We start from the raw sequence: 72,089 nt of genomic DNA, 5'->3' as shown, positions 1-72,089 counted from the left end.
ACTGTCATTTTCTTCTTTCTAAGAAGCAGTTATTCTTTAATATTACAATATAATTCTTACCCAAACAGCAACTTTCTTCTTTCTCATAAATATGTTCACTAATTTAACACATTGCAGTAAAAAACAAAGGCATCCTTAGTTATTGTTCTTTTTAGAGGCATCAGGAAATGTCTTATCACCTTTAGGGTACATAATGAAATATAGCTAATTACAAACTGAACTGTACCCCAGACAGTCTTCAAATGGTTTGTTATATTAGTAAATAAAATTCAAGTTTGTACTCAAAGATAATTCCTGATTAATGGTTCTTTTCTTACGTATAACTGTTTTTATGGAAATAGTGATTTCTTAAGTAAACCAGCAAATCCTGAGCTGGTTAACTGCTTTATTTATGTGCGAGTAAAGAAAGGAAGGAAACTAAATCTTGTACCCAACCTTCACTTTGAAAAATAATGTATTATAGTAGTATTATGTATTGTAAAACTCTGCTAGCTTTCAATTAAATATTATATTTGTACTAGAAAGAACAAAGGAACTCAGCCATCAATAAGTGGAAATTTTCCTTATGGTGCTTGTGATCTATATATCGCTTGGTAGAGAACTAAATTTAATGGGATTTTGTATTTTTTTGGCTATGGGGAAAAATAACCTAGGGGAGCATTTATTTTATAACAATCCATACAGTAAGCTAAAATTTGATGTGTATAGCTTTTTTGTTCAGTGTAATGTGACTCTGAAGCCAATAAAGTTCATGCACACTGCATTATAGTCATGTTTAACCAAGATAAATAAATAAATACAACCTCACTCTTACACAATGCTTTTCATCAGCAGATATCAAAGTGTTTACAAAGTAAGGTCAGTATCATTAACCAACTCATTTTACAGATAGGGAATTCCCTGTAATTATAATTGTATATTATAATTGTTATAGATTATGGTATGATTTACTTATCACAGGTTTTTTACAGTTTAGTTTTGCCTATCTAACATTTTATGTAAAAGAAAATCAATCACAAATGTGCACAGTATGTGGGAACATATAAAAAACATAGAGAGATGGCAAATGTGTGGTCCCCTAGTATATATATGGTCATCATTTTCAGAAGTGACTACTATATTTGGATATAAAACTTGACACTAACACTGGGTGGGAAACAGGAAACAGTTTTCCCATTTGAAGAAATTTGAGATTTTTGAAAAAAAAAAAATCCCTTCTGATTTTGACAATTACAATTCTCTCTCCCCCTCAATTTTTTTCCCCAAGACTGACCCTTTCCTTCAAACGGATTCAGTTTAGAAAAATCAGTATTTTTTTAAATGGAAAAACATTTTGTCAAAAAGATCCCAACCAGCTGTACCCAAGACACACTTCCTCTGGGGGAAAGAGGATGAGGGAACAAACACCACATGACAGGTGTATAGTCAAATCCAGTGCCTTCCAGGAGTGCACTAAGCAGATAGTGTGGTGATGAGCATGGCATAAGAACCTGAACAGAATAGACTAGACACCCCCAGTGACCTTATTTGCAGAGATGCTGAGTACCCACAGCTCTCATTGATTTCACTGGGAACAGCCCATGCTCAGCACCTCCTAAACTTAGGTGTTGGGTGTCTAAAGTTGGAAACCCAAAAAACTGAGGCACTTAGAATTTATGGCCAATTCTGAAAAGGTGTCTATATTCCCCCCCACCCCTCATGTACAATACATTTGCCATCCTAAAATGTCAAAGAAGATGATAATTTCATACTCTACACTTTCTTTCATTAAGCAAAACCAAAAGTGAGCAATAGGTACTGCTTGTTTGTGAAACTAGCTCACATCTGAAATCTGTGTCAAGGGAATTCTTTGTACACACAATCATCTCTTAAAAGCTTCCTGGCAATATTTGAGCAGGTTCCCACGGAAAGATTTAGGTCACTTCAGGAAACAAAACAGAATTAAATGTTTCCACATTAAGATTTGGACGAGTGTAGAAAGTCAAAACAGATGGCTTTAGGGGATATTTCCAAAGTGTGTAATACACATCTTATCTACATATCAGCCAGAATAAATGGCAAAATAATAGAATAAATTCCCTTCCCGCTCTCTGCAAATGTGTATAGCTCCATAGGTGAAACACTAGAATATTTCCTGAGGCTGGTTACCAGCATGCTGCAAATCTGTGCTCCACAGAGTTCTCCTGCAGCTGTACATTAGGGTGTACTGGAGGTGAATGCACAGCCAGTGGATTTTTCACATAGACTGAGCAGGAGAAGAAACCATGCATCAGCTTACCTGCTATATACCACAACCTGAAGAGGAAATATGAAGATGAACCAGTTTCACAAACTGGGTTCTGACCCTCATTGTGCCTCTCAAATGGTACAAAGGGGCCATACAAATGCCTGGTAGAGAATGCTCCTGTTAGAGGAGCAATTCCCTGCTGGTGAATCTGCATTTCCACTTGGTCCTGAATCTCCTCCTCTTCCTTGGTATGTTTGGGGTGGGAGGGGAAAGCAGCATGGTGGAGCTCTGTTTTGTCGCAGCAATCCCAAGGACCCTAAGCCAGTGGTATAACAAAATTACTTGGCAGCAACTTTAAGTTGGGGTAGTCAACAAATAACCATACCCCTCAACCTTAAGGCCTACACACTTTTATAGATATTTTGATATACATCCAGAAAAGTGGCCCTTGCATGGGTGCACACCATCTGTTACATTCCATTGAAGTTGTGCAGGAAAAATTCTGTGGCACTTCTGTGAAATTAGTCAGTTCAGTTTCAAAATTAGATAATGTCTATAATACTAAGTTATAATTTATATCAGTTATTAGTGTACATAAATAGGCAATTCTCATTTCCCAATGGTGATCCCAAAGTACTGTAATCTAGAAAAGATTCAGCCATTTTAAGGGTTAACTGTTGCTAACATTAACTCCAAGCCCACTAGAAATTTTTTAATGCCTAGGAATACCTCATTTGTGGAGGTCTGTAAAGAGGGTACGGACTACTGGTCCGCAGGAGGGGGCATTTTACTAATACACTCACATTTTCCCCATCCTGAATTCCACCACTCCCTAATTTTGTCTGACTGAAATGTTTTTAGCACTCAGCTAATAAATATTAATCAGATAAATGGCTTACATTGAGTAAATCTAAAGCTTATTAGCTGAATTCACTTGATGAATTAAACTGATAAATGAAAGGGAACAACAGAGCACTACAGATTGAGGAAAGAAAGGTAAGAATGCTAAAAGCATAATACTGAGCTCCAAACCTTAGTGATCTTAAGGTCTCCTGCCCCAATGGTCCAAATTTTGTTACATTGTTTTTAAAAACTGACCCAAAACAAACTGTGGAAGCATGTTGGTAATCCAGACATCTGAGACAAAAGACTGAGAATCAAAATGCAGCGTAAGATCCATTTATGTCACTGATTCAGTGTGCTCACCCTTAGAGCACCTGGAGAATAACACAGTTCCTGGCCCTTGGAGCTTTTTTTATTTTACAGTGCTCCGATAGCATGGTGACAGATTACACAGGTAGCACTCCCTTTGGTGGATTACCATGGATCATTTTTGCAGAAGTGTGATCTGAATGAAGACCGATTGTGTTGTGCCCAAGGGGCAGAGGAGTTCCAGGCATAAAAGGGGAAGCATGGAAGAAGCCATGAAAAGAAGTGGGAAAAGGACAGGATGAGAAGTTTTGGCAGAATAAGATGACTGAGGTGGAGGAGTAGGAAAAACTGAAATCAGAATCCTTTGGTAAGAGAATAAACTGAAACAAAAGTAGAAGCACAGCAGCACCTTCCTCCAAGAAGTGAAACAAAAAGATGCTGAAATGCTTTCCCCACAACTTCATTCCTTGTGTTCAAAGCCCGTTGCTGATTCACAACATCCAATGGCCAATAATTTTAAACATAAATTTATGATTATGAGGGACCATTTAAGTTATCATCCACTGCCATATGGAAAAGGTTAACAGGATCACCACTCTCTTTTGCAAGTAGTTTCCCACCTATGAATTAATCATTGCTTTACTTATGGTTGCCACCAATTTCTTGACGCTCCATATTACATTGAACCTTAAAGACATTTCATACAGCAGCTTTTTTCCTAAAGCTTGCTTTCATCCTCAAGGACAGCATGCACGATGGCTGCAATAAGGCAATACATTGATACCATGTGCACTGTATGATGGCTTAATATTTGAAATGAACATTTCTGATATTTTTAGATAACTGTCAAACAATGGTTTCATGTTCTTTGGGAGATGACAGCACTTTTAAAATGAATAATCTAAGGTACATATTATGCCCTTACCCTGCAAGTGCTGCACAAATATTTGAGTGTCCATACTCAAAGGGCTCCAATTCAGGGATTAAAAGAACCAAATCAAATAGTAGGCATCATTTTCATAAACAATGGAATTTTTGCAGTCCTTGTAAATTGACTACCTTTATGCATGCTGTTAAACAATTTCAAAGAAAACTGCCATATTTAGGATAATGATCACCAGCTATAAGACTTTTAAGTAAAATATCTAAGATGGGACTACCAGTTAGTTAATGAAAACAAGAACACGGCTACCGAACAAGTTCTTTCACAAGTCTGGAGCATAAAATTTTTCATTGCAACAAAGGAAAACAATGTTCAGTTCTACTAAAAGTACACATGAAGTTCGACAGATTGCAAAGGCAAGAACTTGGGGCTGGAAGAGTGGGAAATAAATGTACAGTGACAAAATGAATAGTATCCTGTCTTAACTGTTTTTATAAAAAGAGGATGCAGCCTAATGCCAAATTCATAATACTTGAAAGACTCCTATAAAAATATTTGACAATTATAAAAATTCCAAGAAACAAATTAACTGCCTGACATCAGACACCTGTTTAATTTCAGTTTGTGACAAATACATACAACTGTTAACTGGAATACTTTTACTACTGTAGGCTGTAATATACACACACTATATGTACAGTGTGGTAAACAATAGAGATGCTTTAACGTGAGACAGATTTATTTTAATCCTGTATATTATACATTACTAATATAATTAAGGATTGCTGCTAAGAAAGACTAATGTTCCATATATGGCTAATTTATAGCTATGCAATCAGGATGGACTTCACCTAGTGAAGGCGGCCAGCATGGAGGTCTACATACCACTCAAGTCTCCCTTAAACATTTAAAATTATTTTGAAGTAAATAAGGCATGGATATTCACACACACACACACACACACACACACCCCCTCCTAGAAAATTCCACTTATGTTTCCAAGGCTGTATAAAAAGTGTGAAATATTGTAATATTTGACAAATAGTACATTTTCATGTAATTAAGGAGTGCATTTAATACATATACAAAAGATATCTGAATGGGATACAGTTTATAAAGCGTTTTCTTAATTAAAAGAATTATAGATATGTTATGTAAATTAATATGTTATCAGATCAACATAGCTTACATCTCATGATGAAGAAGCAGCTGGTAGGGGCACAAATCCACCTTGCTATACTTGTAGAAAACTCTCAATAATTTCATTTGGAAATTTGTATTAGAAGAATGGATTTGAAAGGGGTCACAAGGTTATTTTAGGAGGGTCGCAGTCTTGCCACCCTTACTTTTCTACTGCCTTCAGAGTTGGGAAACTGGGGAGCAGTGGCTGTTGGCTAGGCGCCCATCTCTGAACACAGCAGCTAAGTAAGGGTGGCAACCAGACAGCAAGTGTGAAAATTCAGGACAGAAGGTGGGGGGTAATAAGAGCCTATATAAGAAAAAGATCCCCAAATCAGGACTGTCCCTATAAAAATCAAGACATCTGGTAACCCTAATACTATGCCAACCTTACTTCTGTGCTGCTGCCTTCAGAGTTGGGCAGCAGGAGGGTGGAAGCTGCTGACTGAGGGCCTAACTCTGCAGGAAGGAGCACAGAAGAAAGGGTGGCAACACCATACACCAAGCCATCTTTCCTTCTGCGCTGCTGCTGATGGTGGCTCTGCTTTCAGATCGGGCTCCCAGCCAGCAGCTGCCACTCTCCAGATGTCCAGCTGAGAAGCAGTGCCAATACCAGCAGCAGTGCAGAAGTTCGGGGTATTGCAGTACTGCTACCGTTACAATAACCTTGTGACGGCACACACCCCTAACTCCTTTTCTGGTCAGGACCCCTACAGTTACAACACCATGAAATTTCACATTTAAATAGCTGAAATCATGAAATTTTTAAAATCCTGTGACCATGAAATTGACCAAAATGGACCTTAAACATCTCAAAATACTTTGTTTCATCTTGAGTGGTCTAGATTTAAATATAATAGAATTACAAGTTTATCATCAAGATATAATTTGGATAAAGAAAACCAAGAAAAGGACCAAAGTAGTATATTAACAAGTCTATTCAAATATCTTTTTAAAGTCATACAGTCAAATTCAGTCCTCACATACAGAAATTTGACTACTGTCAACTTCTGTGGAAGAGCTGAACTACACCCATAATGATTATCTATGAATGATAACAGACAAGATCCCAGCTGTAGCTTTGCCTCATCCTCGATTTTCCTGGGTTTTGTATGCACCATGAAGTTTTTGCATTGTGAAAGGAGTTACACAGGGATAAAGCTAAATAAAAAGAATGGTTCAGAATACGTATCAATAAATCAAACCACATCCCCAGGTCCTACAATACATTCCATATAGAGACAGTGGTCCGTCCAGAGGGAACTCATTGCAGGATAAGGACCTAAAATCATAAAAAAACTAACTGCTAGGTAAGCTCCATAAATAATTTTCTAGTGCAAGGATTCCAAAAAATTTTAAAGCCACAATACACCTAGAAGAACTTAGATTGTATATCAAATACACAAACTTCCCTTCTTCCTTCTCCCTCCCATTGCCACCTCTGCCCAGCCAACTTTTTTTTCCTTTTTCTGCATACTGACAAAGAACATCATGTTCAGACCAAATGGCATATTTGAAGCTGTACAGTTCAAGAAGATAGCCAATTTCAACTATTCTTTTGTAACATTATCTTTTATACCAAGTTACAGCTTGATCTAATTTAAAATGGCTGAGATATTAAAACAGGGGAAAAATCGATTTTATAATGCAAAGTCCGAGTCAACCTTAACTATAAGCAGCACTATCAGATATACTAAAGTATGGTGATTTGAATGATATAATGTTTCTTATAGATGGCAAAGAAAGCGATTAGCTCAGAGGTGGAAAGATTAAAGTTTTATTCAAGACAAAATGACTGTCCCATTAGTGATCAATAAGTTTCATGGATACCTGCAAAGCCCAAAAATGCCGTTCCCCGATACGGCAAACTCGATCTTCAGCTACTTGTTTTTCACTTTCTTGTAAATATTTATGTTTCTCCTATTATTTTACTACCAACTACATTGTAACCAATACCCCAAAATTTATTGTATATGCAAAAATCTTAGCTGTGATTTGTCAAGCATGTATTGTGTGAATTGGGCACCTCAAGAATAACTTGCTAACAGAACATGTAAGATGCTGTTTTTCAGGGTTTTTCCTTGTATGATCTGCATGTTTTTGTGCCAACAGAAAAAAAAGTAGAATATGTAAGAATATAGCAAATACTTTAGAGGTGACAAGTCACATGGGAGATTAAAAAGATCCAAAGTGACAGAACTGATCCTGAGGCACAGTTCTGCTTTCCCAGTTTTTTAAGGAGAAGTAATACTAAGACTTTAAAATCCATACACACACCAGAGATGGAGAGAGGAGGAGGGAAAACCACTCAGCTCTTGGGTCACATTGCCTAGACCAACTGAGTTAAAGATTACAGAAGAACAACAGAACATTTGTTTTAAGTGTATGCATGAAGAACTGAAGCGGTCTCTGTAGGAAGGATTTAAGAAGCTAACTGACAGCTAACTTGAGCCTAAAAATAACCACAAGACTACTAAATAATTTCATAAACAGCTTTGAACAGAACAATCTAATAATTAGGGTCTTTTTGTACAAACATTCTTAGCAGAGTTCAGCAGCTTTCTAACGGACACCACCACTCCTCCAATCATAATTTCCAAGCAACCAAATCAGAGTACATCATCAATTGCTTGAGATAAAGATGATAAAGTAAATTGTTTCCCACTTTGACACTACAGTCTGTCAGTTGTGCACATATATATTAAAAGTCATAATTGAGCTCTTGTATTTTGACCTTATTTGCCAGGATGATGATGATACCTCAGAAGTTAGAAGACTTTTCAAAGTTTACTAGCACGGAAAAAAATCTCTTTCATTCAAGAGAAATTCTCTGGCATTGCTGAGTTGTTCAGAAGGGGACAAAGGGGACACCGGGGAGAATTTACCAAAATGTACATACAGCCTCATATTATTTAATATTTTGCCTGAAGTCCTATGACATTTGGGTCACCCAATGAGTTCTGAACAACATACATATGAAGGTGATCAGCTGCAATGTCAGTAAAAGTAACTAAACTAAATACCACCATACAGATGTGATTTGGCCATAAGAGAGATTAAACAGTGTGGCACCTATAAAGGCATCAACAGAAATAGCACATCTATGAATGCCAACTGCAAAACCTGGATTTGCAAATCCAAATGATATGACAGACCTGAGAATACCCATTTTGCACACACAGATGGACTTCTGGAGGAGGGAATACTGAGGCCCCATATCTGGCAGGATCAGGAAGTGGGCAGGCCCTGTCTATACGCAGACAGACACGTCAAGTGATGCTGTGACAGCCTCTTCTGAATCTGTGGGCAGTAAAAGCCAATGGGCCAGAGTGGGAAGCTGGATACAGCCTCTCAAGACAGAAGCTGTTGCTTCTATCCCTTTGGTGAGAAAGTTACAGCCATTTACTCTGATTTGCAATACCACTATACAACTTACATTTCCAGCTACATCCTCTCTGAATTTAGTCTTAGCTACAGATATATATTTCTTATCTTTTTCTAATCCTTTCCACCCAGAGAGACTGTACTTTTAAGTTGCCTCCACTATATTTGCTTAGTCACTCCTTCAATATCTCTGTGAAGCTCCTTATTCTCCCCGTTCCTGCTTTTTAAATGTTACTCCTTCGGGCTTCATTTGTGCCTGTTCACCCTTGGCCTCAGTCACTGGGTCCTTCTTTTCCCTTCCCTCCATGCAGTACTATATCTGCAATTAGATCCAGACTTCACTTTTCTGTGAACATTCGTGCCTGCAAAGTACATTTTTGCATCTCTAAATGTTGAAAGCTACCGGTTTTAATTGTCAATTCAAGTGTAAATGCCACATGCCCATTGTGACCACAGCTGTATGTACAAGGGTGGCCTTCGGATCTGGAGAAGGGTCACTGAGAGGATTCCCTCCAGCACTCTCAAACATAACTGACTTATATACAACAGGAAGGGAAAAGGGGGAGAGAGTTTTCAAGCCACCGCCAGAATCCAGCTGCTGAAGAAATGGAGCCAGGTGTCTGAGCAGGAGTCCCTGTGGCTGATCCACTAAGCCCCAGCAAAGGTGAGAGAGAGTGTCTCAGGTCCAGGCTGCAACAGAGCTAATCTCCTGGCAACCCAAAGAGCACAGTTGGCCCTAACAGAAACTGTGTGATTGGCTGCTGGACTCTACAGTCAGATACTTAAGATCAGTAGCATGAGTAGTCACTGGACTGCTCAATGCATTCTAGCCTGTAGCTGCACTTGGTTCTGTCCCTGCCTCTAGCCTTGCTCCCAGCTCCTTCCTCATCTCTGACTCCCAGCTCAGGCCCCAGCTCTGCCTGCTGACTATAACTCTGGCTAACCCTTCAACTTAGGCTTTGGTTTTTGACTCTCAGCTACAACCCTTGGCTTCACACATGGATCTGCACATCTGGATTCAGCTCCAACTGATGGGCCGGATTCTTGCTCCAACCAGTAGGCCACAGTGCGCACAGCTTGAGCAGCCCAAAAGAATGAACAAGGGCAGCGAGTAGCTAAACAGCCCTTCAGACAGATTCCACAGAGGCAGTGGTGCCGGACACTGGGGGAAATCTTCCAGATCCTACAGGTCCAGCTTACATCCTTGCAAGTGCAAACTGCAGCCCTACAAGCTCAAGCTATCCCCTGACCATAGCTGTCTCCCCTGCTTCTAGGGAGCTGGGGATTCCAGTGCTGGTTAAGTTTGATGGGGACCATAACAAGTTCATGAAACCACAGAACAAGTGCTGGCACGTGTTCATGCTTTGGCCCCAATCATCCTCCACTGACCAGAGCCAAACAGGACTTACTTGTCTGCTAACTAGAGAGGCTAAGGGAACCAGGTCCTCAGCAGTACCTACACTGCTTTCTCAATTATAATCCAGATGATTGGGCCATCGTCCTGTCATATTCAGAGTTTGTGAACACACAGACATCCCCACACACAGCCCATTCTATGCAAACTAAATTTTCCACCCTCTACTTCCAGACTCCCAAGTCCCTGACACAGCAGACCTAGGTGCCCACCTTCATTGGGTCTATCAAGAGCCTACCAAACACTTTGAAGCCTCTCAGGTGGCATATAAACATCATACTGACTGAAAGTGCCAAGCCACACTGACCCATAGGAGATAAGACCCAACTGTCCTCCACATACTTCAAAATCCACACACCAAATTGGACTCTCAGTATCTGGGCAGAACAAATTATTCCTGTAGCAAATTAGGCTCTAGTTCCTGGAATCCTTGAAGGCCCACCCAGTTTTCCACATGCCCCTCTGAAACCTCACATGGAGAACTGCTGCTCCATTCCACCACCACCTCCCACAGATGTCCAGGGCCAAGAGAAGTGCGAAGTCCAGGAAATTCTAGACTTCAAGTGAGTTTGAGGCAAACTATAATCTGGGGGACTGGGAGGGCTATGGACTGGAAGAGCAATCATGAGAGCCAGTCGACCGTCTATGATCCATAACTCGTATGTGCCTCCCATCAGAAATACCTTCTGAAACCAGGTCCTATGGCTCTTACAAGGTGGCCTTAAAGGGAGAGTACTATCAGGAATCAGCCTGCAGCATAGCCAGTCTCCTGGCCACCCAGCAAACACAAGGGGCCCTTACAGAAGCTATCTCACTGTACCACCTGATTGGCGACAGGAGTCTGCAAGCTGATACTTAAGCTCAATAGCAGCAGCAGCAGGCCAGTGGCTGTTCAACATATGCTAGCTTTCAGCAGCACTTGTTCCTGTCCCTGCCTTCACTGCCTTGCTCCTGCTCCAGCCCCAGCTCCTTCATGATCGGATTACGATTCCAGCTAACTCTTTGGCTTTGGTTTCTGACTCCCAGCTACAATCCTTGGCTTCACTTCTGGATCTGCCATATCTGGATTCAGCTGTTACTGGTAGACCAATCTCTTGCTCCAACCTAGGGTGACCAGGTGTCCACATTTCAACGAGAACACCTGGTCGAAAAAGGGACCCTGGCCGCTCAAGTCAGCACCGCCAACCGGGTCCTTTAAAAAAGTAAGCTAATGAACTGTAACATCTCCAAATGAGGCAAGTAATTATTACCCCTACTTTACACATGAGGGAATGGAGAGAGGTTAAATGACTTGTTTAAAGTTACTGAACAAGTTAGTAGCAGACCAGGATTAGAATATAGAGTCCTTTGATCTCAGTCCCAGGCTTATGTAGACAAATTAATAGTATTTTTCCCCTCTAGCAGCTGGGCCATGTAAAAAAAAATATGAGTTTGGTACTGCTTCCAGCAAAGGGACTGAGTATTAAAAGCCTTTAGATTGAGAGAGCATCAATTCCTCATAATCCATCCAGATGTTTATCATACTCAATCCATTAGAGTAAGGGTATGAGGGCACAGTGGAATTTTATAAGTTTTTTAGATAAGAGTGGCTGAGCAGTATCATATATGCTACTATATCATATACAGAGGAGGTGGAATTGCAAGAAGCAGTTGCATTAGAAAGTGATGATTTGGCAAGACATGGGCAAGATTTAATGACACCCATGCTTGATGCCACCAGAACCATTTTGAACAAATCCTGTGTGGATTCCAGTCCCACATGAACCTGTGATCTCTGCCTGAGTGCCACATTTTTTTTAAGAAATGACTTGATGAGAGCAGGAACTAGATTTTTCATTTCACAAATTCAAAATTTCCTGTCCTAAAATGGATAAAATAAAAATAAATCCAAAGTTTCACACAAAATTAAATTAAAAGAAAAAAAGAGTTTTAGGCTGAAACATTTTGATGATAATTCCAATATATTGAATAAAAGTAAAACAAGTCATTTTGAAATAGAAAACCAAAGTGTTTCAAAAAGATTTTGGTGTTATATTATCAAAATGTTTTTCCTCTTCCCGCCTCCCAAGTTTTCCCCTTTCAAAGCAAACTTTTGTTAAATTAGACACCTTTGCAAAACATTTGGCTTTCAACAAACCTGCATTTTCTGGCAGAAAAATATTCCATCAGAAAATTTCCCACCACCTCTAATAAATCACACTGTAGACAGCAAGTGTTTACACACATGCACGCTTAGTTTAATTAGTTTCAAGGTGAAAACTATCACAACTCATTAATATGAAATGAACCCTTTTGAAAACCTGAACTCATAATTAATATCAGCCAAGATTCCTGAACTAAACAAAGTTTCCAAGAATCCAAATGCAGTCTGTGAGAAAGCAAGCATTACTTTACTGGGCTAAAGGGTCATTATAGTGACACTACCCTTAGGAATTATTGGATGAACTTTGCATGGTTGCATTAATCCACTGTATCCAGTTGCAGTTATTTAATAAACAAGGGACCTGCATCTATATGTGGGGATGAGGAAGAGTAAAGGAACATGTTTAATAGCAAGAAGATCGCAGAAGAAGAAGAATGTAAAACCAAAAAACAAATTCAACATGAATAGAAAAATGGATGTAAATATGCAATATACCCATCTTTGTAAATACTGTAACATTTTCAGTGAACAAATAAATGAGACAATAACGGCAGCTGTTTTGTATTATGTAGCTGTTACAGGGGGTCCCTGGTATATGTTGGGGTTGGATTCCTGAAAAAGGTGACGGATACTGAGGAATTTTTTCCCATAAGAAATACTTACTTGCCCCACCTTTTCCTGCCCCCCCTCCACCTCCGCACCACCTTTGTGCCCTCTTCCGCCCCCTTGTCTGAATGTGCCCCATCCCCGCTCCCTCCCCTCCCTTGCAGTGCCTCCTGGAACGCCCAGAGAAGCACCCAAAAGGTGAAGCGACGATATGCGGATCGGGACTGCCGTGAATTGGAACATGTTCCCCTATTGATGAGCAATGGTTACACGAAACAATGGATAAGGGGGAAAATGAGAATTGGCTTGTGACTTTTTACAGGTATGATTTTCAGAAAGTAACAGCATTCATATCTAGTTATGTGTCTTCATGGATTGAGTCTGATTTACCAAAGAAGTCAATCTAAAGTATGGTTAAGATAACTTGAAAAAAGATTCTCAGTGGACTTGTATTACAGTATTAGTTTGCACGGTTAAAAAATAAATGCTTAGTAGTGGTGTCAAAAATTACTCTCTGCTGTAAAAAGCCAAAGACTAACTATACTTGTAGTTTGAACTTACTTTACTAGACTACATCTTAAGGGCTTTGCTAGACATAGTTAAAAGAGCTCTGATAAATTAGTGTATGGGGCTCTGTATGTTTCCTATTAGTGGATTAACAGACAAGTTCGGCCTAGTAGTGCTCACAGTGCACCATAAACACTAAATCACTCCTGAAATTACATCTCTACCCTGATATAACGCAACCCGAGATAACACGAATTCAGATACAACATGATAAAGCAGCACTCCGGGGGGGCTGGGCTGTGTGCTCCGGCGGATCAAAGCAAGTTTGATATAAGGCGGTAAGATTTTTTGGCTCCCGAGGACAGCATTATATCGGGGTAAAGGTGTATAGGGTTTGTTTTTTTTTAATTTTAGTTTCAACTGCTAGATAAACAAATGTTCCTTTAACATTGTCAATTACAAAAGGGAAGGGTAACAACCCTCCACTATACAACACTATAAAATCCCTCCAGGCCAGAGGCACCAAAATCCTTTTACCTGTAAAGGGTTAAGAAGCTCAGGTAACTTGGCTGACACCTGACCCAAAGGACCAATAAGGGGACAAGATACTTTCAAATCTTAGTGGGGGAGGAGGCTTTTGTTTGTGCTCTTTGTTTTTTGTGGTGTTCGCTCTTGGGACTAAGAGGGACAGGACATCAATCCACGTTCTCCAAATCTTTCTGAACAAGTCTCTCATATTTCAAACAAGTAAGTAACAGCCAGGCAAGGCGTGTTAGTTTTATCTTTGTTTTTCAACTTGTGAATTTTACCTTTGCTAGAGGGAGATCTCTCTGTTTCGTTGTAACTTTGAAATTAAGGCTAGAGGGGGTTCCTCTGGGCTCTTTGAATTGGATTACCCTGTAAAGTTATTTTCCATCCTGATTTTACAAAGCTGATTTTTACATTTTCTTTTTTAAAAAAATCCTTCTTTTAAGAACTTGACTGATTTTTCCATCATCCAAAGACCCAGGGGTTTGGGTCTTTGATCACTTTGTAACCAATTGGTTAGGATATTATTCTCAAGCCTTCCCAAGAAAGGGAGTGTAAGGGCTTGGGGGGATATTTTGGGCAAAGAGGAACTCCAAGTGGTCCTTTCCCTGTTTCTTGTTAAATCACTTGGTGGTGGCAACGTAACAGGTTTTAACTTAAGCTGGTAGAAATAAGCTATGGGGGCTTTCATGCGGATCCTCACATCTGTACCCTAGAGTTCAGAGTAGGTAAGGAACCTTGACACATGATAGCTACCAGTTTTATTAGAAAATCAAAAAGCTTCTATGCATTCATCTAACAAGAGACATATGCAGAAAGAAGGACCAGCAGCAGCTGATTGGGGTTTTTTCCACCTACTAAGATCATACGTTTTCATTTTCCAGTACAAAGAATTGATGTTCACTTCAGCATATTTCTCACCAATGATGGAATGAATACTTAGCTAGATTAGTTCCAGAGTGTAAGTACAAAAAGCAGCACTAGAAAATAGTGTGCGCAGCTGGTTATGCACCCTGCTTAGGAAAATTAATTTGCCAGGACAGACTAGAGTTATATTGTTCCAAAACATCACTCTTATTACAAATGTGCAAAGTGAAGAAAAATTTAAACACAATATTAATTAGTTTAGTGTAGAGTTTATCACTTTATGGAGCACACTGTTCTTTTAGCCATTAGGTTCCAGTTGGCTATCACACTTTATGTTCAGAGTTGGAGATTATACTGCGTAGTATCATCGTGTTGGAGAGTTTAATCTTTTGAAGGCCTGAGCCTTAGAGGTACTGAGCACCTTTTGCAAAACACCACTGAAGTCTCAACTCCTGTTGCAGTCAATGGGAGGGAGATGAGGACACGTAGTGCTAAGCAGAAGGTGCTTGACACTTTGTAGAATCAGGCTCTGGAAAAAATAATGACTTATGAGTCTTTGAAGCAAATGGGAGTACAAAACTTAAGACAAACCAATGTTTCTACATTAAGTGACATGGACAACCTTTGTTCTGGGTACTATAGTATTTCTTTAAAAATTTGGCTCTCAAAACATTCTTTTGGGTTTTCCTTGAGAAGGAAAGTCTGCTAAGGTAGGAAATCTATAAAATGCAGGCTCTAGTTATGACTCATTACTATTGTTTCCTCTAATTTTTCTCACCATCTCATCCTGCGCTATTTCCCTTGTTCTCATGAATGAAATACACCAATGGAAATGTCAATGTTTTTAAAATATCTATTGGTAACATTCTGAGAAATGTAATGAAAAATTTCAAACTCCACTGTCCAGCTAGAATAAAAATGCAATTTTGTTGTTTTCTTTCACCCCAATAATGTGGGAGGAGGGGAAGTTTGCTTTCTTGTATAACATAAGTTCAGTTAACCTGTGTGAGCATTTGATTTCAGTGGTGGTACATAAACAAATATACAGCATTCTGTAAAGTTAATTTGTCTCACAATACCATTACATTAAAAAGGAAATTACACTTAAATACTCTTATTGTGCAATTTGTGGTACAAATCAGTGAATGTACTGAAATTCCAAGGCATCATTCCAGCCCTAATTTCTCCTGTTCTAAGTTCAGTGGGGGAAAGTATGTGATCTTAAATACCATGGATTCTCATTTTCAGGGTTAGTGAGAGTTACAGGCTACATCTTCACTACGAGCCGTATCGTAGCAATCGATTTCTCAGGGATCGATATACGCGTCTCATCTAGACGCGATATATCGATCCCCGAACGCGCTCCTGTCGACTCCGGAACTCCACCAAAGCGAACAGCGGTAGCAGAGTCGACACGGGGAGCCGCAGACATCGATCCCACGCCGTGAGGACAGTAGGTAACTCGATCTAAGATACGCAACTTCAGCTACGTGAATAGCGTAGCTGAAGTCGAAGTATCTTACATCGATTTCTCCCCCTAGTGTAGACCAGCCCACAGTCTATGTCAGGGAACTCAAATCACCATGAGGGCCACATGAGGACTAGTACATTTGCCTGAGGGTCACATCACAGACACCTTTTCATATAAAGGTACAAAAAGCCCCCTCCCTGACCCCGCCTCTACCTCCACTCCACCCCTTCCATGAGGCCACACCCCTGCCCCGCCCTGATTCTAACCCCTTCCCCAAAGTCCCAACCCCAACTTCGCTCCTTCCCACCCCCTATTCCAACCCCTTACCCAAATCCCCACCCCTGCCCTGCCTTTTCCTCTGAGCACACGGCTCCCTGCTCCTCCTCCCCCACCCCGGAAAGCATAAGTGCTGCCAAATAGCTGTTTGGCAGTGGGAAGCCCCTGGAGGCAGGCAGAGGAGCGGGGATGCAGCACACTGGGAGTGAGGGGAGCTTGGCAGCCGCAGGAAATCACTCCGGGGAGGGTGCAGGGAGCTTGGCAGGCCACAGCAAATAACTCTGTGGTCCACGTGTTTGAGACCCCTGGTCTATGTGTACATCTAGGGGACATTTGACCCAGGTTTGTGGAATAGCCAGACACACTGGATAAATCAAACGTCAAAGCTTATTTTTCCTCTACAATCCACACTATGTTGCGTTCTCCATTTGTTATGTCTATGGAACTCCTTTTGATGTCAGTTAAAGTTGTGTGTGAAAACAAGTGCAGAAAAATGTGCTACAGGACCAGATTATTCAAGGTGCCGAGCATCTCCTACAATTTGTTCCTTTTAGGACTTTAACGAGAATTGGCAATCAGCATATCATAGCATAGCCTCAGGCCCATAGATTCCTTCCTTTACTAAGTTTACAGCATAATTTTAAACACACTCAGCACTATCTTTCAACATAGCATCACTCCTCTGCTGAGAGGTAACAAGATGTTATGGCCACGCTGGTTGGCTTTTCATTGGGAAAGAAATAATGACAAAAGAGTCTGGGTATATTCTTAATGCAACTTCTTGTACACACCCAGTCTTTGAACAGAAGTGGTCACAAATAGCACACAGGCAAACCCCTCTTTCAGAAATTTCAGCCCAAAACACCAGTTCCCAGGGAGTCACCTTGACTCAAGAATTGACTCAAGTCAGAAAGATTAAGGCAGAAAGCAAACTCCTCTGCTGTTCATTACCTGTGCGCCAAAGAAAAATACATCAGAAAAAACACCAACCACCACAGCATTTTCCTAATGAAATAAACTTGCTCACACACTAAGAGAACTTGTAAGACTATGTGTGTAACAGCACCATCTGGTGCCCTGACATGAGAAAAGGTTGTTGTTTTTACCAAAGCAAATTACATGGTATGCTCAAAGTTTTAGGACATTTTTTTCTGAAGGCAGATCACCTTAAATTATTCATGTAACTTAGTGGCAGTGGAGTGTTCCATTTTTACTCTTGGATTAGATTAGTTTCAGAATTTGCAATTGGTATTTTAAAAGTTACCAAGTGACTAGCATTTGGAACAGCATGGAACAGCTCCAGTTTCTGTGCAGCTGCAGAAAGAACTCCCACGTCAGATGAGCTGTGGGCAAGTATTTGGCAAGGGGCAAATCTAAGGCAGACTGAAAATGCATGCATTTTGTCCCTCTTTTGTTTAACATGCCAGTTGAGTTCAGCATTCTGTGTTGATAGTACCACTTAAACATTCAGAAGGCAAGGAAGGGAGTTCAGGTGAGGGACGCTTCAGGATCAGGTCCTTAATACATAAAACATTGTGTGTCATGCATTTATTTCATCTACTTTTCTGCTGTATGTGTGACAGCTGCCAGCTTCTCCAGCTACGCATCATAACAGACCCACATCCTCTGTGCATTCAGGACACAACATTAGCCACTGGGTTAAATGCTTTCCTTGGACAGTAGCAACTTATCCAAAACATCTAAGGCCCACATGCTCTGTGGATTGAGCACAGAGAGGGGTCATCTAATGCACAATGGCCAGAGGGTTACTCAGTCATGACTTCAGTGAGATTTAGGGTTTGGCTACACTTGCAGCTGTACAGCGCTGGGAGTTAAAGCTGTCTTCATACAGCGGTGTAGGGAAAGCGCTGCAGCGTGGCCACATTGACAGCTACCAGTGCTGCAGTGTGGCCACATTTGCAGCAGTGTTGGGAGTGGTGCATTATGGGCAGCTATCCCAGCGTTCAAGTGGCTCCAACGTGCTTTTCAAAACAGGGAGGTGGGGTGGAGTGTGACAGGGAGCATAGGGGAGACAGAGAGAGTGGATGTTTGAAGCTGACACTGTGTCACCTCCCTGCCTTGCAAGTTCTAAGGACTTGAAGATACACAGCACCAACCTTCAATCATTTTAAATGTTTTGATCCCTTCCCCCACCCCTCTCTCATTCACTAAATGCAAATAGCCTTCAGACCAGATAAGCAGCTGCTCCAAAATGGACCCCTACTCTGGGCTGCTTCTCTTCTCAAGCAAACACTAGCTGTGGACATTCCAAAGGAATCCCCCTGCCTGCCTCTGCTGGAGCAAACAGTAGCTGTGTTTGTTTTTTAGATAAGCAGCTCCGGGAGCCACGAGTTTGCAACAAAACAAAGAGAGGCATCACAACAAAACAAAGAGTGTTATCTTTACTTAAAAAGCATTATGGGAATGTTCCGGAGGTCAATTACAGCGTAGTAAGATTAATCATTGTTTACACTGGCACCCCAGAGCATCAAGAGCAGCGCTATAGTCGTTATTCCCCAGACCGAGGTGGGAGTACAGCCAGCGCTGTAGCCAGGGAGATACAGCGCTGTATGTGCCTTGCCAGTGTGGACGGGGAGAAAGTTACAGTGCTGTAAAGCCACCACCAGCTCTGTAACTCTCCAGTGTAGCCAAGCCCTTAGACTTCAGTGAGGCTATGGGATCCAAACGAGAGGAGAGAGAAATGTTAATTTCTCAATGTTAAATGTTTACTATCAAGCCTTTCAAGACTTTATTAAAAAGGTCTTTCCAGAATAATTTGAGAATATAACCAGAAATCTGAAGTTTACTAGGATCTGAACAACACTACTGCAACACAAACAGGATTGCTTAAAGCTATTTGTCTGAAACAAAGTGAAAGATACTGTGATCCATCAGCACTGTATTAAACTGAAATGAATGTCAAGAGCAATTTCAGGCCTATTTTACTGTGTGCGCCTATAACAAACGTTACCATAAATTAAAGTAGGGTCTTTCTGTACAGTCTATCACAATTTACTTGAACTAATTGGTTTGCATGGCTTCCATCATCTGGCTTGCCAACTGTTCTTGACTGCAGGCAATCATGAAATATTGTTCTGTTCCACGTGTACTTTTCTTTCTGGAGACCTTGTGTCCACTGCAAGCAGAGAACAGTTTTAAATATCAGTATTATTCTAGGGTTGCTTGCCTTGTCTTCAACATTTGGCTCAAACCACAGAGGGTAACATTTTGGTTGAACTCCTTGCAATCTTCACTGCTGTGTGCGATCTGGTTAAAGGGATGCATTCTATTTTTCAGAACATTCAGGACTCCCTTAAAACAATGCAGAGACATGTACAGACTAAGTTACTCTGTAGACTTGTCAAGAAAGTACCACTGACAGTTTTGCAATAGTCATAATCTACTACATGCGATTTTCAACAGACAGTCTTTAGTCATGTCATTTTATATACTGTAAAAAGCTTCTCTATTTAAAAAATAGTTACAGTCGCTTTATTTATTATAAGGAGGAAATGGTGCTTTATCAGTATGTTCTACTCTACTTGTCCTCCCCACCACATACAGAACTCCGCACCTGTAAGCGTAAACTACTGAGCCAAGTTGTCATGTGTGTAAAGTCTCCTCCCAATTTGTCACATTTCCAGCATGTCATGCTCTTACTTAAAACTCAGATAGCACATTTTTCCAAACATGAACTAATTAAGTTATTGGTTTTATGAGGCATCCAGTGTTTAAGTGTTTTCTGACGCATGGAATTAGTCTTAGTCCATCCCCTCAATTTTGACTGAAATTCAAGAACACTTTCAAGTGGTTGATTGGGTCTGGAATAGGTTGGTGTAGCACTGATGTTAGCACCCTCCCCCTACTCCCAAACACACACACACACACACACACACACACACACAAAATGTTCTCATGCTAGTTGTTTTGTGTTCACTTACTTTTGTCCTTGATTATTTGTATTGCGCTATTTGAAGATTAAGTAGCAGCCCCTTATAGTTTATTTCACACATGCACTTAACCAGCAAGCTGTGAATGGTTTTAAGTCAACCTTCAATATCTATTGGCCTATCCAAAGAGCAAAAGAAAGGTTGATGTTGGACTAATAAAAATAAATAAGCCATCCTTATTAGGAAACCTGCTCTCTCTAGAGACTGCCCCAAAGTTAGCACTGGGTGACATTTTTCAGATGAATACTTTATTAGCTGAAAAATGGAGTTTCAGTCAACCTCAAGCTATTGTCAATTTGACAAAATTTGATTAAAAAAAATCAGGGAGAATGGTAGGGGAAGTTAGGCACTATTTACAAAACATTCAGAGGTGATGACAGCAGATCCCTTATAACTTTTAGCCCATTGGTTAGGGCACTCAATTACACAGGAGACACCTGGTTCAATTCCCCCTCTGCCTGATGTGAGGAAGGGTGTAAAAAATTTCAATAGTCATTTACATACATTTAAGAGCCAGCAAAAGAGAGAAAGAGAGAGAATATGAATATATATGACTTTCTAGGCCAGTGGCAAGGGTACTCACCTGTGAGGTGGGAAATCCAAGTTCCCGTCTCTGCTTGGATGACTACACAGAGGAACAGCTTCAACAGGAGACACTGAGAGACCCAGAGCAGAATATTCCAGAACTTAGTGGCTAGGGCACTCTGCAGCAACTCAGGAGACCCTCACTCAGATCCTGTCTCCACATCAGGCAGAGGAGGAATTGAGCCCAGAGTGCTCTCAACCCAGGTGTGTGGCCTGTCCACTGGGATAAAGATTATACCTTCTACTCTGGCTGTTTTGTACACCTAGCCCTACATTTCCTTTGCTTTTTAAATATAGCAGTGCCTAGGAAGTAAATGATTCATTTTGGGTCAAACAAAATATTTTGTTGGATTCAAAACTCCTTTCTGGTTGACTTTTCTTGACTCATTTAAATTTTTCAGAATTTTCTGAGTCAATTTGGGTCAAGTTGTTTTTTTAACTACCAGCAAACGAAAAACAAAAAAAATCAGTTCCTTACCCAAAGTATCCTCAAACATTCGAGTGTAACACAGTTCCACCTTTATTAGGAGACCACGTCAGTAAAGCACTCAGTCTTTGCCAGTTCCTTGAGTGGTTGCTCAAGGAAAGTTTCACTGTAATACTTCACATTTATGTAACACCTTCCATCCAAGAATCTCAAGGTCAAATAATTGACTTCTGAAAATTTAATTTACAAATTTTAATGAACACCTCTATGCTGTTGCCATATTATTTAAAATCTTTCCCTCGGTTTCACCACCTGTAATTTGTTCAGAGGAAATCTTGGCAGAGCCAGGAATAAAACCTTCTCCTGACTTCAGCACTGAGTTTTAGCCATAAGCCCATCCTTCCTCTCATTATAGATTTGTGGCAAAATTTTGGGATAAATATCACTGCACGTTTACATTATGACAAAGGCAAATGTGAGGATGTCACTGATGAAACCAAAATGCTTATGCCTATTTCTCACGAGCCACACAAGTACCATTTATAAAAATCTCTTTGGTAAAAGAAATACCATGAATATAAACAGCAATGGGACCCAAACACAAAGTTCAGTGCCAGGTCAGACCAAGCCCAAAATTTTGGGTTGTTTGGATTTAGGCTTTTGGATGTTATTTTCACATTGCTGCATTTTAAGGTCTTTCAGGTATTCATACGTACTAGTCAGACAGTAAATCACCTTAGCGTAAAAAAATGAACTGTGATGAGAAAATGTAATCAGTGTTTTAATCCAAATTCTCTCAGGTAAAGAGATTATTGCTGATATTATAAAACTATTACTTTGCATTTGAACTTAAAATGAAGGCTTTTTCTGTTTGTAAAGTGAAAATGGACACTTTCTGAGCTCAACTGTTTTCTGAAGTGAAGGAGCGACACCTGCTGGTAATATTTATGTGAACTGGCAAGAAGGTCTCAAAGCAAATTTTATGTAGTACCTCAAACAGTCCCCACTGTCTTTTCGGGGCATAACATAGCGTCTTCCACATTTAAATGGTTCTTTAGCAACTTTTAAGAAGTGACTGACATCAAAAGTAGTTTCTTAGTTTAGGTATTAACCTCAAAATCCCCCACAAAATTGTTGTGCAGAGAAGACTGAAACCAAACAGTATTACATGAAAACCAACTACCATTAAAAATGCTTACTACTTCTGTTTTCACATGTAGAATGCACATTAGTGCAAACACATGATACATTTTTATAGCTTGTGTGCCCTTTAACCTAACCTTTTAAAAAACTGAGCTGTTTCCTACCCTTCTGTTTTAAAGATTTTGAAGTCAGGCTAAGAGAATATCATGAAAATATAAATGCTAACTGGAATAATACAATGACATGAGGAGCCTTCAAAAAATTCTGAGCTGGCACACCTAATTAGTGAACATATAAATGAATAGTTGGCTCCCTCTGCAGTGAACCAATAATAGCTGCAACTGCTGATTCAAGTGCCAAATTTCAGTCCAATATCTTTATCATTAAGATAACTGTACAGCACCCCAATTTCCTGGATAAAGGGTATTTTATTAAAAAGTGCTTCATAAATAAAATTATAGTTATCAAAAATCTCAGGGTGTATACAGACATCTCATAATAGAAACAGAAAGACTCATCCTCATAAATAACAGCAAGAAAAGATATGCAGAAAAATAGGGGAATGGAAAGGATTCTAAACATGGCAGTAACAGATTAGAGTAGTATCTAGTAGTGTTTTTATCAAAACAGATGCAAGGGTTTAAAACTAAAACATATTAAGTTTGTTAGCAATAAAGGTATTATTCGAGTTAGCAATAAAGCATTATTAAAATCCTAAGCAGATATTAAACTACAAAACTACATTTGCATGGCACTCCAGTCATAGACTGATCTTTAAATCCAAGCTAAAGTCATTAAATAGTTCCATTTTTTACATTTCCTCTATCATAGCAACATCATTGTGAGCACCACACTGAACTCTTAAGATCCTTATTTCAAGTGCTGATTTTTGGTTTCCTGATCAACTAAACTAAAGAAATGTATTTCTAACTCTCTACGGAATCCTCAGTATTAAGAAAGGTTGCTCTGCTGAATTTGATATAAAAACTTGCAGCTCTAAAGCAGCTGGAGCAGATCAGGAAGACATCCAATATGGCAGTCATGCAGTCTGCAAAACTCAGAAATCTGGATACAAAGAAATTTCCATAAACTAGAGATAACTGGGGAAAAAAATTAAATGAAATGGTGTTTGGGGGTTTTGGTTGTTGCAAAATGCTGATTTGTCAAAAATTTGCAGGAAAAGGTCAGTTTAAATAAAATTCTCTCAGGTCCTAGGATAGAATTTCTGGTTTTGATCAGAGAGAGACCACAGAGTAGCCAATATCCCAGTAGTTACAGCACTCACCCAGAATGTGGGAGACAGGCTTAAGTCCCTGCTCTGAATCAGGCAAAGCAGGAATTTATTTAATATTGATTGGGCCAGAGAGAGAGAGAAAAAATGCTCTTCTTGATTCTCTCTCTAGCCCAATGAGCAGAGACTGGAACCTGGATCACCCACCTCCCAGATAAATGTCCTAGCCATTGTGCTATTGTCTATCCTGAGTTAGCATTCCCTTGTTTTTTGTGAAAATCTTTGAAAGGCCTCAGGTTTGGTCAAATGCAGAACAAAAATAGGTTCTGAAAAACTGATTTTTTTTGTGACCAAGGATTCTTAGTTTCTGGACAGCTCAGTCTTAATCTTGACTACAATTACAGATAAGACTTCAGAAGAAAAAATACCTCTCCAATCTTCCTTGGTCTCCCTAACTGGAAGAGCAAATGGATTTCAATATCACCTAACTGCTACAGACCAAAGAGTGGCATCATATAAATCAGCTTAGACAACAAGACAGCCATTTGCAACTCCTGGAAACCAAGGTTCTCTATTGGCTGTGTCTACAGTAGGGAATTTTAGCAAAATACTTCAACTGGTGATACCACCAGTACAGCTGAAGAAGCAATACCAGTGTAGAGAACACTTGAGCAGTTTATTGTTCTGGGAAACTACCAAAAGTTGTCAAAGCTTTGTGCACATAGGAGTTCCTACCAGTGCATGAGGCAGTAGGAATTTCTTGCTAAAATTCTCTGGTGCTGACATTGTTAGGAGAATAAAGCTGAAAGAAAAAATACTGGAAACAGAAGTCACACATCCAATATAGAACTCTGGGGACTCCTTGAAGGATAGTAAATCGTGAGCTAACAATCTCGTTTCCCAAATGGACCCCAAAACTAAAAGGAAATGTGAATACATTGAAAACGGAGCCCATCAGGAACCAAGTGGCAGTGTTAGAGATCTTTACCCTCAGCTTTCAATCGTCACATAAACTTTAAAGAGACAGGCAATTCATTTTACGGGCTGCCATAAGACCACGCGTGTGCATGCACACTCTTACTCAAATGGAGAAAAAACAGCCATTTTTTTTCCAATCCAGCAAGACAACTACTTAAAGATCAGAGTCCTAGATATATTACCTAAAATCAGCAACCCTGAAGATTTTTAAAGGACCAGAGACCTTTGTTTTAAAACCCTAAAATCAACAAAGGCTCAAAGGCAGTAAAAAATTAACTCAAAGGCACCACTGTGTGTTTAATTAAGTGGCAATACAATTTAATAAGAAAAATATATTTACATATCCTAAGTGTCAATGATTATATATAAACAGGGAACATCTTTAATAATTTTATGCTAACTTAACCTTTGGTGGGCCTAACTATGCTTTCCATGTAGCCTGGAACTACAGGGATGATGCACTAATTAACAAGGGCCTGTACAAAATACAATATCTTTTTCAGATGGAAACAGGTCATGAACATTTTTAGCACCAATTTTTCTTTATGTTCTCAATGTTCCCAGTGTTTGTACCTGACAAAGACAGCTAAATAGGATTAAACTCAAGTTCCTACTCAGACTCCAGGACACATCCTGCTTTAGGCTCTGATCCTGCACGGTGAAGTGAATGAAGCTATGTTCAGGGGGAGGGATCTGCCTGCAAACAGGTTGCAGGATCAGAGCACTGCCAGTTAATGAACACAGCCAGTTTAAAGTGTGTGAATATAAAACTGACTGTGCCAGTTTGAATATTACATACTGCTTGGAAAAAAATCCCTCACTGGCTGGTATAACAAGGATATAATAAAGAAGAAGAGAGGGCGACAGTCTGATACATCTGTGACGTTATTGATATATTCTGGGACCATACAGAACATGGTTGCAACCAAGGTCCTGTAATGGCACCAAATCTTATGTAAAGGGGCTCATATAAGGTGTCTAAGACCAGGTTATGGGTTGCTGGTTATAGTTATGCTGTTGATGTATCTGTATCATTTTGTAGTTGAAGTTATGAGTATTGGATCTATACTGTCTGTATTTCAAATTTGTGCTCTGTTTCTGGGAAACATCCCAGACAATTTGGTGTTAGCTCTGCCTAGCCTGCTTGATGGCCCATTAAGGATCATCAGCTACACAATTGACCCATGGAGAGAAGGCAGATACACCTTGTAACTCAGCAAAGTATGCAGGGACTTGCCCATGTGACTCCAGACTCCATTTTTCTGTAATTTTCCACAGTAAGAACAAAGAAGTGTTCTTACACCTGGAAGAGCCTATATAAGGCTGATGCCTCATCTCCATCTTGTCTTCAATCCTGCTTCTGTCTCTGGAGGGACTTTGCTACAAATGGAAGCTCTACATAAAAGGACTGAATGACCTATCGCAGCAGGGGATGTTCTCCAGAGACTTGATTTGAACCTGCAGTTTATTCCATCACTGCTACAAGCCTGAACTAAGAACTTTGCCATTACTGTATGTAATTGATTCAATTTAACCAATTCTAGCTCTCATCTTGACCCTTTTCCCTTTATGAATAAATCTTTAGATTCTAAAGGATTGGCAACAGCATGATTTGTGGGTAAGATCTGATGTGTATATTGACCTGGGTCTGGGGCTTGATTCTTTGGGATCGAGAGAACCGTTTTCTTTTATTGGGGTGTTGGTTTTCATACCCATTCATCCCCAGGACGAGTGGCACTGGTGGCGATACTGGGAGACTGGAGCGTCTAAGGAAATTGCTTGTGTGACTTGTGGTTAGCCAGTGGGGTAAAACTGAAGTCCGTTTTGTCTGGCTGGTTTGGTTTGCCTTAGAGGTGAAAAAAACCCAGCCTTGGGCTGTAACTGCCCCGTTTAAGCAATTGGTCCTGAATTGGCACTCTCAGTTGGGTCCTGCCAGAACCACGTCGTCATAACATCCTCATTGCAAGTCAGGCTGGACCCGATACAATGCCCATGGAAGTCAACAGAAAGACTCCCACTGATTTCGATGAACACTGGATCAGACCCTAAACTACTATTTCCGTGCAGTTAATGTAGGTCCTGTGATGACAATAAAACATTGCTCCAGTCATTAATGTTAACTGGGTCTATTTAATAACCAGTCTTCTTCTTTCGCCCTCAGCAGGGTATTGCATACAGTTTTAATATGTTTAAATTTAAACTGTTCCAGTTAATTAGTCATTGAGAAACTGATTGATGACTCAATAGCTTATCTGTTGAGAGTACCCTAGGAAGCAACAATATACATAAAAGAGCCTACTTAGAAGAGACATTAATCAAACTGAAAATGCCCAGTTCATCTCCCTGGCATTCGTTAAAATTCTGTACACAGAATATTACAATTAACAGCCACTCATGAAAATGTATGAAAAGTGCTCTCTTGCACTAAGACAAGAAATAGCTAGAAACCTCAGAATATACTAATATTAAAAAAAAATAAAAAAGTGAGCCAATATCTGCTCCATCTTATACAGAGAAGAACTATATTATGTGTATGTATATATTATAATTACTTTGATCATACAGTGGGGCTACTTTAGTCATTGTGGATGAAAAGAGATTAAACTACTAGGTTCACCAGGGGATGGAGACTTAAGCCCTGAGGTAAGTCAGGAAGTGGGATACCAGGAAGAATCACAAGGAGGAGGGTGCAAGAGGGAAAGCCTCCTGATTCATACTGAGAAAGTAGGGCAATTGATTAGGTATCTTAGGTGCCTGTACACAAATGTAAGAAGCCTGGGAAACAAGCAGGAAGAATTGGAAGTCCTGACACACAGTCAAGAAACTATCCTGTGACTGGAACAACAAAGACTTGGTGGGGTAACTCATATGACTGTAGCACTATTATGGATGGATATAAAAACTGTTCAGGAAGGACAGGTAGGGGAAAAAAAGATGGCGGAGTTGCACTGTATGTAACAGAGTAGTATGATTGCTCAGAGCTACAATATGAAACTGGAGAAAAGCCTGTTGAGAGTCTTTGGGTTAAGTTTGGAGACAAGAGCAACAAGGGTGAGGTCATAGTGGCATCTGCTATAAACCACCAGACCAGGAGGAGGAGGTAGGCAAGGTTTTCTTTGGATAACTAATAGGAGTTTCCAAATCACAGGCTTTGGTTTCTCATGGTCCCTCTGTCATCTGCTGGGAGAGCAATACAGCAGTGCACAGACAATCCAGGAAGTTTTTGGAGAGTGTTGGGGACAACTTCCTGGTACAAGTGCTGGAGGAACCAACTAGGGGCTGTGCTCCTCTTGATCTGCTGCTCACAAACAAGGAAGAATTGGTAGGGGGAAGTAGAATTAGGTGGCAACCTGGGCCCCAGTGATCATGACATGGTCGAATTCAGGATCTTGACAAAAGGAATAAAGGAGAGCAGCAAAATACGGACCTTGGACTTCAGAAAAGAAGACTTTGACTCCCTCAGAGAACTGATGGGCTGGATCCCCTGGGAGACTAATATGAGGGGGAAAGGAGTCCAGGAGAGCTGGCTGTATTTTAAAGAAGCCTTATTAAGGGCACAGGAACAAGCCATCCTGATGTGCAGAAAGAACAGAAAATATGGCAGGTGACCAGCTTGGTTTAACAGAAATATCTTTGGTGAGCTTAAGCATAAAAAGGAAGCTTACAAGAAGTGGAAACTTGGACAGATGACTAGGAAGGAGTATAAAGATATTGCTTGAGCATGCAGGGGTGTAATCAGGAAGGCCAAGGCACAACTGGAGTTTCAGCTAGCAAGGGATGTGAAGGGTAACAAGAAGGGTTTCTACAGGTATGTTAGCAAGAGAAGGTCAGAAAAAGTGTGGGACCCTTACTGAATGGGGGGGGCAACCTAGTGACAGATGAGGTGGAAAAAGGTGAAGTACTCAATGGTTTTCTTGCATCGGTCTTCACAGACAAGGTCAGCTCCCATACTGCTGCACTGGGCAGCACAGTATGGGGAGGAGGTGAGCAGCCCTCGGTGGTGAAAGAGCAGGTTAAGGACTATTTAGAAAATCTGGACATGCACAAGTCCATGGGGCCGGATGCGCTGCATCCAAGGGTGCTGAGGGAGTTGGCTGAAGAGATTGCAGAGCCATTGGTCATTATCTCTGAAAACTCATGGCGATTGGGGGACATTCTTGACTATTGGAAAAAGGAAAATATAGTGCCCAGATTTAAAAAAAAAAAAAAAAAGGAAGAAGGAGAATCCGGGGAACTTCACACTGGTCAGCCTCACCTCAGTCCCTGGAAAAATCATTGAGCGGGTCCTCAAGGAATCCATTTTGAAGCATTTAGAGGAGAGGAAGGTGATCAGGAACAGTCAACATGGATTCACCAAGGGCAAGTCATGCCTGACCATGATGAGATAATTGTCTCTTTTATGATGAGACTTCTATGATGAAATAACTGGCTCTGTGGATATGGGGAAAACAGTGGACATGGTATACCTTGACTTTAGCAAAGCTTTTGATACAATCTCCCACAGTACTCTTGCCAGCAAGTTAAGAAAGTATGAATAGATTATAAGGTGGACAGAAAACTGGCTAGATCATCAGGTTCAACAGGCAGTGATCAACAGCTCAATGTCTAGTTGGCAGCTGGTATCAAGTGGAACACCCCAGGAGTCAGTCCAGGGGCCAGTTTTGTTGAACATATTCATTAATGATCTGGATGATGGGATGGGATTGTGTCCTCGGCAAGTTTGTGGAGGACACTAAACTGGGTGGAGAAGAAGATTACCTACCCTCCAGTGTAATGTCCAGAGTGACCTAGACAAACTGGAAGATTGGGCCAAAAGAAATCTGATGAGGTTCAGCAAGGACAAGTGCAGGACTCTGCACTTAGGACAGACGAATCTCATGTACTGCTACAGGCTGGGGACCGACTGGATAAGCGAAAGTTCTGCTGAAAAGGACCTGACAATTACAGTAGACGAGAAGCTGGACATGAGCCAATAGTGTGACCTTGTTGCCAAGAAGGCTAACGGCATATTGGGCTGCATTAGTAGGAGCACAGCCAGCAGATCAAGGGAAGTGATTATTCCCCTCTAGCACTTGTGAGGCCACATCTGGATTATTGTGTCCATTTTTGGGGCCCCCACTACAGAAAGGATGTGGACAAATTGGAGAGAGTCCAGCAGAGGGGCACATGACTTATGAGGAGAGGCTGAGGGAACCGGACTCATTTAGTCTGCAGAAAAGTAGAGAAAGGGGGGGATTTGATAGCAGCTTTCAACTCCCTGAAGGGAGTTCCAAAGAGGATGAAGCTAGGCTGTTCTCAATGGCGGCAGATGACAGAACAAGGAGCAATGGTCTCAAGTTGCAGTGGGGGAGGGTCTAGGTTGGATATTAGGAACAACTATTTCATCAGGAGGGTGGTGAAACACTGGAATGGGTTACCTAGGGAAGTGATGGAATCTCCATCCATATCAGTTTTTAAGACCTGGCTTGACAAAGCCTTGGCTAGAATGTTTTAGTTGGGATTGGTCCTGCTTCAAGCAGGGGGTTCGACTAGATGTCCTCTTACGGTCTCTTCCAACTCTAATCTTCTATGATTTCTGTTTTTCTGCACACTGCATTAATATCTGGAATATGTAGGCCTCTCCTAATAAATCTGATGAGCAATTGAGACTTTCGCAATTATATCCATCTTAAAAATTATTTCTTTCTTGGAGGAAGACAGTAATGCTGTGTTAAAATACAAATAAGATAAAATGCCTCCCAGCCTCTTCAGTTCCACCCTTACGAAATAAAGACTTCTCTGATGTCTGGTGGCTCCTGAACACAAGTAGTAAGTCTTGACTTTCTATTACAAAGTTCATGGCTCCTCATCCAGGATAGGTCCGATTTTCACAAAAGTGGAGCCTCAAAGTATTTAGCTTTTAAAATACTTTATTACACACCGATGCACTGTTTGCAAGAAGGCAGTAATTCCAAAGACCAGCACCTAGGGAAAGATTCCCTTCTCACATGTTAAACATTTTATCAGAGCACATGTACAATATTTTGAAATAAATGACAATAGGCAAGTCTTCCCCTACAATTTGTGAGAAGAAGAATTTAAAGTTATACATTGTATGAATTACCATTATGTAATTTTTTGGGGAGTGGGGGGGGGCAGTATCTTCAGTCAGAGCAGTTGATCTTGGAAACAACGAAAATCAGTTCTTCTACAATAACAAGCAGTTCTAGCTGAAGTTCAGCTGTAAGCTGACAACATTATCTCATCCAGGGCCCAAGCCTGCCCCCCAAAACAGTATTTTGAGTTTTTAAAGTTATCCACGTTTTCAAAAAGATGCTATCCCACTAATGTGGGGACCATTCTACCCGCAATTACAATGACAGAAAAAGAATAGTGATCAAAACGCAATAAGAAATTTGTAAATGGTAATGTATAGGAGGAAATCCTACAAACATTGTTTAGAGAGCATAAAAATACCACAGTATGATAAAGAACAAAATATACAATTTTAAGACAGATGAAGTACTTTTCAGGGACCTTCTAAAAATCTCCCAGGCTGGGTAGCTTTAGCATCAACCTCCATCAATCTTTTCAGGAGCTATGGAATGTACTGAATCCTTCAAATCTTGCCCCATTTTCTTGATGAAAGAATATTACTCATTAATGGTCAAAATCCAACATGACTGCATTCCTTAAAAGACTAATTAAGAGCAGTGTAGCTCGTATTGGCCAATCTAATCAATCTAAACAAAAATACTAGCCAGTATTTCTGTGACATCTCTGAGCAGTGAAAATTAGCAGTGGAAAGGCTAATCTATTTTTATTTCAGGAGAAGTCACACATTCATATATTTTTCAAACACTAATTGTCAATCATATTAAACAAAGTCAGCCATCTTTTAGTATTAGGAGAGAAAGCATTAGGGTTCTTTTGGAGGACATTTTTGTTGTACTAGAGAAACTTACTTTTAAGATATCAACTTGCAATGTCTATCTAACTGGCCTACATTTCTCCCTGTGCACTCCTTCACTGGAATTCCTTTTGATCAGATAATTTCTCTTTAAAGAACAGCACAAGGCAAGAGCATTCATTTTGTCACTTCTTCCATTTGCTCCAGTCATTGCACAGCTCACAACAGTTAATATTCTCCAGTCAGTCCATAATAAAGATATATGGCGAAAACACTCTTTTTCCTTCATATCTGCAGAGTGATTCTAGGATAGATTGTTGTCTGATCTTCCAAGAAAGCATTCAGCTAAGTTCCCTCTAAGCTGCGTGGCCATGCAGAAGGCTATCAAGGGCTGAGCAGGCGCACAGTGGGGCGGCATGCCTCTGTCATGGTTGCAGCCTGCTGCAGCAAGAGAGGATTGCGGGGGGAGTCCTCTCTCCCTGCCACAGCCCGAGCAGCCTGCACCCTGAACCCCTCATCCCTGGCCCCAACCCAGAGTTCGCACCCCCTACACCCAAACCCTCTCACCTAGCCTTGAGCATCCTCTCACACTCCAAACCCCTAGGCCCCACCCTCATCACCTCCATATTAGTGCCCATAACAAAATTAATTCTGCACATGGATGTAAAAGATTAGAGGGAACATTGGAAATCACATATCTTGGTACGGTAATGGCATGCTAAACTATCATATTGTTCAGCCACTTGGCAGCACTACGTAAAATACCCTATTTAAACCAACCCCAGCCATGCCTGACAGAGTATTAAAGGATCTTATGATGAACACATCTGGTGTGTATAAGCAAGCTCTATAACCAGTCTGTATCTGCTATAGAAATACGTGACATGTATGGTCAGGTGTCAGACTTCTCATTGACTTCCTGGACATTTGGGCGACTAGGTTTCCCTCCAGGACATGAAGGCATTAACTTTAATAGGTGGAATGCCAAAGAACTGTCAGCTGTTGAAGATATTTTTTCCAGGGCATAACACTAGTGGTTTTGGAACAGCTCAGAATTAAATTTAATCTACCTTCTCTGGATTTCTAGCTACACTACAAGTTAGGCATTTCCTAGAGTTAGTAAATGAAGTTTCATGAGTGGGGAATATCTGATCAGAAAATTACAATCAGAGGGTAGCCGTATCTACATCTCTTCTGCACAGCTTCATTGAGAAATACTCCTCATCGGTATATGCCCCGAATTCTACATTTTATATGCAAGATCTCAAGATTCCTTTTAAAGATAATCAGGGGTAAAAAGCATTTGAATACCCCTTGAAGTCTGGATTTACACATTTAACTAACTGAATTTCACTCAACAAAGACTATTTTCCTTCACGTGCTAACAAAATTAATTCCAATCTATATTTAAGATGCTGCAAACATGATTGCTCTCACTCATACATTATGTACGGAGCTGCAATTATATATGCAAAATAAGGATGAACCTATCTAATGGAAGACAACATTGGATTAAAAAGCACAGAAGGAACTTTATAGAAACTATGAGGTATATGTATACAGATATCCTGGTTACTAAACAATAAAAATCAACCATATCACTTTAGGCTCTAAAAATATTACAGTTATCATCTTCAGGTCAATCAGTTGCCCAAAATATTTATTAGTATTTATATTCATAACAATTAAATTGATGGGAAGAAGTTTGTTATACAGAATTTAATTGCTCTTAAATATGACGTTATTAAAGACAGGCAATACCAAATATTTTATATAAATGTATAAAGTAAGCTCTTCCTTTGTGTAATTCCCATTATACTCTGTTCTCTACAGTTTGTAACCATGCTGCTTTTTGTTCATCTGATGGCAATATAATGATATGGTCTGTTCCTTCAACGGAGTTTGCCCTGAGGACACTTCCCAAAAGTTTACCTGTCAGTTCAGATTTCCCAAATAGGCAAGTATTCACACCAAACCAAACCCAGACAGAAAGGAGATTTGTTTCAACACAATGTTTGGTGTTCGAAATTCTAGTTACCAAGCCAGTGCCACATAGAGGATGAAAGATTGTATTTTTACCGTACATCAAGAGCTCAACCCTGCAAATATTTATTAGTGGGTATAGTGCATAGTCTCATTGATTTCAAAACCCCTAATGTTTTATTGCTCTGGTCCAAATCTCTGTGAACTGACCCAAAACTTTGGTATCCCAAAGCTTGAGGAAACCAAAAAACCTTTTCAACACATTCAGGATCATTTTCTATCTTAAAATCTCAGGGAACTTACATTCTGCTCTTCCGGCCTTCAGTTAGCCCCACCAACTTAATGCTGTCAGGCTTTGAACATTATCTGCAGATTCTAGCCTAGGGCTTCAATCCTTCAAGTACTTAATCCATATGCTTAAATCTAAGCATGTTACTACTGATTGAAGACAGTGAAAACTATTCACATGCTTAAGATTAAGTATATGCATTAGTGACTGCAGGATCAGGGCTTATATTTGGTGCCTTGACTTCTTTTGTCAGAGCATCATTGCTTTTTAGATGTAAGAAACTTTTTCAGCAAAGCACCCAGAAGAGCAGTTTTGATCTGTTCAAGTTTACTGATCCTGTAGTTTGTCTGTATAAATTTGGAGTCCACAGTGGCTACAGTTACCCGTAAATTATACGATTTGTGGTCCAAACAATCCTTCAATATTTGCAAAAAATAAGGAATCCCACACAGTGGTTCCACACAAGACATAAGTGTTACTCGGGGGAGATGGGGTGTCTGGACTGTGCATTAGATGAGAGTATTTTCCTCTAACTGTATATTCGCATTCAGTTTATAGTATTCCAATAAAAGATGTCATGGGGAGGGCAATTATTCATGAGCTGGCACTTTCATTTGTAATGACTCAAAATCTTGCACTAAAAGAAGCTTCTAAAAGAAGCAAAAATGTTTTCAGGCCTAATTTCCAGAAATGATGAACACGTGCAGTTCCAACTGACTTCACTTAGAGATTTGAGTGCTCTGCACTCTTGAAAGTTTTGCACTTTGCTTTCTAGTCAGAACCAAGTTTTAAAACCATTTTACTAAAACACCACAATTCAAGATGTGTGATACCCTCACAAAACATATATGATCCAAGTCATGTGTATAGATTAGGAAGTATACAGACACTTACATACACAAATAAATGTAAATTAGGAATAACAAAGTCACAAAATATACTATAGAATGTAATGAGCTCAAGACCAACTCAAATGGCTTGATATGAATATGTAATTCTTAACCATGCATACAAGTTCAAGCAGTTTTACTTAATACACTAAGTAACATTCTAAATACTGAAATTAATACTAATAAAAGGGAATGTCAAAAACATTTACAATATAAGCATAAATAGTTGTTTACTCAGCGCTTTATTTTTATCCTCTAATTTTATAGTGCCACTTAGCTGCAAATAGTCACACATACCTGAGTTCATCCCTTAACATTTTCAAAGTTCTTTGAAGAAATTAACTGCAAGACTGGACTAATAAATCCTAACACCTTTCTTTCACAAGCAGAATGAAAGTCTACCCAAACTGAGACTAGCCTTTAAAAAGCAGCCCTAACAATCTCAGGACAGTTAGAACTTCCTTCCCTAAAATCTCGTGGTGAGACAGTGGTTCAGGTCATCATCCCTCTTCTACTTCATTTGGGGTAACAGACCTGATAATTTAGAATGGCTGCAATAAAGCAAAAATCACTTCTCAGCCTGAGACAGGGTAGAGATCCAGAAACTAGGCAGTCCCACCAAGTAGCCAAAGTCCAGCAGGAAAGCTGAAGGCAGGTTTGTCAGCCTATTTTATTGGAGTGCAGTGTTGGACAAATGATTTAGTTTCCCCTTTGTAAAATGAGAATAGTCAGTGGTGGCTGATGCCCACAGGGCTTAGACTGCCAGTATCCAAGCCTTTCTGATTTCCCCTGGAAAGGGATGAAGTGGTTTTTTACTCATGAAAGCTTATGCCACCGGACTCCTTGTTGTTTTTACACATATACAGGATACTAGGTGGAGAGTGTCATGGGGAAGCAATTTTATATGGGATGAGGGAGGCTAGGGGGGAAAGCTATGAAAAAAATGAAACTCTCACCCACGTTTTCCCCTCTCAGAATTAAAAACTGGAAACTTTACAGTAAGGGCAGAATGGAAGAAAATAGTATTCATCCCTTTGTGACTCCTTTGCTGTTCTTTATTATTCCCAACCTCATCCTCTCCAAATCCAGCTGTTACCCCCTTTCCCTGTCTTCCACTCCCACCAGTTAATAGCATCCCCCCCTGTAATCAGCTATGAGAGCCCAGCACCTCCCACTTTCCCCAGTTATTTCCCAATTCCCTCCTACCCAAACCCCACTCAAACAGGAGTACTTTCCCATTCAAACTCCAGACCCTCTACTCCCATTCATCTATCCTGGCAGGCCCAGTACCCCATCGCACCCCCCCTCCTAATCTATCCATAGCTCAGAAACTCCTCACTCATCTCCTAGATGCTCTCCTTTCTGACATACCTAGGTTCAGAGCCAGGAGCACAGCCCCACCCAAACCATCTAGGCTCACCACTCCCCCTTTGCTAGGCTTGAATAAACAGATACCATAAGGAAGAAATGTAGCTGGAGTCCCTATGCCCAACCCCACTGGAACTAACCTGGGGATTAAAAGCCTGTAGCTGCTCCTTCTTCTTCCTGTAGAGACTACAGTCAAACCCTCTTCGTGTAATAACCTAAGAGCACAGAGGATTGTTCCCCGTTACTTGCAGGGCGAAGCGTCTGTTCCCTAGTGGCAGCAAGCGGTATTACACACTGCAGTACAACATCCACGCTACAGTGATTCTTATTGCGGCTACCTGCAGAGGCATTGTTGGCAGCGTTTAGCACTTTCCACCTCTAGCAACCAGCCAGACTCTGGAGATAATGAGAGTTACCTTTCCTTCTAAAGGCACGTGGAGATCATTCCATGAAAAGTGTAACATAAATTCTAATTAATATTAACCTAATCATTTGGGGTATAATTTTATAAACCAGTCTTTGCTTTGCCGACACAAACTACAAAGCATGTTCTCTCGTTGTCAAAGTTCCCTAGTTCTGTAATATTAGGAGTTATAATAATTGAGCCTGTTTTTACTTGGCTACTTGCTTTCTTTTATCTACTTAGACCCACGCCACAAACATTTACACAGGTGCTTTAAATCAAGGGGACTACTCAGGCTAGTAAAGAGTTTGCAGAATCAGAGTATTAGTATTTAGGCATGTTTGTTGTGTAAATAGTTGCAAATAAAATATTGTTTCTTGATGAAAATATCTCCTAATTCTTTAGCAAAACTAGAAGTGTCCACACAAGAGAAGAAACACTTTAATCATTTAATGGGCTTTCTAAAAATCTCTTTCATATACTCATTTTCAATGCTGTAAGGGAGCACTGTGTGATGGAAGCTTGCTTTCTCAAAACCTAAATTTTGTTCCCAAATTGTTCTAACACCAACAGAAGTGCTTCCATGAAATTTCTTTTTAGAACATTGCAACAGAGAATTATTTTTAAAGGAGTAACATTGCTTTGCAGGGCTTCCAACCCAAATATTTTAGCAACCTGTTCAGAAAACCAGAATGAAGCTGGCTATAAACAAATGTAATATCAACAAATTTATTTTCATGACCTATAATGAATATTGTGCAAAGAGAAAACAACTAGAACAGTTAAAAGTAGGTTTTTAAAGAGTTTTCAATTTCAACAACCCAAGATGTTGTTTGTTTAGCGCTTTTTCAGTATCGGAATTTTAAGCCGATCTTGTCTTTCAGCCACGTACTGTTTTTCACCAGTTTGACTGCATACTTTTAATAATAAACAGGAACAGTAGTAAACAGCTTGCATTTTATCAGCTCCAACACAAGAGTGTATGTATCTTCCAATTCTTCATAAAAATTATATGAAATACATCAGCAGTTTCTTGCATCAAATTTATTTGAAAACAAGTATTCAAAGTGCTTGTGGAGTGTTAAGTATACCACAGAAAGTATCTTTACGTATAACATCAGTGCCTAAAGGAGCAGATTACAACCTTAAGAAAGTAATACATGTTGGGATCTAGTCATATGTTGATATGCTTGATGCTTACTTTTTCATACATCAGTAGAGGTGGGAGAACTAGATGTGTTCCCCTGCATTATCTTTTTATAAATGGTTATTTCATAATGCTACAAAAAACACCTGACTTCATATCAAAAATGAAAAGTTCTATATGCTTTAGTCACAATAACTATGGAATCTTGACCCTGAGAGATAAGAACAAGTAGACCAGATACTGTACTCTACCCTGCAGTGGGGGAGCTATGAACATGCCACTCTAAACATGAGCGAGAAGTGTCCTTCTCCTAAACATATCCCGCACTTGCAGTGAGAGTGAAACCAAACTCTCCATGCCATGTATTTTAGCATAATTGCAAAAACAAATTGGCGCTCTCTCTCTTCTCTTAAGGCTCTTCAGTCCGCTTCCCCTAAGGATATGGTGCTTTCACTAGAAAAATTCCAGGATCTTCTTACACTGGACAAAACTTCTAGAGTTAACATCTTTTCTTCATATTCTATGGATATTATTTATTGTCTTAATTAGCAGACTGGAACATCCATTTTTTTTGTAAGAAGTTATATTTGTGTGCATTTGTTTGATAGCAGCTCTTTTCCTTTTTAATAAAAGCACTTCACAGCAACCTTCAACCTATCTGAGGGAGACTTTATCAAAGGCATCCTAACAACTGTAGTTGGTTGGCAGTTGAACACCAACCCATCAAAAATAAACTTCAAGCAGGAATTCTGAGAAATAATTTATCCATAAAGGAGACAGCAAGCTCCAAATTTAGTGCAAGTTTCACTACTACAGAGAGCAGGTACAATCATGAGCAAGAATTGCCATTGACTAGAGTTTATGATTTATTTTTCTCTTTTGCATGTAGTCCCCTTTTTAAAAATGTATCCTCTTTTTGTAATAAACATTGACTATGCTACCCTCTCTGAAAACTGCCGTGCAGCTAGAGAATAGAGAACTCATTTGCACTGCACAAAATGGGAGGAAGAGAAGGACTTATTTACGATGCAATGACACTAGTGTAAGAATTTAATTGTGGAAGTGTTTAGTTACCAAGTTATTGCCTAATTACTCAAAAATAGATTTTATTTATAAAAGGTTCATAAATGATTATTCAATGTTATAGCTATGAGTTGTTTCCATTACTGATGGTTATAACCACATCAATAGAAAGTGTTATAGATGGTGTTGCAAGCTGGTCCAGTCCTACCTCTGGGCATACACCAGCCTATTGCAAACAGCCCCAAATCCTGGGCCCCATGTTCTCCTAAATCCCCATGTCTAGGCAGTGACTGATCACCATAGCTAGCTCGGGGTCTCCGAGGCACATGCAGGTGCAGGCCCAGTGTCTGACGTCCTTCCTGGGCAGTAGGACCCTGAAGTTGTTGACTTGACGGCTGTTGCTGCATTCTGAGCTTCCACCAGCCGACTACCACTGTACAGCCACCTTACACCCTGCAAAAAATGCCTCAGGCTTCCAGAGGCCCCAATTACTTAGGCATGTTCCTCCAGAGCTGACCTGGCTGTGGGAGCTCTGGTACCTTGATTAAACTCTTCAGGGATAACATTGCAGGAAAACAAGGAACACAGGCTTAGCAAAGAAATGTTTAACCACAATCACAGTCTAATAGCAATAGAGTTACAGTTCTATGAAAAACCAGCAAAAACCTGTAAAGCATGCCCATCCAATCTCCCCTCTCCTGGGAGTCCTGACTTTGGTCAGCATTCTTAGACCAGGCAGCCCTTCCTGCCTTCTTGACTTGGTCCTCTTGCACGTCATGGTTGTCCTTCCCTTCTGAGAGAAGCATCCTTCTTTTACAGGGTTACCATACATCCTGGTTTTCCAGGACATTGCCTCTTTTCTGAGCCTCTGCCTCATCCTGGCAGATTTTTCAAACAACAGGCAATGTCCAGGATTTTTGCAGAGCAGATGCTACAGCTCCGAAACAGCTCCGATCAGTCTGCTTCCCGAAGGGTCTATTCCCCTGCAGCCAGAGCTGCAAGATCCCGCCCATCCAGCCCACAGCTTTGGGAAGGGGGCCCCCAACAGGGAGTGGCTGACTGATGGCTGTTGCTGCATTCTGGGCTCCATCAGCCCGACTACCACTGTGACAGGGATCGACACTGCCCTCTCCAATTCCCTTTCCCACAGTGTCCTCTTTTTGGGACCCTGAAATATGGTAACCCTATACTCTTTTAAAACCATCTGTCCCCTATTTGCTTATGTTTTGGGCAGGAGAGTCCAAGCTCAGCCTTCCCCACCCTTTTGCTTCTATGTAAAGTCATTCAAAGTCAATGTTCCAGTAGGAAAGAGTAATTCAGAGTTGATTGCCCAGACACATCATCTCTGACAGTCTTTCCACCAGGTGTCAAAGCATGGCCTCAAAATAGATGCTTTCACCCACAAAAGATCACACCCCATGAAGGTTACAATACAAAGCAGAGAATGTGAAACCCGTTGTTTCGGGGCTGACATGGAGTTGACAATGACAGACCGGTCCCCAATCAGTTACAGATAGTTATAAACAACTTCTGACTTGCTGAAATCTGTAACTGATAGCCATATATAAAAGTCACTGTTTATAAATGGATACTTAAATAAACAGTGACTTTTAACTTATATGAGCACTCAGTCCAAAATCTTGCACAAAACAGAGGAAGACTTGGTACCTTCCCGAAAATTAGATATACAATTAAGACTTGCAAAGCACTGTATCAGCAAAAAATGGTCAAGCCTCACAAGTTGTATATTTTCTACCACTCACCCTTTAGTGCATGACCAGTAGGAGGCTTTATGAAATGGGTATCAAGATAGTATCTGAACAGAGAAAACAGGTGCCTGGAGGACAAGTGGAGAAAGCAGCAGGGTAATTTTTTCAAAAGTGATTTAAGGCTCCTAAGTCCCTTAGATTTTTTGCAAACTTTATCCTCAAGTCTATTCTCCAGGACCATACCACTTTAGGGGAAAATCAGTGGACTAGTGATGAAAGGACAGGACATTCAATGAAAGAGTGGTAGTATGACACCAAGTAGCCATTGTGACAGTCTTTTGAATGTCCTTTTTGTGTTACTTTAGTGCCTAGAAGCTCTAGTCACAGACCAGGGATCCCATCGTGCTAGTCACTGTACAAACAGTACAAAGATTAGTCCTGCCCCAACAAGATTACAACTTAACATAAGACAAGACTTGCAATTTCTATTTTGTTTGTTCCAAGATGGATAGTGTAAAAAGTAATTTATATTTACCTGTTCATTTGATTCTTGTGGCCTGGCTGAAACAGCACAGACTGCTGGGTTTTCCTCTTCCTCAGTAGATACCAGGCAAGCTATACCAAAGTAGTATGGATTCTTCTGACTCCAGAGTCATCTCTCTACTATATGTGCTGATGGAACCCAGATGAGAGTTTCTATAGCCTACAACTAGATCATGGCTGGGTCTCAACCACAGTGCTTTCCTCCTGTGTGGATACATGTGCTATTTCAACCAGGCCACAAATCAAGTTAACAGGCAAAGGAATACAATTGGCACCAGTCTCTTGACACCAATTAGTAGATTTGGTAAATCACTCCCTGTAAAAATAACGGCATAACAGAGACCAGAGACAGAGGCTAGATAAAGTATTGGAGAAGAAAAGCCCGGAATATGCCAAAACTGGAGAGAATGGGAAAGAACAATTTCTGAGATAAGGCGCTTCAGACTAGATCGCTGGTCTCAGCACTGTGCAACAGCTGCTGCCATAACTTCCAAATTGTGCGTTTTACACACTTGCATAAAGTACTTCTAAATGGTAATCTTGCAGATCTCCTCTAAAGGCACAACTCCACTCCAAATAAGAGACCTGGTGGAACATACTTTGATCCTTTTCAGAGAACTACAGCTAACTTGAAGCTTCCTGAATGCAAGCTCTTAACCACTTTGCCAGGAAGCCTTAAGTCTCTCCCTAACACTTTGGAAAATTATGACCTATAGAAAGGCTATGACCTATATAGTAATCTAGATATGACAAGACTTTTCTTTCCTGCAATTAAAGTTAGGAAAGAAACTGAAATGGGAAGCTTCCTGTTTAAGTTGAAATTCTGAAGCCATTTTAGGAAAGAAGCTCAGATACACAGAAAGGACAGTTTATCCTTGAGGAAAGCAGGAGAATAAACATGTTTATCAATTTGATTTTTTTGTTCAGATGTGTAAATGTTAATCTTAGTTAACAAATGGCAGAGGCAGAGACCAAGTGAATATTCCTTTACCACCAAAAAAAGGCAAAATATTTTCATATAATTGAGACAACATAACTGAAACTTTTACACATTGCTTTAACTTCATTAACATCTATCAATTTTAGCAATTACAAGATTCTGTATCAACAAGGTAAGATTCTTTATACTTAGGAATACTGTTAAAACAGTTTATTAAAATGCATTTTTAAAAATGCTCACAGTACAAAATTTGTTAGCAACCCAAACTGTGGGGTGCTTCTCTCTGCGGCAAAGCAGACAAGAGCAAAAACATTTAAGTGTACAGAAATCAGGTTGACAGAAGCCCACTAACAATCCCTCCCAAAAAAAAAACAAAAACCAAAAGGTGAATACAAAGATATATTGTATAGTTGAACGCAGAGCTACAGATCAGCTGCTTTACATTGTATGGGTAAGCTTTTCAAGAGCAACAATTTTGTATGTACCCAACCTGAGATATCTTAAAAAGGCCTGATATTTGGAAATGAGAAGTGCTGAGCACCCACCCTTTGAAAAATCAGGGCTCTTTAAAGTGTCACAAGTTGAACACACAAAAAGGAGGAATCCAAAAATCAAGGCACTTTTAAAAATCTTGGCCTGTGTAGACTTTTATGCAGATTTCTTTTATCACTTAGTCCAGTGCCCTTTTAAATAATGCTATTAATTGTATGCATAGAGGTATGATCCACTTTCTACCCTTCTCACAAGGGGAAGGAGCCACACAACAGAAAAAGCCAGTAACAGCGCAGACACGAAGTTACCATTTAGAGTGACTAGATAGCAAGTTTGAAAAATCAGGACTAGGGATGGGGAGGTAATAGCTATACAAGACAATGCCCTGAATATCAGGATTGTCTGTACAATAAATCAGAACACCTGGTCACCCTATTGCCACATCCACCCTATCCACCACATGGATGACCTAGGATTCACAGAATTAGAGCAAGAATTTTCTGCACATCCTAAGGGTATGTGGGTGGCAGGCTATGCTGTTATCCCTCCTTACAAGGAACAGGATGCAGGGAGGAAAGGGTGGCCCTATGCAAACTGTTTGAAAGCCTCTTTTAAAAAAAAGTTGGAGTCAACTCACTTACAACATAGGTTTATCATAGAAGATCTGATCAAACCCAATCTACTGTCCTGTCTTTGATAATTACTGCTATCTGATACTGTAGGGGATGGAGAAATATATTTCATAGAGAACAATTATGGAATAATCTGCCAAAAAAAGGATATTCCTTGCTGAACCCAAGTATCCCAGGCAGTTTTATATTATTTTATCTTATCTAGTAAAACTGAGTATATTATATCTATATAAATGATTAATCCTTTTTTAAATTCTCCTAAGCTGTTGACCTCAGCTCTTGGGGTAATGAACTTCACAGACTTACTATAAATTGTACAAGAGATTTCCTTTGATCAGGTTTTTAATTTGTAGCCTTCCAATTTCACTGAATGTCTCCTTGCGCTTGTACTGTGAAAGAGTGAAGGACAGTGGCCACTTTACCTTCTGAACACAACTCATTCTGGGTATGTCTACACTACGGGATTATTCCAATTTCACATAAACTGGTTTTGTAAAACAGATTCTATAAAGTTCAGTGCATGCGGACACACTAAGCACATTAATTCGGTGGTGTGCGTCCATGTACCAAGGCTAACGTTGATTTCTGGAGCATTGCACTGTGGGTAGCTATCCTGTAGCTATCCCATAGTTCCTGCAGTCTACCCCGCCCATTGGAATTCTGGGTTGAGATCCCAATGCAAAAACAGTGTCAAAGGTGATTCTGGGTAAATGTTGTCACTCAATCCTTCCTCCGTGAAAGCAACAGCAGACAATCATTTCGCGCCCTTTTTCCCTGGATTGCCCTGGCAGACGCCATAGCATGGCAACCATCGAGCCCGTTTTGCCTTGTCACTGTATGTGTACTGGATGCTGCTGACAGACGCGGTACTGCAGTGCTACACAGCAGCATCATTTGCCTTTGCAAGATTAGCAGAGACGTTACCATCCTATTGCATGTCCTGCCATTGTAAATTGGCGATGAGATGACGGTTATCAGTCATTTGTACCGTCTGCGGCTGTCACGGGTGCTCCTGCTGCCTGCTGAGGTCGGCCAGGGTGCATGGCCAAAAATGGAATGATCCCCGCGCATTCCCTATTTTTGTCTAAAAATAGAGTCAGTCCTGCTAGAATAGGGGCAAGTGTACTAAGAACAGAGCACAGCCGCTCTGCGGTCAGAGCCCAGAATCCCACAGAAAGATGAAGCTGCATGCATCTAGGAGGTGCCCCTGCAACAACCCCACCCATGCTTCCCTCCTCCCCCAACCCTCCTGGGCTAACGCGTGGCAGTGTCCCCCATTTGTGTGATGAAGTAATAAAGAATGCAGGAATAAGAAAGACTGCGACTTTTTAGTGAGAATAACAATGAGGAAGGAAGCCCTCCCGCTGCTATGATATGTCAGGCAGTATAGTAATTTTCTTGACATGACAGGGGGGGGGGGGGGGGGTGATAGGAGCCTCAAACCTTACTTGCTATGATGAGGAATGGTTACAGCCGTTTGTACTAATATGCTGGGAAGACGCGGAGTCCATTCTCATTTTACCCAGGCCCCCGGCCGACTCACCGAGGCAGCAGAGCACTCCGGGCTGATGATGAAGATGGATATCAGTCATTTGCAACCATCTGCACCGGAAGGGGAATTCTGGTGTTCAGCGCTGCAAGCACCCCATCTTATCACCAGGCATGCAGTACGACACAGGATGACATTGAAAGAAAAAAGCGGAAACGATTTTTTCCCTTTTGGGGGGTGAAGGTGGTAATTGACCACATATACCCTGAAACACCCGTGAAAATGTTTTTGACCCTTCAGGCATTGAGAGCTCAGCCAGAATGCAAATGCTTTCGAAAGACGGCAGGGAGCTGTGGATAGCTGGAGTCCTCAGTACTCCTCCCTCGCCTCCATAAGCGTCCATTGATCTTATGGCTTTCCATTACGTTGTCACAGCAGGTGCTGTGGGACTCTGTATCACAGCCTGGAGATTTTTCAAATGCTTTGGCAATTTCATCTTCTGTTTAACGGAGCTCTCAATGAACAGATCTGTCTCCGCCATACAGCAATGCAGATCCCAGTATCTCCCGTACGGTCCGCTGGAGCTCTTTTTGCATTTGGACTGCATCGCCAACGCCGTGCTGATCAGAGCTCCATGCTAGGCAAACAGGAAATGCAAATCAAAAGTTCGCAGGGCTTTTCCTGTCTACCTGGCCAGTGCATCCGAGTTCAGATTGCTTTCCAGAGTGGTCACAATGGTGCACTGTGGGATACCGCCCGGAGGCCAATTCCGTTGATTTGCAGCCACATTAACCCTAATCCAACATGGCAATACCAATTTCGGCGCTACTCCTCTCATCAGGGAGGAGTACGAAAATTGGTTTAAAGAGCCCTTTATAATCGATATAAAGGGCTTCGTTGTGTGGAAGGGTGCAGGGTTAAATCGGTTTAATGCTGCTAAATTCATTTTAAACACATAGTGTAGACCAGACCTTGTATGCTATTCTACAGCCTATTTGTCTCTTTGCTAAGTAGTCCCAATCTTTTTAATTTATCCCTATGAAAGTCTAATTTTTGTTATTTTCAGAATTTTACTATATTTTAATTTTACTTGTCTATAATACTGAAAGTCAAGAATTCCAAATATTTTACAAGAAAATCATATATTTTGTAAGTACTTTTTAATTTTGGATCATTCTTACTCATATCTTTTTTTAAAAAAAGATTTTTATTTTGTATATTGCACAACACATCCCAAATGCTTTGAGATTATCTTCTGACTAACTCAAAATGTTTATTTGTACAAGTGTGAGAAAAATGCACACTTGGTTAATATTAAGCTTTTCCAAATAAGCAAAAAAATTGCCAAATTTATATGTTAGAGGTATTTTTCCACTGTTTTATCCTCCTTATGATTTCTACTGGTATCTGTGTTGTAAACAGCTCTTAAAAGATTTGTGTGGGTTCTTTTCAACACCAAACACATATTCTTGTTAAATCAATGGCACACTCTTGTTAAATCAATATTACATAAATCTTTCAAATAAGGAGTTCTGTTCAACCAACATCAAATTTGAGCTGGAATAGTACTAAAATACTCCTGATTGATGGCTCATGGATAATGAAGAACAACACTTTCGAGTAGCTTTTGATTCTACTAGAAAGGAAACAATCTACCTTAATGCAGCATTCTAAACTCACTTATTTAGCAGCAGCTGAAGAATACAATACAATAAGCACAGTGCCTATCAAACTGCAAGTAGTCCTACATTTTTTACTAGAACACCAAAATTTGTGCATTGCGCTTTAGATAGATTACATAAACACTTTTATACTAAATTTTAAAATAATCAGACTATGTTCTGGTTTAAAATGTTTATTTATAAGAAACATTTTTCTACCCATATGGCCAACAAAAAAAGTTAATTCAAAAATTTTAAACTATCAGTTTACCTTTCCTGTAAGTTTCAGCATCAATGTTTTATTTAAAATAATAATTAAAAAAGTCTAAATTTCAGCTGTTTTTTTTCCTGCTCAGTTGGAGCCAAAGAAATCAAGTACCTTTGACTGGAGAGCTGCAGGGGATAGGAGGAGAAAGTGATAAAATTTATTCATAATATACAAGTATAAAAATATGTTGCTTAGGATTCAGTATAATAATTTAATAACTTTTTGCTGTTTCATAAGTATCTGGGAATGGAACAGATACATGTCCTGATCCTGTCACAAGAGGTAGAATGCCAGCATTTGGTACAACGTTCCATGAGAGAGTCAAAGTGACATTTCTGTTTCCCCTGTAAAATCAAAATAGATCATCAGAAGAAATACTCAACTTATATCTTTATAAGTTACCTTGAATATGAATACTTTTCTGTGAGCCAGAAATAATGAGCATTTTAAATTTACACAGTTTGCATTAATTTACAATATTTGCACAAAGCTACTGCATGGAATATGACCTAGAGTCCGATAACTGTCCTGCAAAAGTAGTTGAGAGTTCTCCACACCTTGCAGGACATGACTCTAGCTCTGCAGGCATAGACTGAAACCTGGCAGCCAACTGCTCCTGGCAGCCACTTGCTTTTCAGCCCACTGAACTGGGGGACAGACCATGGAGATCGGGATCTCTACCACATAGCACATCTCATCAGCTGCTTTCTGAAGATGTAATTGTCTTGAAACAATTATAAGATTTAAAATAATATAATGAGCTGTTAAATATTCATATTCCCCCTTACCTATCTCTCTCCCAATCCTACCTTAACAACACACAAATATTCAGAGTACAGAACAGCTACATTATAAAGAAATGTAATTTACTCACTTGAGACCATTTCCATCATCAAAGAAAAAGTATTTTGATTTCATGTCTTTTAGTAACAGCTTTGGACTATCTCCTCTCAAAATGATCTTGTCCCAAAGGACAACCTGGTTCAGGGCCTACAATTAAAATTAATCACTGAGTTAACACAATGAAGTATATCTGATCACGGAAATTACAAAGTATTACTAATTCAAGAAACTGAAATTGCAGAGCATAAACTTTGTTTTATGGATTGCAAGTGTAACAGAACTATGTCTCACAAGAACAAAGGTTTATCACTAAAATATTTAAATATGATAAAGATAACAGATCTGACAGAACCTTATTTTAAGATTTTAAAGACATACCAGTAAAAAGTATGATGGATCAAAGATGCTAGTTTTTAATTGTAATTACAACTGTAAAAGTAAAAAAGTGATTTTAAACTCAAGAATGAAAGACTTGAGTTGTACTGAAGTCAAACCCTATTATTTTGTTCAAAATTTTCACTTTTTTTTAAATGAAAGATTACTGTATTCAGATTTGTAAATATAATTCCTAAAGAATAACTGCACCTCAGTAAGGTGTCCTGAATTCATAAGAGGTTTTAGGCATCTCTTCTGAACTACTTAGTCAGCAATGATGATCTGCCATATTGGGGAACTCAGAATTTTGTACGGTGTCTTCTGATACAATTTAAACAAGGGACTAAAATATACCATTATAATGTATCAATTTATAAGAGCTGGCTGTTTATAAACTGAATTTACGAAATATAAAACAAGATAATGGACTCTTAAAGTCCAACTCTTAAAGCCCAATGGAAACAGAGAATTCTAAACATTGATTCAGCAAGTGCAGTTGTGCTACCAGCATAGATGAATATTACTTTATTTAAATGGTCATTAAAAGCAGATTAGGTAGTGACATAGTCTTGAGAATGAATTTTAAAAATCACTTTAAGAAAATTCTGACCTTTCTACAGTGGCAGAATAGCCATACCAGTTGAAACCATTGAGAACAGCTGTTTTAAGTGATAATGGCGCCAAAGGACTATCTATCAAAAGCTGTAAGGCATTTTAGCTATGTCACTATTTGAGAAAGTCAGAAGACATAACATTTGGAATTCTTACTATTAAATATCAGCAAAAGCAAAAGCCAAAGATTGTAGGAATAAGTCAAAGTAGTATGAAATTTTCATACCGTAATCTTTCCTAGGATGATTACAGCATATTAAATAGCAGCTAAACCAAATAATGTTAATTGTTTAAATTTTCTATTTCATACTTACATTGTTTTTTGTTGAATATTCTGCAGATAAATACAGAAATAACTGTTTAACATTCCAATCAAATATAGTTTGCAGATGTGAGCAAGTTAAGAAAAATGGTATACCAATTTTATTTTTAAATGTTATTTCTACCAAATTCCAACATAGATCATCTCATAATCTAAGTACAATATAATTGTAACATTTAAGATATTTTTCTACATTTCATCATAGCTGATGTTATCTGTTTTCCAGGGCATACTACTTAAAAGGTGTTCTAACCGGAACTTTAATATTTTTTTAGTCAATATGAACAAAATTAAAGGTAATCAGTATCTCTTTAGAAGCATGAGAAATAGTTTTTTGTACATGTCTAAGAGTAAGACTATGTTTTAGTCACTGGTATTTTTAGTAAAAGTCATGGACATGTCACAGGCAGTAAACAAAAATCCACTGGCTGGGAACCACGGCCAACGGGACCTGCAGCGGCAATACCTGTGGGAGGAGGCAGCACATGGAGCTAGGAGCTGAGGGAGGGACATGTGACCACTTCTGGGGAGCACCCCCAAAGGAAGCGCACCCAGAGCCCTCACCCCCTCCCATGCCCCAACATTCAGCCCCCACCCAAAAGTCTCATTCTGCTCCTCGGGGTGGAAGGGGTGGCCCAGACTGCCCCAGCAGCAGCCAGTGGGACTGGCCCCGAGGCTGCCTCAGCTGCTCAGGCAGCCCTGGAGCCAGCTGTACGGGCTGCTGCAGAAGTCACAGAAGAGACTGGGACTAGGTGTGAGGTAGAGGGGAGACAGCTCTTGCAAGGAGCTGGGGCACAGGGGGAGAACTGGGATTGGCTGGGCAAAAGAGCGTGGGATAAGGAGCCAGAAGGGGAGAGAGAGGAGGAGCCGGAGTAGAAACTATTAAGAAAGTGAAGAGGACTATAAAAGAAACACAAAAACAAGCGCCATGCAATCAAAGATGGAGGGAAAGGGGAGAAAGTAAGATGGGGAGAAAAACAGAGGACAGAAGTTTTGATATAATTGTGTATGCTGCTCAATAAATTAATTAGTAAATAAAGGACCATGTCTGCCCTCAATCTTTTAACAAAAATACTCCCACTGACATCCATATTATAGGTCCATAATTTTATAATCCAGGTTTTCCTAACAGAATGAGTTTGAAACCCATGTCATAGATCTTTAAAGTATTCATAAAATATACATTACATAAGCAATCCCTATGATTAACTATTTCTCTCCTTACCGACCTACACCCATACCATGGCTCTCCATATTAAGCAATATCACTCCTCCAATATTTGTCGTGAGGATGCTACAAGAATGATTGAGATGATCAGAGCTAACCCTGCGCCTACCACTATCTACAGAAGACTTCAATCACCCAAGAGCATGCTTGTCATTGAGGCAACTGTTGTGGGCCTATCTGTCCTGTCTAGATTTCTCTGCGATGTTGATGTGGTATGAAGAATGGGTTGCAGTTGATGTCAGATACCAGTTTCTTGACCCAACCATGTATGTACCCAGCTTTATTTGCCACGCTGCTCATGGGCCTTCTGACCTGATTTCAAACAGGCCAGGGTAAATGGGCAGCCAGCCTTCACACCTGTGACCAACAAAGAATCCTAAATGCGGCTGTGGCCAAACACATCACACATTACTGATAACTGCACTCTCACCAGATTTAATGGTGGTTGGAGGACTCTGCACTTTGCTGATGAGGTTGCCATAAACTGTCTTGGTAAGCTCGTCATCCGATAAGAACTACAGTAGAACCTCAGAGTTACAAACACTAGAGTTATGAACTGACCTGTCAACCACACACCTAATTTGGAACCAGAAGTACACAATCAAGCAGCAGCAGAGACGAAAAAAATTCCAATACAGTACAAATACTGTTAAACATAAACTGCTTTAAATAAAAAAGAAGGCAGCATTTTTCGTCTGCATAGTAAAGTTTCAAAACTGTATTGAGTCAATGTTCAGTTGCAAACTTTTGAAAGAACCACCACAACATTTTATTCAAAGTTGTGAACGTTTCAGAGATACGAACACCTCAGGTTGTTTGTAACTCTGAAATGTTTCTAACTCTGAGGTTCTACTGTAGTTCTCTCCTCAGCCAACATATTCTCTAATTCCATTTACTTTAAAACACTGCTTTCCAGAGATATTGGTGGTTGTCTTCAAACTTTTTACTTTCTTAAGGTCTTCTGGTTTAAATATTTGAGGACTGGTTTCATACATTACAACCATAACCACTACGGAAGTGGCGTCAACAATATAGCAGAGTTTATATTTTAACCATTAGTGTTTTTATAAAGGATATCTGCGGTAACATCAAATGTAACAAATCCTAGATCACTTCTTTCTCTAGGCCCAGTAAAGTCTTCAACATTTTTTCTAAAAAAAAACAAAACACAAAATTAGCATAGTTTGCATTACTTATTTGTTTTGTCTCAATGATCATTCTTACTGTACACGTTCCACCATTCTGATTGATTGATACACCCATTTATTGTATCTTGTCTTAATCAGATGGTAAGCACTTTAAGTCAAGAACACTGTTTTACTGTTTGTACACTTCCTAGCACAATGGGGCCCTTATCCTGATTGGTGCATTTAGGCACTACTAGAATTCAAATGATAAAATAAGAGTAATATTGTATGGACTTTTTCCTGCCTACAGAGACATGGGCAGCTCAACCGTACTTCATTCGATTTTAGTCAATGATATGTAGCCATCACCAACTAATCAATGCCAATTTCAACAACTGCAGCAGCAAAGTCAGTCATTCTGGTTGTACTACTATTTTCAGTCACACCAACTGATTTTACATCATAAAGAGCCGCTTAGCCCATCTACATTAGCCACCTGTTAGCCCTGATTTCATATTTGTGCTGCATACACACACTATAAAGTTCTCCCTCGGCACGTACAATCCTCAAACAAAAAAATACTACATTGGTTGAAAGTTTATGCTCTCTCCACAATATTAAGTCATCATGCAGTTAATCATGACATAATTTGGTTGACAACGGATAAACCTCACCACCAAAACTTCAGGAATGTTGAACTTGACATTAAGATTTGCTCCAGACAAACTGAGCTTATTCAAATCTCCATGCATAAAAACAGAAACCACACACCCCTGAGCTTTAAAAACAAAAAATTAAGTTTGCCACACTGATTAGTGCCTTCCTTACTTCAAAAAAAAACACCTAAGAAAGCCTACAGTTTTGTTTTGAAGACTGACTGCAGACTGTTCCTTCACACAAACAAACATATCTTCACAGTATATGCACCTACATGACAGGTGCACAGTGTCCCTGTCAATTTGTTACAGGAAGAACCCACACATTAAACTGGGGTTTAGCCAAAAAAAAAAACATTGAAAAAAGATGCAAATAGATCTCCAATTCCATTCTGACTAGGTTACTAGTTCGGTTTTAAAAAATTTGGCTTACAGAGATGAAGGATGTTTAAAGGCATTTAAAGTTTGTCAATACATGTTTATATAGCCAATCACACTTTTTAAAAGACAGCGATTAAAGAAGGGAAGGTGGCATGTTGGAAAAGGTCTAGCATTAAGTTTGACAGAAGCCAATCACGGAATTTGAATTCAAAAGAGAATAGTGCCCCTTGTCAACATGTCTTGCCTTCATATAAAGCAGGAGTCTTGGTGTGTGTGATTGTGTGCAATTTATGCACTGCAACAGCTTTCACACAGAGAACTGGCAGAGAGGAGGAGAAAGGACACCAGTACAACAGAGTTGACTGTCGTGGGGTTCCCTCATTGGCCCAGACACGGGAAAGGGAGAGAGCCGGAAGGAAACTGCAGAGGCAGACACTGGCTGTACTTATTCTAGGCCCAAGCTACAGACAGGAGATGTGGGGAGCTGCGGGGGGCACTGATGTGGCCAAAGATTTGTTTAACGTCTCCGTAAAGCAATCAGGGCAGGCAGCGTCGCTAGATTCCCATGCCGCAGCCCCCTAGTTTCCAGGTGCGGGGTGCGGTCACGTCGCAGCTACCGGTCCACCACGCCGGGCAGGGGGCGCCGGCTGCTCCCTCTCCCCGCAGGCAGAGTTTGGCTCGGCGCCCTGTGTGCGCCAAACCTCCCGCGGGATCGAGGCGGGCACGGGACGGGCACGCGGGGAAGGGCCCCGGGGCCGCACTCACAGCATGACCCGGGAGACGGCGATGCGGACGGGCACGCTGCGCTCCTTGAAGGCGGTGGTGATGAAACAGCCGAAGGTCAGCGCCGCCATGACGCTCAGCGAGAAGGCGAAGAGCGAGTTGGCCCGGGACAACACCGTGTTCATCTCTCCGCCCGGCCCGACCGCTCAGCCACGCAGGCCCCGGCCGCCTGGCCTCTCCCTGCCGCACCCCACGGGCGGACACCGCGGGCAGCCGGCTCGGCAGCGACTGGGGCAGGCAGCGGCGGGTTTCTGCGGGGCCAGGAGCAGCAGCAGCAGCAGCCGCCTCAGTGCGTGAGCCACCGGCGGCAGCAGCAGCAGAGAGGCTAGGCCAGGCCGGACGCGCCTGAGCCCGCCCAGCCAGTGGGGAGGAGCCGCGCGACCGCCCCCCTGGGGAGGCGGGACATCCGGCCTCGGCCTCTCACCCAGCCCGCCCGGGCCCCGCCCGGCATCTCCTGCGCGTGCCCCCAACCGACAAGCCGCTCCGCGCGCCGCTGTCCCAACAGCATCTACTCTCCAGCTCCACACCTGGCGCCCTGCTCTGCTTTCACGCGCCTGCCCGCTAGCTTTAGAGGCGATCCTCCTTGTGTATCTGTGTTGTTCATGGCCAGTGTCTCGTTCCCCTGGGTTTGGGATAGTCTCGCTCTGTCCAGCTCTCTTGTGTCACATTGATGGCAGAGCCGTTTCTCTGTTCGCTAAGGTTTGGGTGTCTGTTACCAGCTCGAGTGACACAGGCTGATTTTGTTCTGGAGAGTGTTCTAGCATTGCACGTTTCATAGTGCTACTAAGGAAGTCAGGTATCAGAGGGGTAGCTGTGTTAGTCTGGATTTGTAAAAGCGGCAAAGAATCCTGTGGTACCTTTTAGACTAACAGACATTTTGGAGCATGAACTTTCGTGAGTGAATACCCACTTGTCAGTTGCATGCGTCTGTTAGTCTGTAAGGTGCCACAGGATTCTTTGCTGCTTTTAAGGAAGTCAGGCCTGGCCTGGAGTAGGAAAAATACTTGTATCTGGCAGCAGGTGTCAGCACCAGTTCACCTACTTTCAGATGAAACTTCCTGAGTAAAGCAGGAAAAACGGTCTTCAACACCTTACAAGTTAAGCCTGGATCCTAGTGTGGTGGCACTGTAGCCGTCAAGCTTGTTAGTTTTGATTTGCTATTGTTTTGGTCTATTGTCTTGAGTGCTGTTTGATTTACGTAAGGATTTGTGCCGTAGTGGTAGGAGTTTAGTGTTGAAGTCTTCCAGTGATGTCCTGAAAAATAGATTGTGTTTTCAAAGTGATTGAAAAAGTCTCTGGCCCATTTGGCAGTGGCAAGTAGGAAACCTCCCCTGTAAAGGATTGAAAAGGTCTAAATTTCTAGCCTTTCTGGTTGCAAAGATGACCTTCTAAATGTGAACAGAAGCAAGGTTGTCCTGTATGTGTAGACAGACAGCTGCAGTGGCTCTGCTGCTGCTTATAGCTAAGGCTACGATTTAGTCACGCATATTTTTAATAAAAGTCATGGGCAGGTCACAGGCAGTAAACAAAAATTCACGCATGATCTGTCCGTGACTTTTACTAAAAAAAATACGCAACTAAATCTTGGTGCAGCTGCTGCTGCTGTGGGCAGAGGGGCGGAGCTGGCCCAGCGGCACCAGCTGCTTGAGGACCCCAGAGCAGCAGCAGCCAGAGGCTGCCCTGGGAGCTGCTGAAGCTGTGGCTCCTCCAGCCATCCCGGGTACTGTTGCTGGGAGCCACTGGGGCCAGCAGCAACAGCCGCTGCTTGGGTGGACCCCAGTGCCAGCTGCTCAGGTGATAAGTGCTGCTGGCTGCAGGGCCATTCCAGCAGCAGCCAGTGTGGCTGTCCCCAGGGCCACCTGAGCAGCTGACCTTGGAGCCAGCTGATTGGGTGGCCCTGGGGTCAGCCACACTGGCCACTGCAGAAGTCACGGGGGTCACAGAAAGTCATAGAATCCGTGACTTCTGCTACCTCCTTGACAAACAGGGAGCCCTACTTACAGCTTTCCCGCTAAACATCGGTGAAACCAACAAGACTATGGACAATTTCACTGCTACTATTTAGAACCCTATGGGTAGAAATGAAATAGTCAAGTATAAAATCACATTTTCACTTTGCTGTTGTTTAGGAATACTATGAGCAGCTGGAGAAGAGGACTCCAGAACAGAAGCTGTGGAAAGGGTAAAGTACAGTAGAACCTCAAAGTTAGGAACATCAGAGTTATGAACTGACCAATCAACCACACACCTCATTTAGAACCAGAAGTACTCAGCAGCAGAGACAGATTACAAAAAAGCAAATACAGTACACTATTAAAAAATAAGGAGAAAGTTTAAAAATTGACAAGCTTCAGAAACTGTTTCTATGCTTGTTTTATTTAAATTAAGATGGTTAATTAAGCATTTTTCTTCTGCATAGTGAAGTTTCAAAGCTGTATTAAGTCAATGTTCAGTTGTAAACGTTTGAAAGAACAACCATAACATTCTGAAGTGTTCGTAACTCTGAGGTTCTAGTGTAGTGAAATCATTCCTAGCAGCAGTGAAGCTGCTGCTGGGCAGGCAGATGGCCATGTGGAGTCCCCCTCCGTGGGCTGTATGGGGAATTCTCTGCTTCCTACCTCCTTCTCATCTCCACTTTGTTTCTCAGTGTGGAGCTGGAGAATGCAGAGAATGATAGGAGAGCACCTATTTAAATAGAAGAGAAATTGTGGCCTCCTTATGCCTATAAAGAAAAGCTCAGCCTACTCAAAGGAGGGAGGCAGAGCAGGCAACTGGTGCTATATTCAGACATCAGGAAGATACTCTGGAAAAATATACTGGGTATGGGAGCACTGATTTATTTGGGAGAAGAGCATGGTGGCACAGGTTTTCACCAGGGCTAATATGCTTAGTCCTGTGGAATTTTTTTTAATTCGAGATTTACAATGTACATCAAATAACTTGACCAAAACTGATTCTAAATATGCTTTGGAGCCAAAGACAGCACATTTTTGGCATCAGGTTAATTTGCTTTTGCCCACTACGTGGCACACAACAAAGCTTTATAAGGTAAAGTGCTTTTATACCTCACTGGTTTAGCTGAGATCTTCACACTTCATTGTGCTTTGCATTCCATGGCAAGAAGCCTGACTCACTGATCTCCCTCGCTGTGGCTTTATCTCAGTCCCTGAGTCAATTCTTTGTTCTCTGTCACCGTGTATTTTTATGTCTCTTGTCAAAGTACCAATAGCTTTTAACTAGAGATTGCCATTCCTTTTCTCAAGCCAGACTACTTTTTGCTGGGTCTGTCATCACTTAACTGATACTTCTTAGGGGAGGGATTTTAAAAAAAAACCCATTAATAGTATGATAATTACCCTACCATGTGACTGTGGTATAATCTTTTAAGTCTAACTCATGTCATGCAATTGAGGCCAGGAAATAAAAATGAGCCACTTACCAGCGCCAGTCATAACTTCTGACACCACACAATAAAGGTAACTAAATATTTGGCAAACATGGGTAAATGTAGTCAGTCACTCTGGAAGATAACATGACTGAGAATTGGAAGATTCTTTCACTTTCTGAAAATGCGTGATATTGAGGAGAAATCAGAGAGATTGAAATCCTGCCCCCTCCTACATGTGGTAGATCTAACAGAATTATTGGAAATGTACGATAAATTCCAATAGGATCATGAAGGACTGCAAATTACTAGACAAATTATTTAAAAAGTTTTAAATAATTTGAACCAATCAAAAATGTTACTTTACATTAAGCCATATACAAGATGAGACCATTGCCAATTGTCTTAAAGACCTACTAAGTAAAACTGAGTAAGTTAAGGATTGATGGAGGTCCAAAAGCTTTTAATAAGGCCAACAAATGTGAGGAAATAGTTGTGGTGGTCATGTCATGGCTTCAAAACACCAGAGTAGTTAGTATCCATTTGGGTTGCAAGCCAAAGTTTTTGGCAGCCCTGACTTGAAACAGAAAATATAAAACTTTTCACCTTCAACTCTCCTTTTGATAGATTGATATACCTCATGCGGAGGCAAAGCACCATATCCTCCATCTTTCAGAATCTGGAAAAGGTAGAAATAATAGTTGATGAGCTGCTGATTATTGGGAAGAAAATAATTAACACAATGAGAGTATGTAATGTTCTGCAGTTTGCCAAAGATGATAACCTCAAATTGAACAGTAACAAATGCCAGACAGAGCTGCATAAATTTAGATCACTAGGATGGACTAAGTGACAGAGGAGTTTGAAAGGACCCATGAAAGGTGGAGGCAGTTGCATAAATGGAAAGACTTGCAAAACAAGGAGCTTTGTGGACATAAGAACTTAAATAAGCAAATTCACCCCTAATTTGTCACAATTAAGTGCTTCACTCAAAATAATGCTTGACAGGATAGAATGTCACCGAGATGATTAGCAACCATTAAGACATTTAAAAAAAAGTGACATAGGAGTACAAGTATCAAAATATTTAGAGATTCAGAATGATCTGGAGATCTAGGTAGGTTAGAAATTGACCCTGTGCAGATGGAATTGCAAGTACTCAAATATAAAACGATACCCGTTTCAAACTCCTTATTGTGGACATTGTTCCAAGACCACCTATAAATAGTGAATGCAAGTACCTCTAGGAAGAAGAGTTTAAAGTAAATAGGATGTCATTTATTTTATGTTTATACAGTACCCAGCACAATAGGGTTCCCAATTTGATTGGGATCCCTTGGCAGTACAGTAATACAGTGCAAATATATATGACTCAAATATTACTCATTTTTTTAAAACAAATTGACAGCTTCAAGTGAGAAACAAATTACCTAACCTTATAACAGTTTAAAAGAACAATCCTGATGGATGAGCTGCAGAAAAAACCTACATACTTTCAGGCTTAAAAATGTACAATCTGAAAATCAGACCATAAAGGGTTTCATCTCAAGTTAAGTCTACTCTAGAGAAATGTACTTTATTCAGTACTATTTGCTCCCTCTAAAACGAGTGATCAAACACAAAGGCTGTGGCTACACTTGTGAGTTGGAGTGCATTAAATCAGCCCTGGGTGACCTAACTCCTGAGGTGTCCACACTGGCAAGGCACATAGAGTGCCCGGATTCTGCAGCTGGAGCGCCCCTGGTAATTCACCTCCACGAGAAGCATAAAGCTTGCTGCGCCTTGGCTAGAGTACTGCGGTGCCAGTGTGGACACCCTGGTCTATTAATGTACACTGATTGGCCTCCATGAAGTGTCCCACAATGTCTGTTCTAGCCACTCTGGTCATCTCTTTGAACTCTACTGCCCTGCCATCAGGTGACCAACCATCAGACCCGCCCTTTAAATTCTCTGGGAATTTTGAAATTGCCCTTCCTGTTTGCTCAGAAAGGCATGTAACGCTCTCAGCACATCTTTCCAGATGACTATGCCTCCACACACTAGGCGATCCCCAGTATGGAGCAATGGCGAGATGCTGGACCTCATTAGTGTTAGGGGGGAGGAAGCTGTCCAGTCCCAGCTGTGCTCCAGCCGTAGAAATTACGATACCTACGTGCAGATATCACGGGCCATGATAGGAAGGAGCCATGATTGGGATGCAGTGCAGGGTTAAAGTGAAGGAGCTGCGGAATGCCTACCACAAAGCACGGGAAAACGAAAGGCTCCACCAGGAGAATGCAGATCACCGGCAACAACCATGGAGTGGCTCCTAAGCATTATGGAGCACCAAGCAGACTCGATGCAGGTGCTCACAGCACTGCAGATGGAGCAGATCTTCGCCTTCCCTCCCCACACTGCAGCCCTTGTCCTAAAACACTTTCCCTTGTGCACCCATGTTACCACCAACCCACTTTCCCCAACATCTGGTTTCTTATTGCCACCAGCTGCCTCCAACATCTGTAGCTTCATCACCCAGCTCTGCAAACTATGCCCTTACCCACTGCACTCAACCCCATCACCATGCACGGCACTCTGGACAGGAGGGCTGAATATGATAACAGGATATATGCAAATCTGTGACTGTCCCATTCCCCACCCCACCCCCTTCCCTTCTCCCACACTGCGCAGATGTATCATGCCATGTGTGTTTCCCCAGCAGTTGTGTTTCTTTTTAATAAATGAATTTTCTGGCTTTGCAAACATTCTTTATTGCATTAAGTAAAAGATAGTGTAGCCCAGGAAAGCAATAGGCACTGCAAGTCAGTGCATCATACAAACAACAAACACAGATGCCTACTAGCATTGGAACCGCTGCACTTCACTTCCGTTCAGGGCTCCAAACATTACTTGTTGCTTTCAGCATTGAATTACTCCCTCAAGGCATCTCTAATCCTTACAGCCCCATGCTGGGCCCCTCTAATAGCCCTAGTCTCTGGCTTTTCAAATTCAGCCTCCAGGTGTTGAACCTCCATGGTCCGTGCCTGAGTGAAGCTTTCACCCTTCCCTTCACAAATGTTATGGAGGGAACAGCATGCGGCTATAACTGTGGGGATGTTGTCATTGGCCAGGTCCAGCTTCCCATACAAGCGGCCCTATAAATGGCCAAAAGCACACTCAACAGTCATTCTGCACGGACTCAGCCTGTTGTTGAACCGCTCCTTGCTGCTGTCAAGGCTCCCTGTGTATGGTTTCATGAGCCACGGCATTAAAGGGTAAGCGGGGCCTCCCAGGATCACAATGGGCATTTCGACTTCCCCTACGGTGACCTTCTGGTCTGGGAAGAAAGTCCCAGCTGAAGCATCATGCACCTTTCTAGACTAGCCTGCGTTAATGTCCATGAAACACCCACGGTGATCCACAAGTGCCTGAAGAACCATCGGAAAATACCCCTTCTGATTTATGTACTCAGAGGCTAGGTGATCTAATGCCAGAATTAGAACATGGATCCCATCTATCACGCTCCACAGGGAAACCCATTTGTGCAAAGCCCGCCACAATGTCACACACGTTGCCCAGAGTCTTGGTTCTTCTAAGCAGGATGCGATTAATGGCCCTACACACTTGCATCAACATGATTCCAACAGTTCACTTTCTCACACCAAACTGGTTAGCGACAGATCAGTAGCTGTCTGGAGTTGCCAGCTTCCAGACTACAATAGCCACCTGCTTCTCCACCATCAGGGCAGCTCTCAATCTCATGTCCTTCCGCTGCAGGGTGGGGGCAAGCTCATCACACTGTCCCATGACAGTGGTTTTCCTTATCCGAAAGTTCTGCAGCCACTGCTCGTCATCCCAGACTTGCATCTCAGTGCTTGTTTCCTGAGCCCAAAAGTGGCATTCCACTGTGGTGAGTATGTCTGTGAATGCCACAAGCAATCTCGTGTCATATGCGTTACACATGTCGACATCGGACTCCTCACTGTCACTTTGTAGCTTAAGGAGTAACTCAACTGTAATTTGTAACGTGCTGGTGAGACCCATAGCATATTCCTCACAAGTTCAAGATCCATTCCCGCAAACCGAAAGGGAAGACAGAGTGTGCAGTACAAAAATGGTTGAAAGACGGCGCCAAATGTGGACAGAAGCACAGGGATTGCTGGGATGCAAAGCATTGCATCACGGGGCATTGGGACAGGACCCAGGATGCCCCGTGCCTTCCTTCCCCCTTCCCACAAGCCACAGCGCCAGAATGGGAAAAGGTGATCTGTGGAATAGCTGCCCATAATGCACCGCTCCCAATGCTGCTGCAAGTGCCACATGTGGCCGCGCCACTGTGCTTGCAGCTGACAGTGTGAACACAGAAGTCTCTGAGGGCTGGTTTAACTCCTGGCACTCTACAGCTGCAAGTGTAGCCATGGCCAAAGTGTTCCAAAATTTAACGTGTACTAATACCATTTGGATAAGATTGTGTTAGTGGATTTAAGTACTGTGTTAGTCTGAACTGTTTGTTTTAGTTCTAGTGTGAATGCACACTAGCTGAAACCGTTCTAGTCTTTTCACTAATATCTCAGTGCACTGGTAGCTTTTTAAAAATCTTCTAGAATATATTACTTCTGGGAGTTGCGCTGCAATACCTATCCAGAGAGCAATGGTTTAGGTGAGTGCTTGGGCCAGCCTGCAAAGGTTCTTAACATAACTCAGAATGGTTAGTATGGATACACTTAACCATTTGCTTAACCTGGTTAAATACAAACAGTTCAATTTAACTAATCCAGTTTTCTAGCACAGACAAAAGTTCAGTGCCCATGTTATACGATCTTATTGTAAATGAGTAGATAGAGTTGTTAAGCAGACCAAACACATTCATGTGATGACGTTGCTGATAGCAGGGACTGTTTGATATTAGATCAACAGTTATGATGGAATCTATCACCATGTGACTGGCAGTTATCCACTGCGTATCGTGTGAACTGGTGGTACTTGAAAAATACTGTAAAGTGGTATATAAGAACTGGAGAAATATGAAATCTAGAACTTGATTCCTGCAAAAGTATTTCAGTTAATTTTTATTATTCTGAATGTTCATTAAATGAGAGAACATTGTAATGACTTAGAAATGCCATAGGATATCTAAATCCTCTATGACAGTAACACCGTTTCTTGCAATATAATTATTTAAGTCAGAACTATGTTGTTTTTGTCTCCACGGATGAGCATCTACATATTAAAGCTAACAAAATAAGCAACAATATTTTTAACAATAAGCAGGAACAGCATGAAAAGTCAAGTGAATTAAACTGACTGAAATTCAATTTGAACTGTAAGTAAAATGGTAAATGTTTAATTATTTCTCACAAATGAAAGCCGGGTTGGACAAAGAATTACTCCTGAGGGAATTCTGCACCAAAAAATAAAAATTCTGAGCACAATATTTTAAAATTCTGCAAGTTTTATTTGTCAATAAATAAATGCGGAGGCTCCAGCATGGCAGTGGGGAGCACAGGCCACTGGCTGCACAGAAGTGGGAGATCACCCTGCAATCCCCCTCCTACTCCACCGCCAGGACAGGGACTTTGGCAGGGAGGCTGCATCTAATGCTGACACACAGCAAGGGCTGGGCCTGACCCAGAAACACCTCAGGGTCCTACCCCTCCATGCCAGGTGCACCAAATTGGCAGGCAGGCTCAGCTCAGCAGGATCCAAGAGTGGAGAGACTTAATGAGGGGAGATCCATGTGTGAGGGTTCTGTGTGGGGCAGTCTGGGTGCAGGCAGCTCAGTAAGAGATCTAGATGCACAGGGGCTCTTTGTGGGGTTCCAGGTGCAGGGGAATGGGACTTCGCAGAGGGATCTAGGTGAAGTAGTTGGGGCTCAGTGGGGGTGGGGTCTGGGTGTAGGGGAATGGGGCTCAGCAGAGAGAGTTTGGGTGTGGGGAGCTCAGCTGGGGGTCTGGGTGCTGGGGAAGTGAGGCAGGAGTCTGGGTGCAGGTGGCTCATCAGGGTAGTCCAGGTATAGGGGCAATGGGACTCTGCAGGGGGGTCCAGGTGAAGTGGTTGGGGCTCTGGGATGGGGATCTTGGTTGGGGGGGATGGGGCTCAGCAGAGAGGGTTTGGGTGTGGGACACTCAGCTGGGGGGTCTGGGTGCAGCTGTCTGGGTCTTAGTGTGGTGGGGGTCTGGGTGCGGGGGACTCTCATTGGACCTGCTTAATGGGAAGCCCCTGCTGCTGCCACTGCCAAAGGGATGCCAGCTGCAGAGTTAGCGAGCTGGAGCGGCACCCTCCCTCATCTGGGCAGCTCTGTGCTCACACAAATGGGGGTGGGAGAGCAGTGGCACATCACCTCTCTTTGGGGGGCAATGTCCTCCCTGTTTCCTCAAACTATGCCCATGGGTGTCCCCGGCCTAGGGTTGTCAAGTGTCCTGTTTTCAACTGGAATGTCCAGTCAAAAAGGGACCCTGTCAGCTCCTGTCAGCACTGGCATGTTACAAGTCCAGTTGGTGGTGAAGGGATGAGGAGAGGGCCTGCAGCAGCTCTCTCTGTGGAGCTCAGGGGCGATGTGAGCCCCGGCAGGCAGGGAGTGGATCCCAGTGGAGAGTCTGGGAAAGGCATTCAGCTGCAGGCTGGGGCCAGCAGGGTTAACACTGGGCAACAGCCGCCTTGGTGGCTGGGGGCTTCCTGCAGAGCTGGCGTTGTGGCCTCTAGGAAGTACATTCAGTCCTCCCCCCCCCCCCGCCTGCTGCTCCCTGGCTGGTGGCAGCAGAAAGAGGAGCCGGCCCAGCTCCTCCCAGGCTGCATGCAGCCCGTTTCAAGGGAGGGGGCCAGGGTAGGCTCATCTTGGGACCATGCAACCAGCAGGTAAAGGGCTGTGGGGTTGTCAGTCTCCTCCCAGGGATGAATGGGCTGTGTGGAAGCATGAGGCTGCTGTCACCAGGAAGGGTCTGAGCAGAGTCAAGCAGGATCTGGGCGCAGAGGCCCCAGCCAACGGCCAGGCTCGGGGGGAAGAAGGAGAGGGGCCGGGGGTCACTGCAAATGGTGGGAGGAGGAGGTCTGCAGCAGCTCTCTCCCTGGTGCTGCTGTGATTTGGGCTACACCAGAGGCACAGTGAGTCAGTGCAGCAGTGGAATATATATGTGTGAGTGTGTCAGTTGCCGGGACGTCTCTCCCTCTCCCCCCACCCCTTGCATTCCAGAGACCAGAAAAGCTTTTTTCATCAGTGTGCTGGCATAGCCATGTGTCCAGGATTCATGGCAGATAGAGCAGCCTCTGAGCAGGGGGGTGGGGGAGAGCGAGTGATGGAGGGGGGGATGGAGTGAGCAGGGGCGGGGCCTTTGAGAATGGGTGGGGGTGGGGCAAGGGAGTTTGGTTTTCTGCAATTAGAAAGTTGGCAACCCTAAGTCCCACCCCACTGTGTGATTATTTACCTCTCTGCTGGCTGCTCCAGGCACTGGAAATGACGCACCCTGCTGAAGAGGGGGCTCATGACTCCTCTTGCAGCTACCCTTTGTTTCCCCTTTTTCTGTGGAGAAGCAAAGAAATCTGTTAGGGACATGAATTGTGCATGAACAAAGTGGTGCAGAATTTCCCCAGGAGTAAGACTTCTGCACCAGCCATTTTGCTCAAGCGCCAAGCGAACTTAATTTGATTGAATCTCTAATAATGCTTAGATTTTTAAAACTAGACACAAAAGGGCAAAAACTCCCTTAATGACAGCACCCATCCAAAAGAAGGTGAAACAGATGAAAACCGAACTCAGACAAAGAAAGAAGAAAGGATATCCAAAAGTGGATGGACAGAGAAGGAAGATCGGGAACAGCACACACAAAACAGTGCAGAAGAAGGGTCAACAGGATCTATAATAGGGAAAAAAAATGGAGTGAAGTCAGGAAGGGGAAAGAAGGTATAATAAAGAATAGTAGACAGAATAAGTTATATCATTAAGGTGTACTAAACACTGAAAATGCTACAGTTAAACATCATGTATAATAAAGAGTAAAAAAAAAACTTTTACTCATTTAAATTGCATGACAATGGATTTTTAGAGAGGCAGGGGTGGCTGTTGATGATATGATTTTTGCAAGGACTGCAGCATAGGTGGTATTTTCCTGATCTCTGCATACATATTGGTGTTTCAACAGACTTTAGAGAATGTGCCTGTCAAGCTGTGTGGAGTGGCTCATGGCTGTGAGTGTCAACTCCAGGGCAAACTTACAAATCCGGGTTGTGTGTTTTATAATTAGATTTCACCAACCAACTATCAAGTGTGAACTCCTCAAAAAGTACTATAAGGGCCTTAACATGGAGTCACAGACAGTCCCCTTAGGTACTCGGATTTATCATGCCACCCAGGCAAACCTGCCTTTGTGATAGATAGTCCCTTACACCAAAAATCTCAACAATATTCAGGTTACTCCTACTCCCAAAAGGACCAGTTCTTCTTCGAGTGATTGCTCATATCCATTCCAGGTAGGTGTGTGCGCGCCGCGTGCACAGCTGTCGGAGAAACTTTTACCCTAGCAACACTCGGCGGGTCGGCTGGGCGCCCCCTGGAGTGGCGCCACCACGGCGCCGCATAAATACCCCAGCCGACCCGGCCACCCTTCAGTTCCTTCTTACCGCCCGTGTCGGTCGTTGGAACAGTGGAGTGCAGTTTACTTGACCTCCGCATTTTCCCTAGCTAATCGCTCGTTTTCGTTCTTTATTACTTAATCATTCTTGTTTTGCATACTTAATTAGTTTACTGACAGTTTAAAGTTATAGTTGTTAGTGTATTTGTTAGTAATAGTTTTCGCGGGGTCTGGGGTTCTTCCCCTATCCCGCGCCCGGTACCGTAGCCATGCCTGGCTCGCCAGGCTTTAAGCAGTGTTCGGCCTGCAATAGGCCAATGCCGACAGGGGATCCCCACGACTCCTGTCTTAAGTGCCTCGGGGAATCGCACTTATCTTCTAAGTGCCCCATTTGCAAGGCATTTAAGCCGCGCACGAAGAAGGAGCGGGACGCTAGACTCAGGCAGCTCCTTATGGAAGCGGCATAAGCACCCTCGCCAGCACCGAGTACAAGCCAGCAAGTGAGTGACGCCGCCCCCTCGGCACCAAGCACGGTCAGCACCACGAAGGCTCCTCGGCACCGGCCGCAGCCGACGCCGAACGTAACCCCACGCCGCTCCCCCTCTCCGAGGTCGAAGTCGGCTAAGCCCGTCGGACGGCTCCTCGTACCCCGCACGCAGCAAGAGACTGCAACAAGGCAGACCGCCCGACCGGCCCCAGTTGCGGCGCCGCCTAAAACGGCCCGTTGACTGGCCCCACGTAGGGGCCGTCCGATCCGGCGCTGGAAGCTCCCCGGCCCGCAGTGGTCGAAGCTAACTTGCCTTCGACGCCGGGAGACTTTTTCAGCGGCAAGAGACCTCATTGCCTGACCGAACCCGGCACCCGCCGTAGCCCTATGTGTGCACCCCGGTCCCTGTGACTCCTCTCCAAGCCAAGCCGCTCTTACCACGGCCCCCCTGGCTTGTCACTGCTCCGGACGGCCGCGCTCGAGGTCCCCTCCGCCGCTGCTTCACATCTCGGCGTCACTGCCCAGCTCCGCCACACTTCGGCTTCACGGCACGCTCACCGTCGGCGTCCCGCTGCCATCGCGGCACCGCTCACACGACGCCGTCCCGTCTTCTCGCTCGCCCGTCCCGCTTTCGGGGCACCGGTCGAGCTCCCGGCACACGTTACAGGACCGTCATTCAGTGAGCTGATCTCGCCATAAGGCCTCGAGGTCCCGGTCGACCTCCACGGCATCCAGCTGGTCCGCAGGTCCCGGTCAGGCTCATAGTACGATACCCGTACGGCACCGGTCCCAAGACCAGAGCGTGCCTCGATCTATTGCACTGCGTGCCCACTGTTTGCGGCTCCTCCGTGGCCGTCCGTCAGGACGTCTGCCTCTGCGCAAGCTGTAGTTACTATAGCCTGGGACCGAGTACTGACACTGGCCGCGGGGATGCTTTACAAGATGCACGTGCCCCAGGATGCAGGACAGCAGCAAATGGCGCCTTTTGGACACCCTGGCATACCATCAACCCAGGGTGCCCCTGGTCCCGGTCCCTACTCTGCTTCGGATGGGCAGGGCGCTGGAAGCCACCGTGTCCCGCTCCTTCCGGCAGAAGTCAGGGACCATGTCATCCATCCTCCAGACCCCTGGAGCATCTCGGCTAAGATACGGCCACAGGCACAGAGTGCCATTCAGGACCCACTCGTCTCCCGGTATCTCTCCTCTTCCCGATGAGGCCGTGCAGGTCCTCTTCTTCGGGAGCCGCGCCAATAGATTCTGAGAGCCCACCAGGCCTTCTCGCCGGTAGCTCTCAAATAAACCTCTCCGCAAGAAGAGAGTGCCGGAGGTGGACGATCGTGGTCAGACATTCCTGGGCGCTGATACCTACCCGACGTGTGATGGCCTGCCATTTATTCAGGACATCCAGGCTGCTAGCTGATAGCCCTGTTGCAGTCTCAGCCTCGATTCCTGCGCGACGGCGCTAAAGGGTGGAGAGGAGGTACAGATGGTGCTCCCGGGGGTAAACACTTGTACGTCCACCCTCCCCCTCCCTCTTTAGTGTACAATCTGTCAACGAGAGGGGCGCCACGGCCAACAGGCGCCTCCCAAAATCCCAAAAGAGGCAGGATATGGCCTGGCTAGGCCGTAAGTGTACTCAGGCAAGGTCTTACAGCTCCAAGTGGCCAAGACAGCAGGCTCCTGTTGAGCTGGCTACACTTAACCTGGAACGGAGGTTGGCCGTTTACTTGTTGCTGCCGCCATGGACTCGCGCCAGGAGTTTCCGCAGCTTTTGTGGAAGGAGGCCAAAAGGTGTGCAGGACTCCCCTCCAGCTTCCTTGACGCGGCCGATCTCGGCTGCAGGACGTAGCTCGGGTATCAGCAATGAGGCGAAATCTCCTGGCTGTCCAGGCCTCAACTGCCACCGGGCTGCAGTACCCTCTACAGACTACTTAACCTTTGAGGGCGCGGGTTGTATCTCCGACAGAAACGGACCCGCGCTGCCAAAGCCTAAAAGACAACAGGTGAGTACAGAGGTCCCTCAGCGATGCACACCTCGTGACCAAGTCAGACCTTTTACCGCCCAACCCGCTGCCCTACTTTCCGCCTCGTAAAGCGGCAGGACTTCAACAGGGGCGAGGCCCGGGTGGGCCGAAGGCGCCAGTCGCTGGCCCCATGTGGGGCTAGTCTCACAGGTCCCTCAAGCGCCCCACAGGGCCCAGGCAATATTTTGAAGGTACGCCCTGTGGGACGGTCTACCAGACACATCAGGCATCCTTTTCCCCCCTTTCCAACGCCTTTGCCTACTTCCTTCTGGCGTGGCACAACTTACTTCGACAGCTAGGTGCTAACGCACCGGTTGAACAAGGATACACCTCCAGTTTGCTTCATCCCCGCCTTTCCACCCCCTTCCCGTCCCTCTTACGGGACCCCCTCTCCACGAGCAAAATCCTCTGGCACGAGGTGCAGATCTCTCCTCACCGCAGGAGCCATAGAGAGAAGTTCCCTACCCCGAGAGGGGGGAAGGGATTTTACGCCCGCTTATTTCCTCATCCCCAAACAAGGAGGCCCCCGACCGATTCTGGACCTGCGCGGGACTCAACAAGTGGCTACGGCACAGTTGAAGTTCGCATTGGTCTCCCGGGAACTTTATCCCGGTCTTTGGATCCTGGAGACTGGTACGCGCCCTCGACATGAAGGACGGTACTTCCACATAGCGATTTCCCCCCGCACAGGAAGTAGCCTTCGGTTCACAATCAACCAACACCCTTTCAATTTGCTTGTCCTCCCCTTTGGCCTGTCTACGGCCCAAGGGTCTTTACAAAATGCCATGGCAGTCGTCGCCGCCACCTTTCGCATGGCAGCTAGATACATGTCTACCCGTATCCTGGAGAACTGGCTCTTCACAGGCGCCTCGCAAGCCCAAGATCGTTCAGCACAGTTTTCCGTGGATCACGCGACGCGCTTCGGCTTGCTTGGACCCTACTCAATGCGGAGAGCCACTTCTCATTCAGCACAACAGAGACTGAACTTTCATAGGAGCGACCCTACTCCTCCCTCGCCAGAGGCCTACTTACCGGCAAGCCCGCTTTCCTGGCGATCCACGTCATCATACGGCGTTGCCAGCGCTATCTAACCCAGCTCGCAACCTGGCTCGCCTTCTTTCTGGGGCATATGTTGCACTGCACTGTATGTGTCACCAAGATCGCCAGCTCCTCATGCGCCCTTTCAAACGTGCTCCATCGGTCTTTCCGCCCGTTGCAGGGACTCCATGGCGTGCTGTCACGATCGCCTCTGGGTCCCCCTACCACGTCCTCGACTAGTGGTTGACCCATCTCTTGGTTTGTGCGGGATACCATTTCATCCGCACACCGTCACTAACCTTACGACGCGGACGCGTATCCCGGCGGGGGGGGCCCATCTAGGTCGCTTGCAGAGCCCAGGCGCCCGATTGGTCAGCCGAATGAACTTCAACCGCCATATCAACGTACGGGAGCTGAAGGGGACCGTTTCGTCTAGGCCTGCCAGACATTCAACACACCGTTCGCTGGCCGTTGTGGTCCGTCTTTACGGAAACACAACGGCCATGTATACATCAAACAAGCGGGAGGACCCGCTCGTCTCCCTGTGTCTGGAGGCTATTCAACGGTGGGACTTCTTGCATTAGCCCTCCAGGTGGACCTGTGGCTCCTTCCTCCCAGGAGTCTGGAACACCCTGGCGGATCGGCTAAGCAGGTCCTTCCTCTGCCAGAGGGTCGATCCGGCCGGACATCATTTCTCCATCTTCCAGAGGTGGGGGTTTCCCCTCGTAGACTTCTTCGCCTCCCACTCCAACAGGAATTGCCAGGAGGTCTGATTCTTTCCTAGGGCCTCTCCCCCGGATCCACTGCACGACGCGTTCCGGCCCTGCCCATGGAACCACCGCCTGCTTTATGCCTTCCCTCCAGTTTCCCATTGGCTGCACAGGTCCCAGCTCAAGCATCCGAGGACAGTGCGCGCTAATCTTGATCGCGCCGGCGTGGCCAGGCACCCCCTGGTACACCACGTCCTGATCTGTCGGTAGCCGCTCGGTTCCCTCCCCTGTGTCCATTACTCAGCACGAAGGTCGGAGATCAGAGCCCTCACGTGGACTCTCCGTACACTGTCTTCCGATAAAGACAAGATACAACTTGCGACTCATCCGGCATTCCTCCGCTAGGTTGATGTCTGCCTTCCATACTAGCCAGAGGCATCTTTCTCCCGGTGTTCTTCCCGAAGCCTCATGCTTCCGGCACAGGGGCACAGCACTTCACACTTGATGTGCTTTCTATGTTTGGAAAGGACCAAGCCGTTCCGGAGTCTCCGCAGGCTCTTTGTGCCGTTGCGGAGCGGATGAAAGGTCTGCCCAGTCTCTCCCCAGAGGATTTCCGTCTTGCAGGTCACGGCCTGTATTCGACGTCTACGCATGCTAGCTGCATGTTCCCTCGGGACGCCTTACAGCACATTCCACCAGGGCTCAACTCATTCAGCGGCCCTTTCCTGGCGCACGTTGCTCATCAAGAAATTTGCCGTGCTGCGGACCTGGTGCATCGCGGTCCCTACTTTCGCCTCGCACTACACGTGGTACACACGGTCTCGAGCGACGCAGCCTTTGGAGCGGCGCGGTACTCCAGGCTTGCCACGTTTCCACTCGACCCCTCCGCCTAGTAGGCTTGGGAATCACACCTGGACATGGATATGAGCAATCACTCGAAGAAGAAATTAGGTTGGAAGTGCGAAAGATGCTGGAACTCGGGGTGTTGCTCATATCCATTCCACACCCACCCTCCTTCCCCACTGTCGGAGTAGCCGGCAAGAAGGAACTGAAGGGTGGCTGGGTCGGCTGGGGTATTTATGCGGCGCCGTGATGGCGCCACTCCAGGGGGCGCCCAGCCGACCCGCCGAGTGTTGCTACGGTAAAAGTTTCTCCGACGGCTGTGCACGCGGCGCACACACACCTACCTGGAATGGATATGAGCAACACATCTCGAAGAACAACAGTTACAAAGGTGAGTAACCCTGTTTTCTTTACCCCAGTCAATTGTACCTCAAATTTCTCACCACAGACAACACTTGTAGCCAACCCTATATTAAACTATCTGAAGATTTAATCACTAAGAAATTAGAGTTATTTACAAGGTTAAAGCAGGAAAATATACACACACAAATGAGTTACAGTCTTAGGTTCCAAAAAGTAATAGAAGCTGCTGTAATGTGGAAGCTCTATATGTCCTTTAGGGCTAATCCAGGCTAAACAACTGGACATCTGTTGCTTATGCTTAGGAACCTTTGCCCCTCAGAGCTCAGGCAACATAGGGATAACAATTTCTTCTTGACAAAGAATTTCATTCCATTTTCCCTCAGAATTTGAACTGAAGGGATGAATGCTTGTGCACATCTCTTCTTCATGTGTGTGGGAGGAGCAATCAACAAAGTCTTATTCACTGATGTTCCACAGTGGCTTGTCTGGTGTCTATGGGCCTTCTTTTGTTAAAGAGGAGATGATACCAATTGTGGTAAGCTAGTACAGAGGTCAGAAACGTTTCAGAAGTGATGTGCCGAGTCTTCGTTTATTCACTCTAATTTAAGGTTTTGCATGCCAGTAATACATTTCAACGTTTTTAGGTCTTTTTCTATAAGTCTAATATATAACTAAACTATTGTTGTATGTAAAGTAAATGAGGTTTTTTAAATGTTTAAGAAGCTTCATTTAAAATTAAATTAAAATGCAGATCTTATCAGTTTAGTGTGATCCTTGCTCTTGTTTTTCCTTGCTGAGTTTTCCAATGTCTGGAACTTATTTGGAAACTTCAAGCTGCACACAGGGTTATGAGTGATCAGTTGTTAACTGGCTTCGAGAGGGACAGAGGACAGATTTCATGTGTGAAAATATCTGTTCATACAGGTATGTGGATCCACATGCTGAAGGCATTGCAAACACAATTTTCTTCGAACAGTTAAATTTCACTGGCAGGGACGTCCAGCAGATCAGAATAGAGGCCCCATGATCTCTCTCGGTAGCTTCAAGTGCAGTCTGCAGATCTCCAAACTTTGATGCCCAGAATTCTGAGCTTTTTAACTGAATGAGCTGCATTTCAAAATCATCAACACCCATCCACTGAAATACAGACAAATCCAAGTCTCTCTCGTTGAACTTTTCAGGTTTAATTAAAATACATTGGACCAAATCACTGGAAATCTTGAAATCTGTCAGAAAATTCTGATTCCAGTCATTGTATGTACACTCCAATCGCATCGATATTGACAGTGCAAAGTGTTGATAGCTCTTTTATTTGGTGGAAGTAGCAGAAAGTTGAAGTTTGAATATCCCAAGAAAAAACTGCTAGTTTTACAACAAATGCCTTCCAGGCTTCATAAAGATCCAGAACTGTTTGCTCTGAACCCTGGAGACAGAGGTTAAGTTTGTTTAGGTGAGAGATGATGTCAGTTAGAAACATAAGCTTACACATACATTTGTCATTGTAGCAGTGTCCCTGCTGGGCCCACCTGGCTCCTTCTCCCCCTGGGCTGAGAAAGTCACTCAGAATCCTTTGTTGCAATGCTCACCTGGTGCTTTATTTTACAAGTAGTGTTCCCACCACCGTTTCACCACAATACACACAATCCCTTTCTGCTTGTCTACCAGCAGGAGAGAGGGGACACTCTACTTCTCCCT

General features: G+C 42.8%; 1 protein-coding gene and 1 long non-coding RNA gene across 2 annotated transcripts in view; both read right to left on the bottom strand.

Annotated features, from left to right (window-relative positions):
* Positions 1 to 46,587: 46,587 nt before the first annotated feature.
* SPCS3 (signal peptidase complex subunit 3) lies at positions 46,588 to 53,366 on the bottom strand. Its single transcript, XM_032795424.2, has 5 exons — positions 52,987 to 53,366; positions 51,135 to 51,208; positions 48,822 to 48,898; positions 47,552 to 47,667; positions 46,588 to 47,021 (listed from the first exon to the last, which is right to left on the bottom strand). The coding sequence occupies exons 1-5, from the start codon at positions 53,127 to 53,129 to the stop codon at positions 46,889 to 46,891; spliced, it is 543 nt and encodes a 180-aa protein (XP_032651315.1). The 5' UTR covers positions 53,130 to 53,366; the 3' UTR covers positions 46,588 to 46,888.
* Positions 53,367 to 59,983: 6,617 nt separating this feature from the next.
* Positions 59,984 to 72,089, bottom strand: part of LOC142046938 (uncharacterized) — a 34,858-nt gene continuing 22,752 nt past the window's right edge. The window contains exons 2-3 of the long non-coding RNA XR_012656035.1: positions 63,787 to 63,881; positions 59,984 to 60,285 (exon numbers count right to left, since the gene is read on the bottom strand). This is a non-coding gene — a long non-coding RNA (uncharacterized LOC142046938). The remainder of the gene's footprint in view (positions 60,286 to 63,786; positions 63,882 to 72,089) is intronic.

The sequence above is a fragment of the Chelonoidis abingdonii genome, chromosome 5 (genome assembly GCF_003597395.2).
Source record: "Chelonoidis abingdonii isolate Lonesome George chromosome 5, CheloAbing_2.0, whole genome shotgun sequence".
In the NCBI taxonomy this organism is placed as follows: Eukaryota; Metazoa; Chordata; order Testudines; family Testudinidae; genus Chelonoidis; species Chelonoidis abingdonii.
The sequence above is the reverse complement of the archived record's forward strand: the minus strand, read 5'-3'. Positions and strand labels throughout refer to the sequence as shown.

Bases quoted from the DNA above. Each gene is read 5' to 3' on its own strand.
- SPCS3 (XM_032795424.2), bottom strand. From the start codon at position 53,129: ATGAACACGGTGTTGTCCCGGGCCAACTCGCTCTTCGCCTTCTCGCTG. The intron at 51,209-52,986 runs GTGAGTGCGGCC...GTTTTTTTTTAG, and splicing joins GCCGTCTCCCGGGTCATGCT to AAAAAATGTTGAAGACTTTA. The intron at 48,899-51,134 runs ATATCCTTTATA...TAACTTGCTCAC, and splicing joins TACATTTGATGTTACCGCAG to ATCTGCAAACTATATTTGAT.